The 72,089-nt window shown below is 42.1% G+C and overlaps 1 long non-coding RNA gene across 1 annotated transcript; it reads right to left on the reverse strand.

The window, feature by feature from the left end:
• Window positions 1-16,357: 16,357 nt before the first annotated feature.
• On the reverse strand, window positions 16,358-27,477 carry LOC123081978 (uncharacterized). Its single transcript, XR_006438879.1, has 3 exons — window positions 27,356-27,477; window positions 19,285-20,839; window positions 16,358-16,743 (listed from the first exon to the last, which is right to left on the reverse strand). It is a non-coding gene; the product is annotated as an uncharacterized lncRNA (long non-coding RNA).
• Window positions 27,478-72,089: the final 44,612 nt, after the last annotated feature.

A 72,089-nucleotide genomic window follows, 5' to 3' on the forward strand; every position in this document is an offset into this window, starting at 1 on the left:
TTTTAGCACACGTTCAGCTCGATGACGGTCCCCGGACTCCGATCCAGCAAAGTGTCGGGGAAGAGTTCCATCAGCATGATGGCGTGGTGACAATCTTGATGTTCTACCGTCGCAGGGCTTCGCCTAAGCACCGCTACAATATTATCGAGGAGTATGGTGGAAGGGGGCACCGCACACGGCTAAGAAAACGATCACGAGGATCAACTTGTGTGTCTAGAGGTGCCCCCTGCCTCCGTATATAAAGGAATAAGGGGGGGTGCGGCCGGCCCTAGGAGGAGGTGCTCCGGAGGAGTCCTACTCCTACCGGGAGTAGGACTCCCCGCCTTTCCCTAGTTGGATTAGGACTTGGGGGGGAAGGAGGAGAGGGAAGAAAGGAAAGGGGGGCGTCGCCCCCCTCCTTGTCCAATTCGGACTTGGGGGGAGGGGCACGCGACAGCCCCTAGGCCTCCTATACTCTTCCTCCACTAGGCCCATTAAGGCCCATTAGGTTACCAGGGGGTTCCGGTAACCTCCCGGTACTCCGGTAAAATGCCGATTTCACTCGGAACACTTCCGATTTCCAAACATAGGCTTCCAATATATCAATCTTTATGTCTCGACCATTTCGAGACTCCTCGTCATGTCCGTGATCACATCCGGGACTCCAAACAAACTTTGGTTCAACAAAATATATAAACTCATAATGAAACTGTCATCGTAATGTTAAGCGTGCGGACCCTACGGGTTCGAGAACAATGTAGACATGACCGAGACATGTATCTGGTCAATAACCAATAGCGGAACCTGGATGCTCATATTGGCTCCCACATATTCTACGAAGATCTTTATCGGTCAGACCGCATAACAACATACTTTGTTCCCTTTGTCATCGGTATGTTACTTGCCCGGGATTCGATCATCGGTATCTCAATACCTAGTTCAATCTCGTTACCGGCAAGTCTCTTTTCTCGTTTCGTAATACATCATCTCGCAACTAACTCATTAGCCGCAATGCTTGCAAGGCTTATGTGATGTGTATTACCAAGAGGGCCCAGAGATACCTCTCCGACAATCGGAGTGACAAATCCTAATCTCGAAATACGCCAACCCAACATGTACCTTTGGAGACACCTGTAGAGCTCCTTTATAATCACCCAGTTACGTTGTGACATTTGGTAGCACACAAAGTGTTCCTCCGGTAAACGGGAGTTGCATAATCTCATTGTCATAGGAACATGTATAAGTTATGAAGAAAGCAATAGCAACATACTAAACGATCGGGTGCTAAGCTAATGGAATGGGTCATGTCAATCACATCATTCTCCTAATGATGTGATCCCGCTAATCAAATGACAACACATGTCTATGGTTTAGGAAACATAACCATCTTTGATTAACGAGCTAGTCAAGTAGAGGCATACTAGTGACACTATGTTTGTCTATGTATTCACACATGTATTATGTTTCCGGTTAATACAATTCTAGCATGAATAATAAACATTTATCATGATATATGGAAATAAATAATAGCTTTACTATTGCCTCTATGGCATATTTCCTTCAATTAGTCCCACTCTATGTCAGCACAAAATTAATATGAAACCTGATGCTAAACCCGTTATTGATCACCAATGTCGGTTAAATCAAATATGAAGGAAGTGGTAAGAACGGAAATCTTAAAACTTCTGGAAGTAGGTATAATCTATCCCATAGCTGATAGTAGATGGGTAAGTCCTTTTCATTGTGTCCCTAAGAAAGAAGGTATAACTGTTGTTCCAAATGATAAGAATGAACTTATTCCACAAAGAATTGTTACAGGCTATAGAATGGTAATTGATTTTAGAAAATTGAACAAAGCAACTAGGAAAGATCATTACCCTTTTCCTTTTATTGATCAAATGCTTGAAAGATTATCTAACGACACACATTTTTGCTTCCTTGATGGATATTCTGGTTTTTCACAAATACATGTCTCTCAACCTGATCAGGAAAAGACCACTTTTACTTGTCCCTTTGGAACTTATGCTTATAGACATATGCCTTTCGGTTTATGTAATGCACCTGCTACCTTTCAAAGATGTATGACTACTATATTCTCTGACTTTTGTGAAAAGATTGATGAGGTTTTCATGGACGACTTCTCTATTTATGGGAAGTGTTTTGATGATTGTTTAAGCAATCTTGATCGAGTTTTGTAGAGATGTGAACAAACAAATCTTGTCTTGAATTGGGAGAATTGCCACTTTATGGTTAATCAAGGCATTGTCTTGGGTCATAAAATTTCTGAAAGAGGTATTGAAGTGGACAAAGCTAAGGTTGATGATATTGAGAAAATGCCATGTCCTAAAGATATAAAAGGTATCCGTAGTTTCTTAGGTCATGCTGGTTTCTATAGGAGATTTATCAAAGACTTTTCTAAAATTTCTAGGCCTCTTACGAATCTTTTGCAAAAGGATATTCCTTTTGTTTTTTATGATGATTGTTTAGAAGCCTTTGAGACACCCAAGAAAGCCTTAATTTCAGCACCTATTGTTCAACCACCTGATTGGAACTTGCCTTTTGAAATTATGTGTGATGCTAGTGATTATGCTATTGGTGCTCTTCTAGGACGAAGAGTTGATAAGAAATTGAATGTTATTCATTATGCTAGTAAAACTTGAGACAGTGCTCAAAGAAACTATGCAACTACTGAAAAAGAATTCTTAGCAGTGGTGTTTGCTTGTGACAAATTTTTATATTGTTGATTCAAAAGTAATTGTTTTTTTGCGACTGGATTCAAAAGTAATTGTTCACACAGACCATGTCGCTATTAAATATCTTATGGAAAAGAAAGATGCTAAACCTAGACTTATTCGATGGGTTCTCTTGTTACAATAATTTGATTACATATCACTGATAGAAAAGGAGTTGAGAACCCTGTAGCTGATAATTTATCTTGGCTTGAAAATGTGCCTGATCACCCACTATCAATTGATGATAGTTTTCCTGATGAGCAGTTAGCTGCAATAAATGTTGCTCATAGTACTCCTTGGTATGCTGACTATGCTAATTACATTATTGCTAAATATTTACCACCTAGCTTTACATACCAACAAAAGAAAAAATTCTTCTATGATTTAAGACATTACTTTTGGTATGCCCCACATCTTTATAAAGAAGGAGTAGATGGTATTATTAGACCTTGTGTACCTGAGCATGAACAGGCACAAATCCTACGGAAATGTCACTCTGAAGCTTATGGAGGGCATCCTGCTGGAGATGGAACTGCTCACAAGGTATTGCAATCTGGATTTTATCGGTCTACTCTCGTCAAGGATGCCCGTAAGTTCGTCTTATCTTGTGATGAATGCCAAAGAATAGGTAATATCGGTAAGCGTCAAGAAATTCCTATGAATTATTCACTTGTTGTTGAGCCATTTGATGTTTGGGGATTTGATTACATGGGACCTTTTCCTTCCTCTAATGGGTATACACATATTTTGGTTGCTATTGATTATGTTACTAAATGGGTAGAAGCTATTCCAACCAGTAGTGCTCATCACAACACCTCTATTAAAATGCTTAAGAAAGTTATTTTCCCAAGGTTTGGAGTTCCTAGATATTTAATGACTGATGGTGGTTCACACTTTATTCATGATGATTTCCGTAAAATGCTTTCCAAGTATGATGTTAACCATAGAATTGCATCACCTTATCATCCTCAGTCTAGTGGTTAAGTTGAACTTAGCAATAGAGAAATAAAATTAATTTTGCAAAAGACCATCAATAGGTCTAGGAAGAATTGGTCTAAGAAATTAGATGATGCACTTTGGGCTTATAGAATAGCATATAAAAATCCATGGGCATGTCTCCTTATAAAATGGTTTATGGAAAAGCTTGCCACTGCCTCTTGAGTTAGAACATAAAGCATATTGGGCAATCAAAGAACTCAACTATGATTTCAAACTTGCCGGAGAAAAGAGGTTATTTGATATTAGCTCATCAGATGAATGGAGAACCCAAGCTTATGAAAATGCTAAGTTGTTTAAAGAAAAAGTTAAAAGATGCCATGATAAGAGAATCCAAAAACGTGAGTTTAAAGTCGGAGAATATGTTCTTTTGTACAACTCTCGTTTCAGATTCTTTACAGGAAAACTCCTCTGAAAATGGGGAGGACCCTATGTTATCAAGGAGGTTTATCGGTCTGGAGCCATCAAAATAAATAATGCCGAAGGTACCAACCCGAAGGTTGTTAACGGGCAACGAATAAAACAATATATCTCAGGTACGCTCATTAATGTTGAAAGTAATATTATCCAAACTTTGACATCGGAAGAACACATAAAAGAGTCCTTCTGGAACACTCCGGAATTGTGAAAATAAGGAGGTACGTGATACGGTAAGTAAACGGACTCTGAAAAATCCGCAAAAATATTTTTTGTCAATTTTGGAATATTTAGAAAATAAGGAAAATAAGAAATTTCCAGGAAGCGTTCCTTGGTGCGCACAAGACACCAAGGGCGCGAGGCTTGCCTGGCGCGCCCAGGTGGATTGTGCCCACCTGGGGTACCTTCCGGACTCCGTTTTTCTATAGTTTGCTTGTTCCCCAAGATAAAAAATTCTTTATATACTCCCTGAACCTGTTGATCACCATATCACCGAGAAATCATGTGTTCTCTTTTCTTGCTGTTTTTGATTAGATCTATCAAGTCGGGCATCATGTCTTCCTCCTCCTCCAACAACATGGAAGAAGATGCTTGGTTGAAGAAGATTGAGCTGAAGAGGGAAGAGCCTACGGACGCCGTCAAGGGACACAAGGGCAAGGAGGCTACCGTAGATCCACCCTCGATGGCAGAACAAGCACTGCGGGCCGAGGAAGAAGAAGAAGAAGAAGAAGATATCCTTAAGCCTTACCTTTCTTACCTTACCCCTACGGAGATTGAAGCCTTTCTGTAATGCCCCAGACACACCCGTCGGTGGTTGGTACTCTTGGTGGGATCTAGACTGGCCCCACATATCAATACTAGTCTTTTCTACGCACTTTGTCCTCACTCATGCGCACCCGGGAGCAACTTCCCGGTCGGTCACTCATCCTGAAATTACTCCAAGCTGAGCACGCTTAACTTTGGAGTTCTTTCCGAATGGGCTCCTGGAAAAGAAGGAATTCCTTATTGATATGAGTAGTCTGTCATCCCTAATAAGCCAGGCTGTCACACTTTCGCATCATTGAAATAGTTCGCGTGCAAAATAAGTATCTCACTCGCGAAAATATTTTGCATCAAGAGCATATCATCCATCTCCGGAGTGTCATCCGTCGATTGGAGAATCTCTTGATCCTTAATTAAGGATAGGATCGCTTCATCACCACTGCCTTATTCTTCATCACCAAAAGAGAATTGAGTATCGGGTATGGGCACTCCCTTTGGCTTCCGCCAAGCTTGGGGGAGGTGCCCCGGTATCATATCATCTCATTATCTTTTGCCTTTACTTATTTTAGTTCAATCTTTTGCTTTAGATGAATAAAAGTTTAGTTCTATCCTTTCTTTTTGAGAGTTTGCTTAGTGATTTATCCTTGTAATTATGTGCAAGATATATAATAAAATTTAGTTTGAGGTTTTGCTTTCTTTACTTTCATGTTGCAAATAAAAGAAAAGAAATAAGAAAGAAAAAGAGAAAAGAAATAAATAAATAAAAGGAAAGAAATTATGAAAAAGATCATATACTAATCTTATGGTAGGTGATGGCACCACATAAGGAGAAGTATAAGTAGAAAATTTTATTAGAGATTGCCAAACATGGCATTAGTCAATGATGCAACTCATGAAATAATCAATAATGGAAGAGAAGATTCACATATAAATATACTACCTTTCTTTTTGAGAGTTTGCTTAGTGATCTATCCTTGTAATCGTGTGCAAGATATATAATAAAATTTAGTTTGAGGTTTTGCTTTCTTTACTTTCATGTTGCAAATAAAAGAAAAGAAATAAAGAAGAAAAAGAGAAAGGAAAGAAATTATGAAAAAGATCATATACTAATCTTATGGTAGGTGATGGCACCACATAGGGAGAAGTATAAGTAGAAAATCTCTACCTCTAATGGAGTAGTTGGTAGCCTAGTACTTTGGTTTTATTTTCGTCCAGTTTTATTTTCTCTCACCTTCCATCACCCCCATACCACTGGTTTTTATCTATCTACAGATCCCCCCTCCCACTGGTTCTGGTTTAAACCGGTTCTTACATCGTTCGATCGTTTGTCCTCCCATCCCACCTTTCGATCAATATGCCTCGTCACATCGAGACTCAATGTTGACGCCTCTTTTGATCATGACTTGCTGGAGGGTACGATGGGGACAGTATTGAGAGACGACAAAGGTAGGTTTATTGCAGGAGGGAATGGAAAGATAGACCACTGCGCAGATGTTCTCATGGCGGAGGCCTTAGCTCTCAAATTTGGCCTAAATTTAGCGCAAAGGGCGGGGTGTAATTGTCTAATCATCAACTCGAACAATCTGGAGGTGATTGAGACCATGCAGGACGGAGGACAGTCAGCGCGAGCGGCGGCGGCAATCTTCGATGACTGCTATCACTATGCTTGTGATCTTATCATGTCTAAATTCGAACATTGTAATAGAGAGGCTAATAAAGTAGCACATGAACTTGCTAGATTAGATATATTTTTTTCTACTTCGGATTGGTTTGAGGAGCCTATTAGTGAAATTGTAACGCTTCTCACAAACGATGTATTGGTTATTGCTAATGAATAAAATCTCGTTTTATTTCAAAAAAAGCCTCGTCACATCGTATCCCTCCACCAATTTTCTTGTCAACCGAATCCCACCGATTGTTTTCTATTTTTTTCTCCATCATCTATCCCACGTCCCAGCCCTTGCCGGTTCGCTCACCCAGATTGATCATCGATGATGAATCCTTTCCTCCCCACAAATCTCATTAGAATCGTACCTTTCCAAAATCACAACATAATCAAATCTTTTCATGCTATGGATTCCCTCATGTTCCTTCCCCAAAATATATCTCATCTCAAATGAATCAGATTATCTCAATGTTCCGTGTGATTTTTTCCTTCTTTTAGAATAACGCGATCTCCCATACACTTCAGTACATCATCCACGCCTCATCCTCCTCCATGCGATGACCTAACCCACGCCGCCATGGCTCACCCGCTGTGGTCCTGGACCTCAAACCCGGGCGAGAACTCGCTAGCGCTGGCTAACATCTGGGCGCTCCTCTGCGTCATCGACGAGCTCTTCCTCCTCATCACGTAGTCCTGCACACAGTGTTGCACCGCCAACGACAATGTCGGCCTCATGGTCGCTGTTGCCCGCTCCGTGCCAATGCTAACCAACGTCGGCGCCTCCACCGCGTTTGGAACGAGGAGACGCGCACGGTGGCCGAGGCGGTGGAGGCACTGCGACCGCGTCAGCATCCGTTTTCCTCCAGGTCTCCATCCTCTTCACTGCCGCCGGCATGGCGCTGGTGTCCCCCTTCACCTCGTTCAAGGCGTGACTAGCCACCGTGGACGGCAAGAGGCCGGCTGGCCGCCGGAGAGGACACGCACATCGTCCGTGCTTGAGGTGATATGCGCGCTCGCCGCCGCCATCGCGCTGGCATCCTCCTCGTCCAAGGCATGGCTGGCGTTGGTGGACAGCAACAGACTTGGATCAGGACAGCGACTCCATCTCCGGCTCGGCTCACCCGGGCATTCCCCTATATATGCTGCTGCCGCCAATCCCCGCAGATCCTCTCCACCTGTGCGGCGTACGTAGCCCATCCACTCCTCCTCGAGTTCCCTGGCTCCGATGAGGGGCATCTAGGGCTTAGGGGAATGCTGGGGAGCAAGGGCGATGGGGATTCAATGTGGCGTCGACTTGAGGCACATGAGGAACTGCAGGTTTTTTTTCTCTCGAATATACACGAGCGTGCATATTATATATTAAAGAAGAAAGGCAAAGAATGCCTCCACCATGTTTTACAAGGTTGCCGTTACACTTATCCTTCCCTACGCGCCCACCTTTCTAAGCTACCAAAGAAGGGTTCAACATCCCCTTTGAACTTGTCGGCCAACGACCATATCTTCCCTTCGGACTTGATCCTAGCTATAAGCACATCCATGGAGGGGGAGGCACCTTCAAACATAGCAGCATTGCGATGCTTCCACAACTCCTAAATAGTGAGAACGAAGATAGTATGCAGATCCTTGCGGCGTAGATTGTTGGGTCCTTGCTTGTCCCGCAGCCAAGAATCTAGCGTGTCTTGGGCTGTTGGTGTCCATTGCATCTTGCCCAAAGCCTCACAAATGACAGCCCATACAGCACGAGAGAACACGCATGTTAGTAGCACATGGTTAATCGTTTCCTCCTCCTGGCCACAAAAAGGGCATGCGTCCTGATGTGGCAACCCTCTTCGCGCAAGTTGATCCGAGGTCCAGCACTGATCTCATAGTGCTAGCCAAGTGAAGAACTTGCAGTTAGAGGGGGCCCTGGATGTCCAAGTAAGCTCCGCCATTGGTGCCACCTCACGGCCCCAAAACTTTGCCGCATAAGCCGACCTCACCGAATAGCGACCGTTCGTCTCCCAGGACCATGGAACCTTGTCCGGTACATCCACCTCCGGCTCCCACGTGTGCACACACAGCCATAGGGATAAAAATTCCCTCAAGGCTTGCTCATCCAGCTCCGGGCCGACATCCATAGCCCACGAACCATCCTCAATGGCCGGTGCCACATGCTTCGTCAGTCTCACACACCGGGGGATCATGCCATATATAGTTGGTGCGATCTCCTGCACCCTCATCCCGTTAATCCAACGGTCCTCCCAAAAGAGGGTGTTCCGTCCACAATGTGCCTCGCACTTGGTAGCAGCCTGGAACAAACAGAGTGCCTCTGTTGGAACCTTTATTGTGAATTCACTCCAAGGTCTGCTCAAGTCCACCCGTTGCAGCCATGGCCACCTAGCTTGCATGGCCACATTTAGCCATTTGAGGTTCGGAATGCCCAGTCCTCCGGCCCAATTCAGAGCACAGACTGAGTCCCAGGCGACAGCGCAGTTGCCACCATTCGCATTAGCTCGCTTGCACCATAGGAAGCCTCTACACACTTTGTTCATCGCAAAAATGGTCTTCATTGGGATATCCAAGGCCATCATTGCATGAATGGGCATTGCACATAGCACCGATTTGACCAAGGGAAACCGTCCACTCTTTGGCATCAAAGCCGCCTTCCATTTAGGGAGGCAATTTGCCATTTGATCCACCAAATATTGCAACTGCGCTGGAGTTTGCTTCCGTAGTGCCAACGGGAGGCCTAGGTATTTTATAGGGAAGGACCCTGTCGGGCATCCTAGCACATTGCTAGTCATGTCGATTTCCTGATCGGAGCACCTTATCGGGAGGGCCGCGGATTTCGCCATATTCATCCGCAAACCTGAAGCCTCCCCAAAAATCTCAAATATACACTTCGCAGCTTCGAGCTCTCCAGGCTTTGGTTTGATGAAAACCACCACGTCATCCGCAAATATCGACAACCGTTGCCTCATCCCTCGAGAGGCCAACGGCTCCAAGAGTCCTCTTTGTGTTGCTTGCTAAAACAGCCTTTGCAATGGCTCCATGATGAGAATAAAGAGCATCGGTGATATCGGATCACCCTGCCTGAGCCCCTTACAGCTGTATATAGTATCTCTGGGGTCTCCATTCACCATGATTGTAGTGGTACAAGTTGCAAGGATACCACAGATCCGTGATCTCCACCTAGGGCCGAACCCAAGTTGTTGCATCACCTCAATAAGGAACGGTCATTGAACTGAGTCAAAAGCTTTTGAAATGTCTAGCTTGAGTAGAGCCGGGTTGCGCAAGGCATTCAGCCTTCGAGCTGTACTTTGAACCAACATGAAGTTGTCATGTAAGGATCTGCCCTTCACGAAAGCACTCTGATGGTTACCCACAAGCATTGGAAGCTTCCACACTAGTCTGCATGCCAGGACTTTCTCAAAGATCTTGATAACACCATGCACAAGACTGATCGGCCTAAAGTCCGCCACATCTAGGGCACCATCCTTCTTGGGCAGCAAAGTGACGAGGGATTTGTTGATCACGGCCAATCCTCGGACGTCCCCATTGTAAAAACAGGCCAGTGCCTTCATGATATCATCCTTTATAATATGCCAGCATGCGGCATAGAAGCGGCCCATAAATCCATCCGGCCCGGGCGCCTTATCCAGGGGCATCCCCTTAATGACACCTTCCACCTCTTCGTATGTGAATGGCTCCTCAAGCTGCGATAGATCCAGCCGCGGCAAGTCCAACCCATTGAGATTTATGGTGCAGCTCCGGGACTCAGCGTAACCAAATGTCGCGCCATAGTATGCATCCACTGCGGAAGCCACCTCCTCCTGGCCAGAATATATGCGCCCGTTGTGCTTGACCGAGCGTAGGACGTTCTTGCGCTGCCGATGGCTCGCCTATTGATGGAAGAGCCTTGTACTGCCATCCCCTTCACGCAACTGCAACAAACGTGATCTCTGTCTTGCTATGGTTCTTTCAAGGGAGGCCAGCCCTAGCAGCTTCTTCTTTAAGCAGCTCCTCGGGCCTCTTTCCACATCCGATAGTGGCCTATAGTCCATCGCAATGTCCAGTTGCTTTATGACCTCCAGAGCAATGGAAATTTGAAGTTTCACATTGCCAATCCAGCGAGTGCTCCACCGTTGAAGGCTTATTGCCGTAGCCCGCGGTTTATTATGTAGCGTGAGGTACACATTGGTCGCATCTGCCGTCGAAGCCCAGGCCTCTTGTACCACGTCCAAAAAACCTTGAGCCTTGACCCAGAATGCCTCGAACCTGAATCTTTTCCTCATACTAACCTCCACATTCATATCCAAGATAAGTGGGCAGTGGTCCGAAATCGCCGTCCCCAGAGCGGACAGGAAGCAAGACGGAAATGCCTCGTCCCACTCGTTGGAGACAAACACGTGATCAATTTTCTCCATCGTGACGTTTTGCCTCTCATTTGACCAGGTATAGCGCCTCCCATTGAGGTACAGCTCCTTGAGCTCCAGTCTGTTTAACTTTGCTCTAAACCTCCCCAACATCTGTCGGTTAACCAGCTCATTACTTTTGTCCTCCCGCCTAGCCAAGAGATTGAACTCTCCAGCCACCACCCACGGCCCTGCGTGCAGATCCCGGATATCCACCAAGTCTTGCATAAACTCGATTTTTTATGCTTCCTCTTGCGGCCCATAGACACTTGTGAGCCACCATGCCTGCTCATCGTCCGGGCACTTAACCAGCACCGTCAACGTATGGTTAGTGTAATGTGGGTTGGGTATATGGGTGACAGAGTCATCCCAAGCAACCAGAATCCCGCCATGAGTACCCACCGCCGGCAAGTAGAAAAAGTTTTCATATTTGTTTCCGAGGCATTGCCTCACATCGTTCAGCGATACAATTTGGAGCTTAGTTTCCTGAAGACAGACGATTGCCGGATTGGCCGCCACCACCACTTGATACAACGTGTTCTTCCTAGCTCGAGCGTTCAGCCCACGAACATTCCACACTACAACTTTTAGCGGGTGCGCGTTCATTGGGAGTGCCCACGCATACCACGCAGCTGACCACGCAGCTAGACCCCAATGGGGCTGTCCACCAACCTCATCGGGGGCGACTCCCAGCCGAACAAGGCTAGAATAGCCGCAATGTGCGCATCCGAGAGTGGCCGTGCGAACAGGTCCACATACATCCGTAGTGCCTCCTCGGAGATAACCTCGCCTTCATGAGCCAAGCATAGTTTCCGGATAAGAACTTGTTGTTGCTTGGTCGCCGCCCGCTTGGCAATCCTAGCGCTACGCCTTGGAGTTGTGTCCAACCTTTGCTTCTTCCTGATCTGGCGCCCTGGGTTGGCAATGTCACGACCAGAAGGCCTCGGCAGCACGGGAGAGACTGGCACACGCATGTCAGCATGAAAATCGGCCAATTCCACGTTAAAATCCCCCCTGGGGCGATCTGCATGGCTGCCGTCGTGCATGGCCTCGGGCCTGGTGCCAGCACACGGCCAGCATCGAGCGGGGCCACCGGTTCCCCGATCCCAGGCGTGCATGGCGTGGAAACCCGGGCTGGGCCGTCCCTATCTTGCAGCGGAGCCAGCTGGGCAGTCCCCATAGGCGTGCATGGCCTGACGGCATGCATTGGGCTGCAGTCTCCACCTGACAAGCTGACTTGGAAAGTCTCCCAAGCCTGTACTTGCCCTATCTCATTCGAAACCGTGCATGAGAGCGACAGCACCTGCACCGCTGCACCAACCCCAACCGAATCGTGCTCCTCCATAAACATGTCCTGCAGTGGGATTACCAACCCACCAATCTGGGCCGATTCCACCAAGCTCTGCCTGGCAGAGGGCAGCAGCCCCGACGCGCCGGGCCCTACAACCTGAAAAGCGCTCTGTCCTATCCCCATGCTTCGTCGCCATCTGGCCAGTTGAACCAACGGTCTGCAGCGCCCAGACTGGGGCCGCACAGGACGCCACCTGCGAGCCAGACCAGTTGGCGGCCCCAGGCCTATCCACGCCCAAAGGCCGGTCCACCGGACCCACGAAGGAATCTCTGACGCAAGCATCACAGCTGCTGTTGACCACCGGGTTCACCGAGACAGGCGCGGTTTGAACGCACGCGCGCGCACCCGCCGGCAGTGGCGCCGCCGTCGAGGACTCCGCTGTATGCACCGAGCCACCACCGGCGCGGCGAGAATGGCCTCCCCTACCTCCATCACCAGAGGACCCCCTGCTACGGCCATCGTCTCCGGTGGGAGCGGAGGGAGGCGGTGGCGGTGGCGGCGGCGGCGCCGCCCCGTCACCATCCACCATGACGCCCGGCAGCACCCGGATCTCGATGGGGTACCAGAACGCGCTTGAGCAACGCCCGGCTGCCGACCGTTGTCCATCCGCCTCCGACCAAAGTGTGCACCTTGGCTCGTCGATGAAGAGGAGACGTCGGCTGGGGATCCGTTTGGGCCGGTCCGTGCGCAACCAGACTCTGAAGTCCGCCATGTCAATCCTGCCTGCAGTATCCTCGTCAACCCCGACGACGTAGCCCAGTCCACGCAAGATCACACTGGCAGTCTGCCGGCACCACGCATGCGCCGGCACACCCCGGAGCGAAATTGGGACAAGGTACGGCAAGGAAGCCGCCGTCGCCTGAGCCTGCCGAATCCATGAGCGCAGAGAGAGCTCGAACCAGGGCGCCCCCACATGTCCGGCGCGCACCATGCGCTCCCGAAGAGCGCCGTCATGGAAGAGCACGAGGAAATCCTCGGGGAAGAAGCGCCGAATGGACATCTCCGCCGGTCCAACGCCGAACGCGGCATGCAACGTAGCCGCCGCCGCGTCCACATCCACCACCGGCCTGGTGCCGACGACGGTGACCAGCACACCCCGCGCCAGCTCCGCTTCAAGCGAGCGCGTATCTTCCGCAGCTTCCAGAAAGCACACCTCCACCTCCCCAACACAGCACAGGTCCGGCCGAGAGTGCTGGTCCTCCGGCAGGTCGAAAGGCGCCTAGAACGCCGGACTTGCAGATCTTCCCATCGACGGTGACCGCGCCGCGGGCGGATCCCGCACCACCTGACTCCAAAGACGCACCGCACCCGGCGGCGGGGGACCCGGCGGAGGGGGCGGCAGGTCCACAGGCGAGCGCGAGCGTGGGGCCGGCGGAGGGGGCGGCAGGTCCGCAGGCGAGCGTGAGCGTGGGGCCGGCGACCGCGAGCGCGGGGGTGAAGCTGGCGATGCCTGGCGCGGGCCATCCGCAGCCCGAAGCCGCAGAGCAGGCGGCGGGCGCGGCGGCTGCTCCACCGGAGATGGGCTGCGTGGACGGGTGCAGCCCCGCGAGGTGTGACCAGGCCCATGGCAACGAACGCAGAGCGTGGGGTTCGTGCACTCCCTGGAGATATGCCCATCGCTGCCGCAGTTGTAGCAGCATCCATACAGCTCCACCAGGAGCTTGGAGGAGGGAGGAGGGCGAGCCGCCGTCAGGACACGCCTCCGCCCCTCCTGCCGTCGGCGTGGCGGGCGTTGGGCGCGGGTCAGCGGCACACTCGGACGCCGAGGCAGCTTGGTCTGCCATCCACCATGCAACGGGCGCATCACCGGAGCGCGGGAGGGCCCCGTCGTGCCGCCTTGCACCATCGGCCCAAAAGGGGTGCCCAAGATCTGGGGGACGACGATGGCGGAGTGAAGCTGCGGCCGCGGCGGCGCAGGGGGAGGGGAGGAAAGAGGCACCACGCAGGGCGAAGGAGATAGGGGAGCGTCGGACTCCAACGAGAACGAACCAGAGAGGGAGACCCTAGAGGCCATGGCCCCGCGGAGAGGTGGGCGCCGCCGCCGGAGTGGAGGGCGGCGCTTTGGGTGGCCGCCGGTGCCGGAGTGGCCGCCGGCGCAGAGGGGAGCGCTAGGGGGAGCGGGAGCTAAACACTAAAACTTTATGTTTTATCTTCTCCGTGTCACGGGGATAAAACAAATGCCTGATAGGATTCTCATCCCAGCTTCTCTTCCCAGTCACAAATAATTCATAGCCCCACTCGAGCCTAGATCTATTATGCTTTGCAGTGCGGCCAAAACCTGTAGTTCTATCACAAATGCCTGATAGAACTGCAGGTTTTGGCCGCACTGCAGTTGAGATCGTCTTCAACTATCAAGCAGCCCAAAAATGACTTGCAGGTTTCAGTGGCGGTGATGGACAAATACTGGTCCAACTATCATGCTGCCCAGCGCCCACAAATTATGTCAACTGGTAATCAAGACATATCAGTGTTGAACTTTTGATCACTATAACTTCCTTTCTGGGATTTGGATTGAAAGACAAATACATCATTCGTCTCCGATGGTATCAATATGTATTCTGCTATGTGTTCCACTTCTACATGGGCAAAGTTGCATACATGTGATGAAGGATCTAATGTGGTCAAGACGAACAAATGACCCGCAGAACTTCATATTCAGTTTTTTATTAGCTACGTGCTTGCTTCAGATGTCTACATACTGCATGAATTATGGTTCTGCTGTCTCTGTTTCATATATTTTACTGTATACATACTACAGGAATTAAGGTTGCTCCTGTGTTGTATGGATGCATGTTTTTGTAGGTGATTAATCACCTTTTAGTCAACTTCCTTATAGATGTAGTTCAGACACAATTTTCATATGTTGTCAAGTAAAAATATCAATTTATTGGAACCATTAGATTTATTAGTTGATGTAGTCTTTATGTTTCTACAGGGGGTGAACTGAAGCAAAGAAACCCCATGTCTGTAATGAAGTGGCACTCTTAAAAGGTGAAAATTATGCAATATTATCCCCTTTCATATGTCAGTTTCAAAGATATTTGTGGTTCTGTACTTTTCCAATAAATCAGATATTCCAATACTCGGCTATAATAATTGTTACTACGCTCATATGAATGGTTTACAAATTACTTGCAGATTTCTCAGCCCATTGTTTTTTACGTACCAAAATGATGTTGATGGAAGGGGAAGGCATAAATTTTGGGGACAATGCTCTCAGGGACAACACTGTTATGGTCCCATATGATCTTCAGTACTGTTACATATCCGAAAATTGTTTTGGCATAATTGCTGGAAGTTTAGCTATCATGGATTTTATTGGATCCTAGCTAGCATGGATTTTCTTAAATGTTGGCGCACCATGGCTGGAACTTTAGCTACAAGGGGGACAATTGTTGAGGTATGTAAAGCATTTTGCTTGTATGAAAATAATTAATGTTTCCTTTTACGTACTGGAGGTTACAAACTCTTAGAGTATACATGCCTTGTTATTATCCATTCATCGATTGCCGGCACTAATATATCTTCACACAGGTGAATGTTACTCCCTCCATCCCATAATGTAATACCTTATTACAGCCAACATGTGACGGTGGGAGGGAGTACTGAAGACAGTAGCCGCCGACATCACAGTGCCGATTGTAATATTAGTATAGATGTGAAGGATGACGCATTTTGGAATTTTGTGATCCGATAGATTTTTGCTAGAGATGGATGTGTGTGGATTGTCTGCAATTTATTCATGCTGCTAGATGTGTACGTTGCTGCTACCATTGTGTTTTTTTTTGTTTTTTTTTATTTCATTCAGTTGTTTGTCATGTGTTACTTTGCTACAGTAGCAATAATCTGATCACTGAATTTAAATGCAGGGCATTACTATAATGAACATATGGATTCGTTGGTTCCCCAACATTAGTAAAATGCGTGAGACTAAAATAGCGGTTGAAATTTTGAGGAGAGATTTTAGGCTACTGTACTTGCTCTTACTCCCATCCATATTGGTTGATGATAGTTCTTTTGAGTAGCATTCGGCAAATTAGTTGTATGATTGTAGTTTTTTTTAGAAGAAAAGGGCAGCGCCCCTGTTCCATTTCATTTGAAACGAAACAAATTTGTCCAAAGTGCATTACATTGTTGACGCTCACGGCGAACAGCAGATATGCTACCCGCAGAGAAAGTAAAAGAAACTGGCAGAAACATAGCTAGAAGTGCTAGAGCACTATTTCACCAACGAAAAAGAAAACTGCAGGCTCAACGGCCAAATGACAGACAGCTAGATCTAGAAGGAAAAGCCTTGCTTCAGCCAGGGTCCGGCCACATTAACAGTGGAGGGCTTCTTGCTTTCGCTTCTAGTTCTTTTACCGCCCAATTTAGCTTTGTATTGGCATCTCCCGAGGATAGGCATTCCCATGTAGACAGATTCGTCGCTGTTCTTCTCCAAATATCCTGCAGACCAGGCCAACACACATTGTTAAAAACCATATTGTTGCGAGTTTTCTAGATCGCCCACAGGCCAGCTGCATGTACTATGTTAACAACAGCGAACCCAACTCCTCTGAGCCAAAACGAAGTGATGGACATTATATTAATGTCATCAGTCACTCCAGTAATGACACAGATGGCTTTCCAGAACTCAGCAGCAACAGCACAAGAGCTAAATAAATGCTAACAAGACTCTTGATCAGAGCAAAACACACAGGTGGGATCACTCACCTCCTGTCTCTTACTCAAATTATCTCTGGTTAAGAGTTTGTTATTAACCAACAGCCAGAGAAAAATCTGAATCCTGGGGGGGATTTTTATATTCCACACAGCAGGGGTGGAAGTAGGTAAGACCCCTCTAAAATTTTTTAACTTGTAGAAGGATTTGACAGTATATATCCCTTTAGAATTTAGATTCCAAACAGGGGTGTCTTCCTCCTCTACAAAACTTATGGAACTGGCTATCTCCACAAGCTCATGCCAGGTAGCCATTTGATCCTGAGTAAAACATCTTCTGAAGGTAATCTTCAGATTATGCCCATCCTAGATTTTATCAATAGTGACATTATGCTCATACGCTAAATTGTATAAGTCCCAATATTGGGTGGATAAAGTGGCATTGCCAAACCAGTGATCTTCCCAAAACCTAGTTCTTTTGCCATTTCCTATTTTCCAGGAAAAGCCAGGTTTGGCAGCTTGGGCTGCCCAGATTACCCCTTTCCAAAAAGGGGAGGCTCCATTAGCAGAGCAAGCAAATATGTTGCTATTCTGAGGGTTGTACTTGGAGTCAATAATATTCTTCCAAATTTTGCCCTCAACATTGTAGTACCTACTGACCCAAGAGGCTAGTAGAGCCAGATTCATATCTCCTAGGTCAGTAATACCAAAACCCCCAAACTCTTTCCTCATGTTAATAGAGTTCCAGGCAGTCAGATGATATTTGTGGTGGCCTTCATAATCATCCCAAAAACAATGAGCTAGCTGGGAGTTTATGAGCTTGATGTCCCATTTAGGGAATTTAATAAAACCCATCAGGTATGTGGGGATGCTAGCTAAGCAGGCTTGGACCAATATGAGTCTCTTGCCAAAGGAAAGCAGTCTCCCCCTCCACCCAGCAGCTTGCTTGATGATCTTATCTATAGTAGGTTGCAGAACCTCTCTTCTCACTTTACTAAAGTGAAGAGGGGCACCTAGATACTTAATAGGGAAAGCACTAATTTTACAGCCTAAAATTTGAGCTGTATGATTGTAGTTTCTACTAGCATTCAGTAAATTAGCTCGGGAAGTTCAATTCAGAATAATCTAGCTTGAGTCCACTGGATGTGAGATAGAATTCCAGTCTCCCTCTTTTTTTGTCAGGAGCTACTTAAAATTTTCTCTAGGAATCCGAGCATCGCTCATAGAATTCCAGTTTACCTTCTTTGTCAAGAGCTACTTAAAATTTCTCTAGGAATCCGAGCATCGAGGAGAAGGTTTTCTCAGAGTTTTTCTTTCTTGCTCGATAAACTTATATGCATAGATTAGTGATTTATTCATTTTCCTTTTTCAATAGATTGATTCAAGGATTCGAGGCGAGTTTTACTCTACATGTATTTCTTTGAAGGACATAGATGAGGCAGATAAAGCCTTTGATGAACTAGACGGCCAGGAGACTAAGGTACGACTGAGTTCATAGCTTGATTCCTTACCATAGTTTGCTTATTCAACTGAATTTTTGGGTTGCCAAGAATACCGGCTGATGTGCATGGGAATTGCGAAGGTATATTTAAACATAATTAGTGATGAGCCATTAGAATATATATATATATATACCAACAATATAGGGAAATAAATTTTTTACTAATATATTCTAATCAATATTAATTAAGATTTTGATTAGGTTAATATGTGATTAGGTGAAAGTGGTAGACAGGACGTACTTTTTATCTTGAATAGTATTTACTATTCACTAGGTAGGCCACTAATCACAAAAATGCTTTAATATTTAAAACACTATTTGGAATAGTATTTTCACTATTCACAGTAATATTTAATTCAATATGATTACCTTCACGTTCTAACTAGACTATTTATTTGATACAGGATCTATTCTGGGCTGGCGAGGCCAACAATTCGTCCGACGGTGTGCGTAGAGGTGTAAAATCCTACTCAGTACTCATCATATTTATCATTATGTTGTATCAGATGTAGCTAGTTACCTTCACTTAGTAGTTTTAATTGCAAATTTATGGGGTAAATTCTTATCGTCTTCCCAGGCAGTTCCACCCGAAGGGAACACTTCTCTACGGTCACAAGGTTCTCATTCAAACGCCACTCTGGGCTACACAGAGAACTACACACGCAGAGGTTTCTCCTATAGGATCCCTAGCATAAGAACTCGTCCCATAAATTCATAAATAAAAGTACTAAGTGAAACTAAGAAATTACATCATTTCAACAACATAATTTACATATGGTTTTCCCTTTCGGGAGGCCCGAAGGGATTACACACAACTAGGAAATTACCTTCAAACTCTTGGCGAACTAAGCGCCTTCTTGGCTATTCTACTAGCAGTGGTGGTGGCTAAACTACAAAGGAAGTGGTGCTCTAGTGGAGAGTCTCGATGCTCTGAGTGCTTCGTGCTCTCCCGTCTCTTGTGTGTTCCCTTCTTGAGCCCAGCGTCTCCTTTTATAGCCGCGAGGGATGGCTGCAGGGTGGCATTCGGGAGCCTTCCTTCACTTATTTTACACACGGTAGTATGCACACGCGTCCTACTAGGGTATACGCGTGTTCTTCTAATAATATAGAAAAGTGCGAGAGAGTGCCGACAAGCTTCAATCTTCAGGAGTCTTTGCTTTCTTCACGTGGCATTGTCCCTCGGTGAATAATTGGCTGGCCTTTGTGTACCAGTCTTTGCTCTTCGGCCATACAGATCTTCATGCGATTAGCCTTGAGAGCCTCTTCTGCCTTCAAGAATCCTTGTGCCAGTGTATGCGTACATACATGCCAAGGCTTCTTACATTTTCAACATTGCTTTAAATTTTTATTTATTTATATAAATATAAATATATTTTTAGTTTTTAGTTTTTTTTACAGGGGTCTTCTCTGCCCATATGATTGATATTGCCTTATCAATATTTAAAGGATCTATTATGGGAATTTCTATCAATATTCGGGTCGGGTATAGGTCCTCCGCGCCCGAATAATTGATAGCAATATCAATATATGCGGTTTGGGCTTTATTCAGGCCGCTGCCCATGCCCTGCTATGTCCATATGATCATCATCATTTAAGAGATTGAAATCATATTTTTCATCACATTCTTTCTTTATTTCTTCAAATTTTTCATCCATTTCTTGCCTTAATTCTTTTAATATTTCCTCCTTTAATTCTTTCTTTATTATCTTCGAAAATTCTTCAAACCTTTTATCTATTTCTTGATCTATGTATTCACTGTCTAAAGCGTCAAGCCCCTTTAGAAGGCATTCTTGATATGTCTTATATTTTGGAGATTCTTCCTTCTTTATATTTTTTGAGCTTGATGCCTCCCCCTTTGTGGGAGTTGGTGAAGCAGGTACGCCTCTTTTCATTTGGATATAGTCTTTAGCCTTTGGGTCAATATAATAATCTGGTCCTAATACCTTTCTTGCCCAAAGTAAGGCCTCATCTATACTATAATATCTTTTGAATGTTAAATCTTGTCCCTTTCTTTTTGCATCTAATTTTTCAATCATAATATTTTCCCATTCCAAATATATGCCAGGTTTATTTCCATCAAATATAAGATATAGTGTCTCTGCTTTTGGTATTTCAACCTTTTCTGGCTTTGGCAAATTTTTGTTTAATTCATTAAAATATTCTGCCAAACTATTGAGAATTGATAAAAAAAATATCCTTTTTCCTCTCTCTTGAGAGTATATTGGAACCAGAAATTATTCAATATGCATCTTTGAGCTTCATCAAGCTTGATATGGGGTTTTGGCTTGAAATTGAATGTATTTGGTTGAAACATTTTCAGCCTATTTTCTTCTCCAAAGAAGAGATATTCATCCTTGTTGGCGAATAATCCTCTCCTCATTTCTGCAAATTTGATGCACAAGAAAATATGTCAGGTAAGGTATTATCCTTCCCCTTAATATGCTCAAAAATAACTTTATAACCATTCCCAGCTATGGTGTCTTCAAATAAGACCCATCTTCTAGTTGAACTTTTCTTACTATTAATTTTATTGTAATATCGACATATAGCTTCACAATCTGCTCGCACTGTAAATTCTTTGAATCCTAGATATAGCCAAAATGCATTTATTGCATTTACAACTGCAAGGATTTCCCTATCAATATTATTTACCGTCTTTAATTTCTAACTTCTCGAAGCATATCTGCATATTTTTCATCTGCCTTTGGAGAGTATTTATTGGGCTTTTGTTTTAGTATCGCACCCCATCCTACCTTTGGAGAGTATTTTTTCATCCTGAGTTGTCTATATAGTTTCGCGCATAGTTTACAATTCCTAAGAACTGCTGTAAAACCTTTTTATCACTCATATTATCAGGAAACTCTAATATTTTATTTGCAATATGTTCTTGTAGATATATCTTTCCTTCTCCTATTTCATGACCAAGGAAATTTATTTTTTCTTTGCAAATTTCCATCTTCTTTTTGGATAGTATGAGTCCATTTTGTTCTACCTTTCGAAACAACACTTCAAGATAGGCTATATGCTCTTTGTATGATTTTGAGAATACTAACAAATCATCTACATATACCAATATAAATGCTTGATTCTCATTAAATATATTTTGCATCTTTCTTTGAAATAGTACAGGTGCATTCTTTAGACCTAATGGCATTACTAGCCATTCATAATGGCCTTGTGGACAAGTAAATGCTGTCCAAGGAATAGATTCTTCAGCCATTTTTACTTGCCAAAATCCTGCCTTTAAGTCGAATTTAGAGAAATATTTACTTCCTTGTATTCTATTAATCCATTCCTTCTTATTAGGTATATTGTATGCATCGTCGACTGTATTATCATTAAGCCTTTTAAAATTAATTACCATTCTGGATTTACCTCTTACTTCTTCAGCGTGATTTCTGACTATGAATGCAGCAGAACGATGAGGGCTTCTGCTTTCTCTTATAGCTTTTAACTTTAATAACTCTTCAATATGCATTTTGAACTCTTCGATATCTTTAGGAGTAGCTTCTATTGGTCTTGACTTAATTATATAATCTGGATTTATGATATTTATTTTGCAAACTATAGAGTTCTTATCCCAATGTTTCATGGGTATTTCTCCAATAATTTGTATGCTTTCTAGTCTTTGCACAATCTTATCTATATCTTTTTTAGATTTTATATCTCTATACCAATTTGGAGAGAATGATTGTGACCCAATGCATTCTGTACATGTATTTTCTATATGATATTCTTCTATGGTCTCACTAAGTTCTTTGTCTTTACAGAATTCAAGGGGATCTGGACTTGTGCCATATTCATCATCTAAATTAGATATTTCTACATTTTGTAAGGACTTTCTTTGTTTTCTTACTTCAGATATGTATGGAACATTATCTTGATAAGGGATAAATGTTACCTCTTCTTCATGTATGATTGTGGTTTGTAAGGATTGTTGTAAAAATCTTAACCCAATTATCATATCATCATTTATTACTGACAAATCTCTTATTGTAATTTCATCTATTATATATTTTGTGCCATTTATGTAAGCTTCAATATTATATGCTAACTGATTATGTATCTTCTTTATTCCTGACATATCGGTAGATACTTCAGCTTTATTATCATCTATAGTTTCAACTATTTCGGGACATCTCATAAAATATTTATCATGGATGATGTTCTTAGTGCAACCATTATCTAATAGTGCCAGTATTTTATATGAAATATTTGGCTTAAGAACAATCCTAACTGGGATCCTTATTCCTAACACTTCTTTGAATGGTAATCGAACAATATATTTGTTTCCAAAACTAGTAATTGCATCTTTCAATTGTATTAATTTGTCTCCTTTTTTATCCCTTACTGTTACCATTTGCTCTTTCATTTCCGTGATTTCAGCAACATTATTGTCTTGCTTATTACTATTTTTAACTCATCTTTAAGTGTTTCTAGTTCCGCTTCTAGCTTATTTATTCTATTTTCTAAATTTCTAACCCTACTGGATAATATTCGTTCTTCTGGTTCTAATTCTATTTCTTGTCTCCACTTTTGATTATTGGATCTTAGACATGAGGCACATGCTTGTTTTAAACACAAGCTACATGTGAATCTATTATCTTGGCTTGGGTAATATATACAGAAAGCACATTTTATGTTATAATCACCTTTTCCTCTAATCCAATCATGTTCACAATCTACTTGGTTCATCATTTCAATTTTTAAACCGGCTAATTCATCTATCAGGTCTATTTCATCTTCACTTGATTCATATTCTGGAGCCTCATTTTCTACTTCATCTGTCTCTTTAATTGAATATATTGACTCATCGTCTTTTATTTCATCATCACATACTAATATATTCTCATTAACGCTATCTATAATTAATACTATTTCTTGTTCTTCATATTTGCTAGAGTATCTTTTCTGGTCTTTATTAGGACAAGTTCTACTTAAGTGATCAGGAGAGTTACATATGAAACACCTGCATGTTTTATCATAGGTTTTCTTAGGATTATATCTTCTTACATTTCTTTTATGCAAGAATGGGGCTCTATTGTCTGACCTTCTTAAGAAATATCTTTTCTTTGTTCTAAAATTTCTATTATCTCTCCTTTGTGGTTTATAATATTTGTTTTTCCTATGCCTTTCTTCTCCATATGTTAGTGGTATTTGGACAATGTTATTGCAAAAATTGTAATCTGATTTCTTCATAGATCTTTGGGCTTGAATGCTAGTACACACCTTTCTTAATTGTTTGAAAACAAATGTTATGGCTTGGGATATATTTACCACATTTCCTCCTGTTTCTTTTTTATACTCCTCAAATATTATGGAACCTAGAGGATCAGGCAACTTATTAAAATATCTTTCTACTACACCTACATTAAAACCTTGTTTAGCAGTAGTAGCATTATACAAATAATGCTGGGAAAATTCTTTTATACCTTTCCAGCTTGTTAATGTTAGTTTTTCTATTTCTCTTAACCTTTCATTTTGTAATGAGGTATGTCCTAATTCTGGATCTTCTGCTATGATCATATTTGAGATAACATTCGCAAAGTTATTAGGGTTACTTACTGCCCTTTTTAATTCTTCATATTGACTAGGGTATGACTCTACCCATTGTTCCCATAGAACTTCTACAGATTCTCCTAAAAATGTTTCAAGATATGTTAACATATCTTTTACCTTAGTGCCTATATTATACTGATTTTGTATATATTTTTGCACTATTAAACCTTTCCATATGCTGATTATATTTGGCCAATCTATTGGATCATGAGCTGCTAGGTTTAATATAGCGCCATCATTCTTATAATTCTGAAATTGCACTGGTTTTTCAAAATCTCTTCTTTTAGTACCCATATATCTATATTGCCCTGGGATATATGTAGGTTGATAGTCATCTTTTTCTGGAGGCCATTGTCCAGTTGATCTGGTAGGTCTTTCTCTTTCTCCTTCTCTTTTTACAGACGATTCTCCATATCCTCTTCTCCTTTTACCACTATTTTCTACTTCCATGGCTTCCATTGCATTATCTAAATAATGCAGACCCACATCATCTAGTGAGTTGTAAAAATCACTATTTTGTTCTGAATCATCATATCTTTCATCTTCTAACCACATTTCTTTTATTAATTTTTCCTCCTCCTCATAACTTTCTAATAATAACTTGTTATTGATATCCCATTGCTCTTCTTCACTAATAACTTCTTCATTTTGAACAATATTCTTATCCTTATTATTATTATTATTATTATTATTATCATTATTATTAATGATAGCATTTTTATTAATAATAGCATTTGCTTTTCTTTCTGCGGATGCTATAATTTTATCTTCCATGGTTAAACTACTAGTTGCAAACTTTTTATCATTTTTTAGTTTCTTCAACCTTGCAATTTCTCTAATGATAAATAGTTCTCTTTCTCTAATTTTAGGCCAATCCTTTGTCATAGAATGACTATATTCCCATTCAATATGCTTTAGTTTCTTTTCCCAATGAATTATTTCATCATCTAAATCAGCCTTTTCCATGCATTCAGATATACCTTTATTTTTCTCATCATTAATTTCTGATTCTGACATAAAAGATTCAGAGTCTTCTATTGATGCAGCTTTATAGTTCATAAATCGAATACTGCTACTTCCTTCACAATTTTGATAGCTTATGTAGTTTTCAGGTTGCTTTAATTCTTTTTTCTCTATTAATTCACCTATCTTCCATTCTTCTCCAGCTCTTTCTTCAGAACCAATTTTAAGAGGATTCATAAACTTTATACCTTTTGATTGCATACTATCAATTACGTCATTCACATTTACTCTATATCTGGAGCTACTTCTATCAGTGAGCCTTCCTATAAATTCTATGCTTACTAGCAAATTTGTTCCTTTAAAATCTTCATAACCTTTAGTTTGGAAACCAAGACTCATTTTTTAATAAATTCTTTTACGGGCATCATTAGGTCTGGAGCTATATAGGTTATTAGTCTATTTTCATTCATGTCTCCTTCCAAAAATCCTAATGCTGCTTTGTCCACAGATTCCCATCTTCTGTCTAATAAGGTTATCAAAACCTTCGCACCTAATTTCTTCCTTGTCATACCTTTGACTCCTATGATATAAATGCCTTGATGAATATATTTGTAACCACAATATTTTAATTCATTTTCAATATTTTGCTTACAATTCTTAAATCTACTGGATGTGTTAACACACTTAATTCTACTTCTCAAGATATTCTGTATAGACCACTTTTACTTTCAAACATACCCATGTGATATACTTGTTGTGGTTTTATTTTTCTTAGGGCATCTTTCTGATATCTTTCTAGATCCCTTTGTATATCTATAACTTCTTCAATACTATCAATATCATCAGCTTTGCATGATAATCTATGCTTCATGGCCAGAGGTCTTGAATCTTGCCTTACTAATTGGAGAGTTTTGTCTCTTCTAAGGAAGCCTTTAGATACGTCCATTTTTCTGAATTAATATTTCTAGTAGAGGAAACTATTCCAGATGATGATAGCACAATTTATTTGTTGTTTTGAACACTTTTTAGCTTATCTAATACTTGAATTAATAGTTGGATGATTGTGTTATTTTGTCTTATTATTACTTTGGAATCTTCTTTTGGGGAGTCGTGATCGGAGAATCCGATAGGAGGTGACAGGTATTTTGCTAGTTCGTTTAATGCTTGAGTATATTCAGTCATATAATTATGAGATAATCAAAGTTTTAACCTCTTGCACCAACTTTTTTATTTCAAGTATATCTTGTCTTGATTTAGTGCGTGGGAGTGACTCTTTGCCTTTACTTAAGTAACGGCCTATTGATAGCACTTCTTCTTTAATATAATCGTTATTCTTGCAAACTGTATTCTGTCTTGCTTTTGCTTCCTCTAGCTTATGTAAAGCTAGATTAATTTTATTATTCAACCCTGAATACTTATCAGCAAGCTTTTGGTATTCTTTGAATAAACTTTCAAATTTTTGGTCTAAATTATCTTGTCTTTTCCCCCAAGATATGTAAAAGTTATATATCAAATCGACGACTGTATTTAACTGACTATGAGATGTATGCCAGATATGCTCTTCAGAGGGATTTACTCTACACCTTAAATTTCGATTTTCTTTAGTATTTATTACTTTACCTGCGCTAACTTCTAAGTTTAAATATTTTAACCTTTCAATGATTAAACGCTGGACCCGATACCAACAATATAGGGAAATAAATTTTTTACTAATATATTCTAATCAATATTAATTAAGATTTTGATTAGGTTAATATGGGATTAGGTGAAAGTGGTAGACAGGACGTACTTTTTATCTTGAATAGTATTTACTATTCACTAGGTAGGGCACTATTCACAAAAGTGCTTTACTATTTCAAACACTATTTGTAATAGTACTTTCACTATTCACAGTAATATTTAATTCAATATGATTACCTTCATGTTCTAACTAGATTATTTATTTGATATAGGATCTATTCTGGGCTGGCGAGGCCAACAATTCATCAGACGGTGTGCGCAGAGGTGTAAAATCCTACTCAGTACTCACCATATTTATCATTATGTTGTATCAGATGTAGCTAGTTACGTTCACTTAGCAGTTTTAATTGCAAATTTATGGGGTAAATTCATATCATCTTCCCAGGCAGTTCCACCCGAAGGGAACACTTCTCTACGGTCACAAGGTTCTCAATCAAACACCACTCTGGGCTACACAGAGAACTACACACGCAGAGGTTTCTCCTATAGGATCCCTAGCATAAGAACTCGTCCCATAAATTCATAAATAATAGTACTAAGTGAAACTAAGAAACTACATCATTTCAACAACATAATTTACATATGGTTTTCCCTTTCGGGAGGCCCCGAAGGGATTACACACAACTAGGAAATTACCTTCAAACTCTTGGCGAACTAAGCGCCTTCTTGGCTATTCTACTAGCAGTGGTGGTGGCTAAACTACAAAGGAAGTGGTGCTCTAGTGGAGAGTCTCGATGCTCTGAGTGCTTCGTGCTCTCCCATCTCTTGTATTCTCTTCTTGAGCCCAGCGTCTCCTTTTATAGCCGCAAGGGATGGCTGCAGAGTGGCATTCGGGAGCCTTCCTTTACTTATTTTACACACGGTAGTATGCACACGTGTCCTACTAGGGTATATGCGTGTCCTTCTAATAATATAGAAAAGTGCGAGAGAGTGCCGACAAGCTTCAATCTTCAGGAGTCTTTGCTTTCTTCACGTGGCATTGTCCCTCGGTGAATAAATGGCTGGCCTTTGTGTACCAGTCTTTGCTCTTCGGCCATACAGATCTTCATGCGATTAGCCTTGAGAGCCTCTTCTGCCTTCAAGAATCCTTGTGCCGGTGTATGCGTACATACATGCCAAGGCTGCTTACATTTTCAACATTGCTTTAAATTTTTATTTATTTATATAATTATAAATATATTTTTAGTTTTTAGTTTTTTTACAGGGGTCTTCCCTGCCCATATGATTGATATTACCTTATCAATATTTAATGGATCTATTATGGGAATTTCTATCAATATTCGGGTCGGGTATAGGTCCTCCGCGCCCGAATAATTGATAGACCTATACCCGACCCGAATATTGATAGAAATTCCCATAATAGATCCTTTAAATATTGATAAGGTAATATCAATCATATGGGCACGGAAGACCCCTGTAAAAAAACTAAAAACTAAATATATATATATTTATATAAATAAATAAAAATTTAAAGCAATGTTGAAAATGTAAGCACCCTTGGCATGTATGTACGCATACACTGGCACAAGGATTCTTGAAGGCAGAAGAGGCTCTCAAGGCTAATCACATGAAGATCTGTATGGCCGAAGAACAAAGACTGGTACACAAAGGCCAGCCAATTATTCACCGAGGGACAATGCCACGTGAAGAAAGCAAAGATTCCTAAAGATTGAAGCTTGTCGGCACTCTCTCGCACGTCTCTATATTATTAGAAGGACACGCGTATACCCTAGTAGGCCGCGTGTGCATACTACTGTGTGTAAAATAAGTGAAGGAAGGGTCCCGAATGCCACCCTGTAGCCATCCCTCGCGGCTATAAAAGGAGACGCTGGGCTCAAGAAGAGAACACACAAGAGACGAGAGAGCACGAAGCACTCAGAGCATCGAGACTCTCCACTAGAGCACCACTTCCTTTGTAGTTTCGCCACCACCACTGTTAGTAGAATAGCCAAGAAGGCGCTTAGTTCGCCAAGAGTTTGAAGGTAATTTCCTAGTTGTGTGTAATCCCTTCGGGGCCTCCCGAAAGGGAAAACCATATGTAAATTATGTTGTTGAAATGATGTAGTTTCTTAGTTTCACTTAGTACTTTTATTTATGAATTTATGGGACGAGTTCTTATGCTAGGGATCCTATAGGAGAAACCTCTGCGTGTGTAGTTCTTTGTGTAGCCCAGAGTGGCGTTTGAATGAGAAGCTTGTGGCCGTAGAGAAGTGTTCCCTTCGGGTGGAACTGCCTGGGAAGACGATAGGAATTTACCCCATAAATTTACAATTGAAACTGCTAAGTGAACGTAACTAGCTACATCTGATATAACATAATGATAAATATGGTGAGTACTGAGTAGGATTTTACACCTCTACGCACACCGTCGAACGAATTGTTGGCCTCGCCAGTCCAAAATAGATCCTGTATCAAATAAATAATCTAGTTAGAACGTGAAGGTAATCATATTGAATTAAATATTACTGTGAATAGTGAAAGTACTATTCCAAATAGTGTTTTAAATAGTAAAGCACTTTTGTGAATAGTGCCCTACCTAGTGAATAGTAAATACTATTCAAGATAAAAAGTACGTCCTGTCTACCACTTTCACCTAATCACATATTAACCTAATCAAAATCTTAATTAATATTGATTAGAATAAATTAGTAAAAAATTTATTTCCCTATATTGTTGGTATCAGGTCCAGCGTTTAATCATTGAAAGGTTAAAATATTTAAACTTAGAAGTTAGCGCAGGTAAAGTAATAAATACTAAAGAAAATCAAAATTTAAGGTGTAGAGTAAATCCCTCTGAAGAGCATATCTGGCATACATCTCATAGTCAGTTAAATACAGTCATCGATTTGATATATAATTTTTACATATCTTGGGGGAAAAGACAAGATAATTTAGACCAAAAATTTGAAAGTTTATTCAAAGAATACCAAAAGCTTGCTGATAAGTATTCAGGGTTGAATAATAAAATTAATCTAGCTTTACATAAGCTAGAGGAAGCAAAAGCAAGACAGAATACAGTTTGCAAGAATAACGATTATATTAAAGAAGAAGTGCTATCAGTAGGCCGTTACTTAAGTAAAGGCAAAGAGTCACTCCCAAGCACTGAATCAAGACAAGATATACTTGAAATAAAAAAGTAGGTGCAAGAGGTTAAAACTTTGATTATCTCATAATTATATGACTGAATATACTCAAGCATTAAACGAAGTAGTAAAATATCTGTCACCTCCTGTCAGATTCTCCGATCACGACTCCCCAAAAAAAGATTCCAAAGTAATAATAAGACAAAATAACACAATCATCCAACTATCAATTCAAGTATTAGATATAACGCCCCTATAAATTCTAGACCGTGCCAGGAACACCTCATCCAATTTTCAGATCCTTTGGACTTGTTTTGGTTGGATTCAAAAATGGCTCAAGCTTGAATCTAATTCAAACTTGAATTATTTTTCTATCTCTAAAATAGTCCGAACCATTTTATTCTATTTGTGCAAAGTTTCGGCGCTCCAAGAATATATTTTTTTTCTGAAATATTCTTTCCCTAACCCTCTCTTTATTTATTTTTCTTCTCTCTATTTGTTGTTTTTGTTAAAGCAAATCAGAGAGGGGTGAGAGAGAGCAGCAGGCCCATTATCCTTCTAGGCCCAGTCGGCGCCCTCCCCCTAGGCGCAGCCCCTCTATACTGGGCCGGCCTCTAAGGCCCAGCCTGATCTAACCCTAGCTTCCCCGATCCCCTCCACTCGATCCCCATCTCTCCCTCTCGTTCTTGTCCACCGCCGCCACTCTCACCACGCACGCACAGAGGAGCGAAGCATGACTCCCCCATCTCCCTCGTAGCCCCGCTCGATCCCCTCAGCCTCCCTCCTCCTTCGATCCAGGGATCCAGGCTGGACCCCCGTCGGCCTCCTCGCCGCTGTCGCGCCCACGAGGCCACCAACAAGGCCCTGCGCCCGCAGACGTCGTCCTCCGGTGCCCCAAGTCCCGCGCGACACGCCAAGTCTCCATGTCCGCGCCTCCTTTGCCGCCCGGACCAGTCGTCCTCAACCCCGCCGAGCTCCATCGCACCCCCGCACCCTTAAGTGTCTTGCACACCTCCGCCGTCCATCTTCTCAGCCGTGCTGCCGTCGTTTTGCAGGAGCTCCGCCTCCCTAGCGAGAACAGCCACCACCAGAGTTGTTCTTCCTCCATGCACCGTCGTCGAGTTGCCATGGTCTCGACCTCTTGTGCCTCCTCCCTCCAGCGCCGCCTTGCCGCTCCCTCCCGTGCACAAGCCCCTCCTCTGCCATGGCCTTCCTCCTCCTGTGTCTGCAGCGATGATGTGCTGCTGCAGCTGCTCTTCCTGCGCGCCGCCTCCCTCGCTGAGCCCCGTGGCGTGGCCCTTCTGTGGCAACTAGCGCCCCTCCATGGATGACCTCCACCACAGTTGCAACACCCGGAGCAAGACGACTACAACCCTGTGGCTTTCAGATGTATTGTTTTGGCCTTTGCATATCACTGTTGAACCGAGGAGACTAGCACCGCCAAGTCCAACGACAAGCCCCGAAGATTTTTGAACGCGCCAAGTTTCCTCTCGAAAGTACATCTACATGATGACCCGCCAAGTACTACTACAAACCCGAAGATTTCGGATGCATCCAGTTCCCGAGGAGACCCGTTTTTCGTCAAGTTCGACTACCCGTATCATCAAGTACCACTACGGCCGGAGACCTCGGACACGCCAAGTACCCCTTCGAGCTATCAATACCGCAAGCGTCAAGTTCCATGACGACCCAAGTACTATGAGAACGTTTGTACCTCTACCGTTGCCGAAGACCCGTGTAACACAAACGTCAAGTTCAACTACCGTCACATGAACCGCTACTTCCCACGACGACCCGTGAACAACTACTTCCCCTTCGACACTTGTACCCCTACCACCGAACTCGATCTGTTCCGATAATGCACGCTTCAAAGGTATAACCCCGAGACGACGTCCGTGAACGAATGCTTGCGATGTTTGAGATGCTCGTGTTTGCACCATGTCCAAATTGTCACTCGTTTCCTTATCGCCAACTCGTAGGACACCCGGAATCCGGGAGCGCCCCACCATCTTTTGCACGCATCCGCACGCTTCTCCTTTGCATCAGTATCTCAATCGAGTTACCGGAACCGGAACGCTGCCGTGGCACCGTTTTCGTATTGTTGCCGTGGCACCCCTTTCCTTTCCACCACGGGGACAAATGCTTCATAATGCTCTTGTCAACTTTTAATAAGAATTGCATAAACTTGTTCATGTCATCCGCATCATGATAAGAAGAATTAAAATGTTTAAATTGTTGTTGCATTAAATTGTTAAATGCATATGGGGATTTACCGGATTTGTTGTTTGTTATATCCGGCCCCATTTAAATTGTTTAGATAGTATAGTTTTGTTATGCTTCACCTCTTGCCATGTTAACTAACTTTTAATATTGTTGAGTACCTAACCGAGAGTGAACTAAATAATTGATGTGGTGTTCCGTCAATATGCAACGGAGTTGCATATTGAGCTCCACTTAATTTGTAGGATTGCTTGTGCACTTTGCCATGCCAGGCCTCATTAAACCGGACATGCATCATACTCGATTGTGCATCATGACATGTTGATGTGTTGGTTGTTTACTATGTTGTTTGCTTCTTTCCGGTGTTGCTTCTTCGGGTTGGTTCCGATAACGTCGCGTTTGTGAGGAACCGTTCGACTCCGTCCGTTTGTCTTCTTCACGGACTCGTTCTTCTTCCTTGCGGGATCTCAGGCAAGATGATCATACCCTCGAAATCACTTCTATCTTTGCTTGCTAGATGCTCGCTCTTTTGCTATGCCTATGCTGCGATGCCTACCACTTGCTTGTCATGCCTCCCTAATTGTTGAACCAAGCCTCTAACCCACCTTGTCCTAGCAAACCGTTGATTGGCTATGTTACCGCTTTGCTCAGCCCCTCTTATAGCGTTGTTAGTTGCAGGTGAAGATTGAAGTTTGTTCCTTGTTGGAACATGGAGATGTTGTTCCTTGTTGGAACATGTTTACTTGTTGGGATATCACAATATATCTTATTTAATTAATGCATCTATATACTTGGTAAAGGGTGGAAGGCTCGGCCTTATGCCTGGTGTTTTGTTCCACTCTTGCCGCCCTAGTTTCCGTCATATCGGTGTTATGTTCCCGGATTTTGCATTCCTTACGCGGTTGGGCTATTATGGGAACCCCTTGACAATTCGCCTTGAGTAAAACTCCTCCAGCAATGCCCAACATTGGTTTTACCATTTGCCACCTAGCCTTTTCTTTTCCCTTGGGAGTCGCGCTCCTGAGGGTCATCATTATTTTACCCCCCCGGGCCAGTGCTCCTCTGAGTGTTGGTCCAACCTGTCAGCTGCCGGTGGCCACCAGGGGCAACTCTAGGCTAGCCTACCCGTACCTAAGACAATCTGAGTGTGACCAGAGAAAGAGATATGTGCAGCTCCTATCGAGATTTGTCGGCACATTCGGGCGGTGTTGCTGGTTTAGTTTTATCCTGTCGAAATGTCTTGTAGAACCGGGATACCGAGTCTGATCGGAATGTCTCGGGAGGAGGTCTATTCCTTTGTTGACCGTGAGAGCTTGTCATGGGCTAAGTTGGGACACCCCTGCAGGGATTTGAACTTTCGAAAGCCGTGCCCGCGGTTATGGGCAGATGGGAATTTGTTAATGTCCGGTTGTAGAAAACCTGAAGTTGACCCTAATTAAAATGCATCAACCGCGTGTGTTACCGTGATGGTCTCTTTCCGGCGGAGTCCGGGAAGTGAACACGGTGTTGGAGTTATGCTTGACGTAGGTTGTTTTAGGATCACTTCTTGATCATACTTTTATCGACCGTGCTTTGCCTTCTCTTCTCGCTCTCATTTGCGTATGTTAGCCACCATATATGCTAGTCGCTTGCTGCAGCTCCACCTCTTACCTTTACCTTACCCATAAGCTTAAATAGTCTTGATCGCGAGGGTGCGAGATTGCTGAGTCCCCGTGACTCACAGATTCTTCCAAACCCAGCTTGCAGGTGCCGATGAGTCCGTGCAGTTGATGCAACCAAGCTCAGGAGGAGCTCGATGAAGATCGTGTCCTTTATGTTGTTTCGTTCTAGTTGATCAGTAGTAGAGCCCAGCTGGGGTTGATCGGGGACCTTGTCGCATTTGGGGTTCTTCTTTGATTTTGGCTCCGTAGTCGGGCCTTGATTGTATTTGGATGATGTAATGCTTTATTCATGTATTGTGTGAAGTGGCGATTGTAAGCCAACTATGTATCTCTTTCCCTTGTGTATTACATGGGTTGTGTCAAGATTACCTCACTTGCGACATTGCTTTCAATGCGGTTATGCCTCTAAGTCGTGCTTCGACATGTAGGAGATATAGCCGCATCGAGGGTGTTACAAGTTGGTAATCAGAGCCTTCCCCGACCTTAGGAGCCCCACTGCTTGATCGTTTTTAGCAGCCAAGTTGTGTCTAGAAAAATGTTTTGAGTCATTTAGGAATTATATATCGGAGAGTTTAGGAATTCTTTTTACTTCCAAGTCTCCTCATCGCTTTGGTAAGGCATCTTGACGTAGAGTTTTGACTCTTCTCTTCTCAAATTTCACTAAAAAAAATTTAGGATCACGCGGGTATCTTGGAATCGTTCCGATGGTTTTGTGACGAGAACATTGTCTTGGTGCCTCCTGTCAGGGGTTTTGTGGCAGTGTCCCGGGGAGTTGAGCTCCGAGGTGCTGTCGTCACAATTTTATCATTGCAATTCTGGAATACCTGAGTTTAGTACGCCGACATCGAAAATCTCTTTTATGCAGTTCGTTGGTGAGATAACCTCGACGCCACCCAGTACTGGGGCGGGAGTTCGGGAGTATTGCCATAACTTGTGTAACGGATGCTTTTAGAAGGTGAGGTAGACGATTTCCGAAGGTTTCTTGGTTATGTGTTGAAGGATGGATACAACTGGATGTAGGATTGCTAGTTCTGGGTGAGATATTATGCTTCCCCTGTATCCCCAACACCTGATTGTATAACCGGAAAGGTTCGGGAGTTTCATAGGTGGGAATTCAAGTAGCTCTTAGGATATCTTTCCAACAGATGTACGATATGAAATTGGGGTTCGACGTCTAGTGGTCTGCCTATTCACGGTCAGTTTTACAGTGGTCTCGTTGTGTCTTAAAGAGTCCTTGGCTATGCCGACTCGGGGATGCTTCGTATGTCATGTGCACTGCCTTGTACATGATGGTGCTGTACGATCGAGCCCGTGTAGGCCCCACCACGAAAACTTCGGACCAAATCTCTATCATATGTTTGTTCCGGCTTATTCTGCAAGCCAACCCTTTGTTTTTGTTTTGAGATGTGGTATTCGAGTTGCTTCGAAGTCAAATGTTGATTCCATCCCTTTCCTAAGTGGTGTTCTCATACTCCTATGCGAATACTAATCCTCCTTGATAATCGAGATTGTTATGCCAATCTTGTTCAACCGGTGTGCTTCTCTTCAAGTGGATCCGATCACTTCAACATTCGCAAGATTCAATCTTAGCTTTCTCAACGGTGTTTGTTTCATCCGTCTCCGAGTTGCCTTTGTTTTTCCCGCCCACCCACCCTTTTTCGTCAAGGACTCAGATTTGTTATTCAAGTATCCATCTTATTGATGTGAAGTCTCTCCATTCTTTTCTATCAATATTCTTATCCGGTGATTCTCATGAAGATTCTAACGGAGCTTCAAGTTCGTCATTCCTCATTCCTTTTCTTCTCCGGTGGTTTCAAGTCAAGCTTTGTTGATCATATCTTTTCCTCGTTTCAATGCTTACTTATGCCAGTGCACCTCTTAATCTTCCCCGCTTGCCATTCTATTGTTCTGGAGTGCTCAAGATATCTCGAAGATTCGTGTTTCCACTCTACATTCGTTCAAGTTCTTTCGAGGATGTTATCTCATTCAAGTCTTTTAATTCAACCGGTGAAATCTCTCTTTTTAATCATTCTAACAGTGTTTTCTCTTGAGTGGGCCCTAACCCACAGGTTTTTTTCCCAGTATCTTACCTGACTCTTCTTATTTTTCCGGAGCTTTTCAAATTCTTTTCTAAAGTTTGACGTAAGAATGAATTGTCATCAGTCAAATGTCTTTCTCCAAGATCGGTTAAATTATTTTCATCGTTGGATCAACCTTTCCATTCTTCGTTCCGGAGTGTCTAAATAATTTTTGTTGGTGTTTCTCGTCGTCATTCTCAGGATTTGGAGACCGAAGAAGAGTTTTTCCTCCTAATCTAATCAATTCTCTTCAAGATTTGTGATTCTATCTTGTTGCCATCCTCCCGTAATTGTTTTGTTCGTGAGAATTCTTTTCACCTATCCGGAGCAATTCAAGAGTCTTCTCAGTTTATTATCACGGAGATCCATCAAATCTTTGCAAGGCTTCACCTTGTGTTTTCAACTACCCTTTCTTTCCGTTTGATCATTCTTTTGTTTAACGGAGTTCTTCATGGAGGTTCTACATGATGGTTCATCAAGGATTTATTTCCTTCTCGAAGTTTTCATCGAGATTCATTTCTAGGGAGCTCAAGCATTCTTCATCTTGCTATCCGGAGTGCAATTCTTTCTTCCGTATCTTTGGAGGTGGTATTATGTCATTTTTGATAATTTGAGTTCATGTTTCATGATTCACATGTTTTCAAGAGTGAGGTATTTAAATCCACCAATCTCTTCATTGGAGTTATCTCGGTTTAGATTTCACCGAAAGCCTTCCATTGGGAATGTTGCTATTTATGGTGTTTATAAATGACCCAAGTTTTTCATTGATCCTTCCGGTGAAATAGTTTCTCGTCTCCTTGCTGATATCAATCCAATCTATTGGTTCCGTTAGTGGCAAAAATTTCACCTCATAGTTTTGAGATGTTTTTCCATAAGCCCACTACAAACTTATTCGTTTTGTTGTTGATCTTTCCCAACAACTATGTTTTAACCTTCTTGGAAGGGTGCCTTCCAAGATCATTGGTGGCAGAAGTTGTCATTTTCTTCTCAATTCCTTCCTTTTCATTTATCTATCGTCTATTTCTTTCTTCCGAAGGCATTGTGATGTTGCTCTCTTCAACTCATCTTCTTGTTTCGTCAGGATCATGTTCTTTCCTTTGCTTATCCATTCGACCGGAGTGTTGTGTTTTCATGCCAGTTCTCTCATCTTATCAAGTTTTACATCCTTTCTCAACCGGAGTGCTGTCTAAAATCGTTCTTACCCCCTTGTGCCATTCTTTCAATAGTTCCGGAGGCATTGTGTTGTTGATTTCACCAAGTATCTTCTCGTCTTATCAAGTTCTTATTCAATTCCTTTTCTTTTCAGTCGGAGTCCTGTCCAAATTATATCATTATTAATCCTTTTCTATCTTGTATTAACCGGAGTGGTTTCAATATTTATCTTGCCCTTCAACCTCAAGGTTTTTTCGCAATGTTCTTTGTTCCTCTTTTCTAAAGGAGTGTTTTTGACCTTGTTCACCTTCGTTGTATTCTGTCTCGAATTTGTTCAACCTCGCAAGGTTCTTTGGTTTCACTCATTCATCAAAGAAGCAACTTAGTTTTACCTCTTGTCTTTCTCTTCCGTTTTTTCCCTCTGGTGCCATTCTAGATCTCGGGACGAGATCCTCTCGTAGTGGTGGAGTGATGTAATGCCCCAAGACCGGAGCTTCAGATGCCTTCCAGGGTTTCCGGGTTCCGTCGTGTGACTTGTTTGGTTCTTTGCATTCATCATTGCATCATGTGCGTTGCATCATGTCATCATGCCATCATGTCATTAATCTTTGCATCTCAAGTCGAATAAATAAATCGTATGGATCTTCGGTCCATTTAAATTGAGGGAATTCACATGGTGAGTTCTCTTTATAACATATCCGCCCGATATTAGGGAGCTATATTAAATATTCCATTTTCGGAATCACCCACGAACGCACTTGCAAATATTTCCCCATGCCTTCGTCCCATGCATCATCTCTTTGTCCTTTCCTTCTATTTCCTGTCTTTTGATAGTTTCATTTTCCCCTTCTCTATTAATGTCCATTCTTTTCCTATAAATTCTAGACCGTGCCAGGAACACCTCATCCAATTTTCAGATCCTTTGGACTTGTTTTGGTTGGATTCAAAAATGGCTCAAGCTTGAATCTAATTCAAACTTGAATTATTTTTCTATCTCTAAAATAGTGCCAAACCATTTTATTCTATTTGTGCAAAGTTCCGGCGCTCCAAGAATATATTTTTTCTAAAATATTCTTTCCCTAACCCTCTCTTTATTTATTTTTCTTCTCTCTATTTGTTTTTTTTGTTAAAGCAAATCAAAGAGGAGTGAGAGAGAGCAGCAGGCCCATTCTCCTTCTAGGCCCAGCCGGCGCCCTCCCCCTAGGCGCAGCCCCTCTATACTGGGCCGGCCTCTAAGGCCCAGCCTGATCTAACCCTAGCTGCCCCGATCCCCTCCACTCGATCCCCATCTCTCCCTCTCGTTCTTCTCCACCGCCGCCACTCTCACCACGCACGCACAGAGGAGCGAAGCCCGACTCCCCCATCTCCCTTGTAGCCCTGCTCGATCCCCTCAGCCTCCCTCCTCCTTCGATCCAGGGATCCAGGCTAGACCCCCGTCGGCCTCCTCACCGCCGTCGCGCCCACGGGGCCACCAGCAAGGCCCTGCGCCCGCAGACGTCGTCCTCCGGCGCCCCAAGTCCTGTGCGACGCGCCAAGTCTCCATGGCCGCGCCTCCTTCGCCGCCCGGACCAATCGTCCTCAACCCCGCCGAGCTCCATCGCGCCCCCGCGCCCTTAAGTGTCTTGCGCACCTCCGCCGTCCATCTTCTCAGCCGTGTCGCCGTCGTTTTGCAGGAGCTCCGCCTCCCTAGCGAGAACAGCCACCACCGGAGTTGTTCTTCCTTCGTGCGCCGTCATCGAGTTGCCATGGTCTCGACCTCTTGTGCCTCCTCCCTCCAGCACCGCCTTGCTGCTCCCTCCCGTGCACAAGCCCCTCCTCTGCCATGGCCTTCCTCCTCCTGTGTCTGTAGCGATGATGTGCTACTACAGCTGCTCTTCCTGCGCGCCGCCTCCCTCGCTGAGCCCCGTGGTGTGGCCCTTCTGTGGCAACTAGCGCCCCTCCATGGATGACCTCCACCACAGTTGCAACACCCGGAGCAAGACGACTACAACCCTGTGGCTTTCAGATGTATTGTTTTGGCCTTTGCATATCACTGTTGAACCGAGGAGACTAGCAAGTCCAACGACAAACCCCGAAGATTTTTGAACGCGCCAAGTTTCCTCTCGAAAGTACATCTACATGATGACCCGCCAAGTACTACTACAAACCCGAAGATTTCGGATGCATCAAGTTCCCGAGGAGACCCGTTTTTCGTCAAGTTCGACTACCTGTATCATCAAGTACCACTACGGCCGGAGACCTCGGACACGCCAAGTACCCCTTCGAGCTATCAATACCGCAAGCGCCAAGTTCCACGACAACCCAAGTACCGCGAGAACGTTTGTACCTCTACCGTCGCCGAAGACCCGTGTAACACAAACGTCAAGTTCAACTACCGTTGCATGAACCGCTACTTCCCACGACGACCCATGAACAACTACTTCCCCTTTGACACGTGTACCCCTACCACCGAACTCGATCCGTTCCGATAATGCACGCTTCAAAGGTATAACCCCGAGACGACATCCGTGAACGAATGCTTGCGATGTTTGAGATGCTCGTGTTTGCACCATGTCCAAATTGTCACTCGTTTCCTTGTCGCCAACTCGTGAGACACCCAGAATCCGGGAGCGCCCCACCATCTTTTGCACGCATCCGCACACTTCTCCTTTGCATCGGTATCTCAATCGAGTTACCGGAACCGGAACACTGTCGTGGCACCGTTTTCGTATCGTTGCCGTGGCACCCCTTTCCTTTCCACCACGGGGACAAATGCTTCATAATGCTCTTGTCAACTTTTAATAAGAATTGCATAAACTTGTTCATGTCATCCGCATCATGATAACAAGAATTAAAATGTTTAAATTGTTGTTGCATTAAATTGCTAAATGCATACGGGGATTTACCAGATTTGTTGTTTGTTATATCCGGCCCCATTTAAATTGTTTAGATAGTATAGTTTTGGTATGCTTCACCTCTTGCCATGTTAACTAACTTTTAATATTGTTGAGTACCTAACCGAGAGTGAACTAAATAATTGATGTGGTGTTCCGTCAATATGCAACGGAGTTGCATATTGAGCTCCACTTAATTTGTAGGATTGCTTGTGCACTTTGCCATGTCAGGCCTCATTAAACCGGACATGCATCATACTCGATTGTGCATCATGCCATGTTGATGTGTTGGTTGTTTACTATGTTGTTTGCTTCTTTCCGGTGTTGCTTCTTCGGGTTGGTTCCGATAACGTTGCGTTTGTGAGGAATCGTTCGACTCCGTCCGTTTGTCTTCTTCACGGACTCGTTCTTCTTCCTTGCGGGATCTCAGGCAAGATGATCATACCCTCGAAATCTGTGACGCCCCCGATTCAATCGTACACTAATCATGCACGCAAATGTGTACGATCAAGATCAGGGACTCACGGGAAGATATCACAACACAACTCTACAAATAAAATAAGTCATACAAGCATCATAATACAAGCCAGGGGCCTCGAGGGCTCGAATACAAGTGCTCGATCATAGACGAGTCAACGGAAGCAACAATATCTGAGTACAGACATAAGTTAAACAAGTTGCCTTAAGAAGGCTAGCACAAACTGGGATACAGATCGAAAGAGGCGCAGGTCTCGTGCCTGGGATCCTCCTAACTACTCCAGGTCGTCGTCAGCGGGCAGCACGTAGTAGTAGGCACCTCCGGTGTAGTAGGGGTCGTCGTCGACGGTGGCGTCTGGCTCCTGGACTCCAGCATCTGGTTGCGACAACCAGGTAGAAGGGAAAGGGGAAAAGAGGGAGAAAAGCAACCGTGAGTACTCATCCAAAGTACTCGCAAGCAAGGAGCTACACTACATATGCATGGGTATATGTGTAAGGAGGCCATATCAGTGGACTGAACTGCAGAATGCCAGAATCAGAGGGGGATAGCTAATCCTGTCGAAGACTACGCTTCTGGCAGCCTCCGTCTTGCAGCATGTAGAAGAGAGTAGATTGAAGTCCTCCAAGTAGCATCTCTAAGTAGCGTCTCCAAGTAGCATCTCCAGTAGCATCTCCACGTAGCATCGCATAGCATAATCCTACCCGGCGATCCTCTCCTCGTCGCCCTGCGGAAAAGCGATCACCGGGTTGTCTGTGGAACTTGGAAGGGTGTGTTTTATTAAGTATCCGATTCTAGTTGTCATAAGGTCAAGGTACAACTCCAAGTCGTCCTGTTACCGAAGATCACGGCTATTCGAATAGATTAACTTCCCTGCAGGGGTGCACCACATAGCCCAACACGCTCGATCCCATTTGGCCGGACACACTTTCCTGGGTCATGCCCGGCCTCGGAAGATCAACACGTCGCAGCCCCACCTAGGCACAACAGAGAGGCCAGCACGCCGGTCTAAACCTAAGCGCACAGGGGTCTGGGCCCATCGCCCATAGCACACCTGCACGTTGCGAGGGCGGCCGGAAGCAGAACTAGCCCCCTTAATACAAGAGCAGGCTTACGTTCCAATCCGGCGCGCGCCGCTCCGTCGCTGACGTCTGAAGTGCTTCGGCTGATACCACGACGTCGGGATACCCATAACTACTCCCACGTAGATGGTTAGTGCGTATAGGCTCGTAGCCAGACTCAGATCAAATACCAAGATCTCGTTAAGCGTGTTAAGTATCCGCGAACGTCGAACAGGGCCAGGCCCACCTGTCTCCTAGGTGGTCTCAACCTGCCCTGCCGCTCCGCCACAAAGTAACAGTCGGGGGCCGTCGGGAACTCAGGCCCACCACTACCTGGATGGAGCCACCTGTCCTTTCAGCCCCCTCGTCAGAATCACTTGCGGGTACTCAATGAGCTGACCCGACTTTAGTCACCATCTGTATAGTATGTATGTATGTATAGTATATACCCGTGATCACCTCCCAAGTGATCACGGCCCGATAGTATAGCAAGGCAGACTGACAAGAATGTAAGGCCAATGATGATAGACTAGCATCCTATACTAAGCATTTAGGATTGCAGGTAAGGTATCAACAGATGTAGCGACAATGTCAGGCTATGCATCAGAATAGGATTAACGAAAGCAGTAACATGCTACACTACTCTAATGCAAGCAGTATAGAGGAGAATAGGCGATATCTGGTGATCAAAGGGGGGGGCTTGCCTGGTTGCTCTGGCAAGAGAGAGGGGTCGACAACTCCGTAGTCGAACTGGGCGGCAGCAGCGTCGGTCTCGTAGTCTACCGGAGAGAAGAGGGGGAAGAAACAATGAATACCAAGTAAACAGATGCATATCGAGGCATGACATGTCAAGAAGCGATGCTAGGCGTGCCCTAACGTGGTATGAGGTGGTACTGGTTAAGGGGGGAATCATCCGGGAAAGTATTCCCGGTGTTTCGTGTTTTCGGACAGATGAACCAGAGGGGAAAAGTTGCGAGTTCGATAGGTTAGGGGTGTGTGGCGGACGAACGGACTGCGTATCCGGAATCGTCTCGACGTTCTGAGCAACTTTTATGTTGAAAATATTTTAATCCGAGTTACGGATTAAAAGATATGATTTTTAAAAGATTTTAACAATTTTCTGATTTTAATTATTTAATTAAATCCAACATTATCCAAACAGTGAAAGGTGATGTCAGCATGACATCACCATGACGTCAGCAGGTCAAATCTGACCGTTGACTGGTCAAACTGTCCCGTGGGTCCCACTGTCATTGGCTGATTTGAGTTAAACAGAATTGATTAGTTTAATTAGGTGATTAGTTTAACCTAATTAGGTTTAATTAAGTTAACTAATTAATTAGTTAATTAATCAAATTATTATATATTATTTTTATTTTTTTAACTATTCTGGGTGCGGGCCCCGCCTGTCATTGGCCCTAGGGGCATAACGGGCGAACGGGCATGGGCGTGGGTACCCGTCGAGGCTAACCCGGGTGCGGGCGAAGGGATGCCCGCACACCAGGCCACCAAGGGAGGGGAGCGCCGGCCACGATGGGCCGGAGCAGGGCAGCGCGGCAACGGCCGCCGGCGGCCGGAGGCAGGCACGGTGAGTGGCTGCCGGCGGTGAGCGTGGGGAGGGGAGAAGAGGCGCGGCAGGGCGCGGGGCTGGGTGCCCACGGGAGTAGAGCTTCAGCCGCAACCACGCGAAGCGTCGATCATGGTGGAACCAGCGGCGGTTACGGCTACGGATCCGACAGGGGAAGAGGGGGAATCGGGCGAGGGCCTCAAAGAGGAGCTCAAGGGCGCGGGATCGAGCTAGCGAGCGAGGGGGAAGACCGCGGGCTCACCGTGGACCTGCAGGTGTGCACGAGTGGGCTCGGGGGGGGCTCGAGGTCGCCGGATTTGGCGTCGGCGGCCGGCGAAGCAGATGAGGAAGGAGGGCTCGGGGCGGCGTCACGGGGGCTTCCGGGTCCTCGTGGCTCGGTGTAGAGGAAGAAGGGGAGGACGCGGAGGTCGGGGAAGCCGTCTTGGAGGCGGTCGGAGACGGCGGGATGACGGGGAGGCGAGCGGCGTGTGGCGGTGGGGCGCCGGCGGACTTGGTGCCCCGATCCAGAATCGGGATGGGGGAAAGCGGAGCGAGGGGAGGTGAGCCGGAGAGGCGGCGAGGCGAAGGCGCTCCGGGTGGTGCGGCCTCGTGCGGCGGCGGTGGCCTCAGGGGAGCGGCGGCGCGTCGGTGGCCTCCCCCCGATCCCGATCCAGATCGGGGGAGAGGGGAGCGAACGTGGGGGAGGGGGCGAGGGAGAGTGGGGGTCGTGGGTAGGGTTTCGGGGGTGGGGGGGGGATGGATAAGGAGGCCCGGCTGGGCCGGTGTTCGACTGGGCCGGCCTGCTGGGCCGGAGCCCAGTGGGGGGGGGGCCTCCTTTTTCCCTTTCCCTTTTTTTTGTCTTTTCTTTTATTTCTTCTTTTCGGTTATTAAAATTTTAATTTATTTCAATTTTGAAAAATGTGAGAACAACACCTAAATATGGTATGTTAAAGATACCACTGCCACATTAATTTGGACAGCTAAATAAAATAGTTTATTATTTTACAAAATACAAAAGGCTTTTAATTACTTTCCTTTGCTGTTGTTTAATTTTCCCTTGAGCACTTAAACATTTTATAAAAAGGTGGTTTCACCACCATAATTATCTATGTATTATTTGGTTCACTCCGAACATTTAAATTTTTAATATTTGAAAACTTTTATTGTTTGCTCGATTTTGAATTTGAAATTCGAACCGGTTTTTGAACTAACCCGAGATTAACTACCGTGACAAAGGTGACGTGGCAACATTAGTGGGGATTACTGTAGCTTAATTACCCGGGCGTCACAATTCTCCTCCACTACAAGAAATCTCGTCCCGAGATTACGAGGGGAGCAAGGGGGAAAGGTCTGGTTACGATAATCTAACGGATCTTCTCGAAGAAGTTAATCCCTTTCGTTGATGTCTTTAATCCTCTATTCCGATGCATCATGATAAACTGGTCATCATTTCTTCGGGAACTCCATCGTACTTACGAAAGATAAGGGGCAGCTCACTACGACATAATGCTTTTGAGGGAAACAATCTGGGGTTAACCCATGAATTAGTATAAGATTATCACTCGAGTTGAACATATGAAATACCTCGAGAGTAAGGTACGAAGGTACCATAATAGGCTCCAAGCGGATAGATAGTTGCTCGAAGCCTGTACGAGAGTGAGAAAGGGGTTCAGAGTAGCGAGAGTAAGTATTGCGTCTGATACCAGAATAGATCACTAGGACAGTGGCCCGTGGATTACATACGAGTCCACGCACGAGGAATAACTTTGGGAATAGGGGGTGTACAGGAGAGTCTGGTTCCGATCCTGTGGAACTGTGGGTTATGGGCCCACCATGTGGTTAAAAGTAGAAAGGTTGGTGACATCTTGCTCGATCATGTAAGCTAGGCATGTCAGAGGAGAGTCTGAGGGTCATGTCGGCAACAACATAGGTACCAAGGGCGAGGGTCGAAGAGAACCATTTTCCTGCTCGTTGAACGAGGCGGACCAATAGGCAAGGTTCTTGTCCATCGGTGGTTACCGGAATGTCATCAACAATAGTAATAGGGTCTTACTTACAGAGTGGTACAACGAGGTGCTTACCTAAGCAGGGGATCATCACTGCTTAGATTATATAGGTCACAAGAAGGGTCAAACAGACCCATGGAAAGGAAAATGTGATCATTAGGTTAAACAGAACAATGGAAAGGAAAAATGTGTTTAAACACATATTTCGGGGGTATATCCTTCCCAAGGATAAGCAGAGCATGATATCCATGACAGGATATAATGTAGAAAACCCTTTAGGTAAGGGGAGAGAAATTTCATGACATTACCCATACAACGGTGTTCGGATAATTGAGCAAGAAACATTTAGCATTGGGCTTCGGATGTTCTTGTTGAAAATCAGAGTATCGCAGACATGCTTCGAGATAGCATTGACATGGTCTTCATGTGAAGATCAGACTTTGGAAACACGAAGGATCTATCAGGAATAACTTGTAGAATAAGTCTTACAATTTCCTCCAGGAAGAATGGTTGTCCTTGCAAAAGAAATTATAACGATAGGTCCTTCACCCAGGGGGGGGGGTGCTAGACATGACATCATGTTACCGGGTCACGTAGAGATCAATGTTACAACTCTTGGAGATATGTCCCAACCATCATATCTGACCGAGATTCAGATCCTATTGGTGTCAGGATACCTCAGACTTAGGATATCTGGGAAGAAAAGGTGTAACGCAAGTTGACGAGATGACATTGTAAGATTCTCGGGGAAATGAACTATGAAGTGATTTCCGTTAACAAGAGTCCATCATTAACCCAAGGAGAGGACAAGGAGGTGTCTGGTGAACTCAACGGCAATTCACCGAGATTCCCAAAAGATGGATTTCCACCATTAAGGGAACAAGGAGATAACATTTGTCAGATCAAATGATATAAGGAAGTATGCTCGAGGAAAACATACACAATTAAACATTGGTTGAACGGTGCGCCCGAAATATGGGTTGGGTTGCACGACCAATGTCAGAATGGTGATTCAATCAGCGAAGGACTTAAAATGAACTATCGCCCATTCACTCCAAAGCAATAGGGTTGTTAGAAGTTTTGAATTCACACGTCATAGCTCCATTGTCGGTATTCCGGTTGAAAACAATACGGGGACCAAGGAATGAACGAAGATGGCAAGAAGTATTATGATATCAAGAATTATTAAGAGGTGGTGAAATTCTCACCACATTCTTGACAAAAAGAGATGGTAATACTTCCGAGGTAAGGAAGATCAATTGCTGGACAGCAAGGAACTCAAGGTATAACACCAAACATGAACAAGTTGTGTTGAACGGAAGGCAATAAGGTGGTCGATGAGAACAGGAATCATCGAGGGGCAAGGATGGTATTACCCATCATGAATTCAACTGAATTCCTGGAAGAGCTCATAAGGTTGATGATGATCACGACACAAGTGTCGAGAGTTTCCATGCCGATGTGATCAATCAGCGATGACATCAAGTCAAAGTAATGATGAAGCAAGAGGTTAATGGAACCAAGGTTATGGCATAAACTCGAACTCAAGCTTGTTGTTTAAGGTGAAAGGGAATGACGAGGAAAATCGACGTAAGCTTAATTCATCGTCGAAAATTGTGCTCCGAGAAGAAGGACCGGGTAGCATAGTTAAAATCATCAAGACAATGATATAGCCAAACAGGCTAGGAATGGCGTGATCGGGTACAAACTCGTACTTAAAGAAGATTACTAAGAGTTGTTGAACCGTAGTGCGGACTCGGCTCAGTTATCGGTGTCTTTGAGTGTTTAATAACTCAGAGCCCATGAAACATTGTAATCACTGAGAATGTAGTACTTGATGAAGAACTCATAAGAAGTTATGCAGTTCCAAGATAATCTCGAGATACCAGGGGGGTAATACTCGAAGACGGATCAAAGTAGAGGTTGGACCGGGGTATTGATCCACAGAAGACAAGTGCTTACACTTGCATCGAAAATGGTATTTAAAGGAGAACATGGTCGGAACCACGATTGTAAAAGGGCAGACCCCAGATATAAGATGAACTTATATCAAGGGAATAATTAGTTCTAAAAGAAGCTTCGATGAGAAGATGTACAACGTGTCCATGGGCATGAACATAAAGTTCAAGGTCGACTCCCACTTCTCCAATGTATAACCTTTCATCCACTTCTCACTTTCGAGGAAGTTGTAGTGTTGAAATTTTATCTGGCATAATACCAGGAGTGTATGACTCGTGAAAACTTTCGGGTTCACACGTTTTAGAGAAGGCATATGTTCAACCCATCAGGTTATCGTGGAAATATATACCACAAGCTTCAATAGTAGATATCACCAGCTCGAAAGCAGAGCATGGTTGAGAAAGCAGAGGATACAATTTACCAAAGGCATTATGTATCAGAGGAAAGGCTCACAAGGTTATTGAATATGAAGGGCGTTGTCAGGTAAAATCCAACAATGGATCGGGCGATCCACAACGGAGCTGATATGAGTATCGGTACTCAATCAGAGGAAGAAAGAATGCACGGGCATCATATTATAGGACAACTGAATAATTTGATGCTTAGATAACAAAGGAATTATGATTTCCAAAACAAAGGATCAGAAGCAGACGCTCTGACCAAGGATGGATAAGTTCAATAGACTTAGGGGCACAACCGACGGCAATTGATTGGTCGAGAACCAGCTCATGTTCAAAAATGACGTCTGAGCCGGAAGGAGGAATTCTAGGATCTGTTTGAGGATTGCGAGCATTCGCAACAAATCGAATCAACGGACTCAAATGATAATGACAATGGATGTCAACAAGATTACTAGACTTATGGGATTAACCATAATGCAAGTAATCAAGAATTTCAAGAGCAATAGGATGCTCAGGATTTTCGGAAGATCGAATGGTATTTCGAGGATTCGTGACATACATGCATCAACTGGGGATGAGTGGATACTCGGTAAGTGCGAGAAATTATCCGTAGGGGTATTCAGGCGACAAGGAACTGCAAGGCAGTAGGCACAAAAGGATTCTTGGAACATTAGAGAAAATTTCGGGGTATCTTGTAATAACAAGATCAACTGGGAATAAAAGTAAGCACGACAGGTGTAAGTATTTATCCATAGGGATATTTCGGTGGAAGGGAATGGCAAAAGCAACGGGCACAAGGTCTCGAGAGAATATCGGAGAGTATCTTCAGAATCTTCTAGTGCAGCTGGTGATCATCTGAAGTGAGGGATTCTCCGGGAGAAATTATTTCCGAGAACCTAAAGTTAGTTTGTTTTTAGCAAAATCATTTAACCCGAATAGAAGAGAGATCAGAGTCCCAGAGTATAGGTCGAGGAATAAAAGATCCTAATACCACCCAAATGGCGACGTGGGCCCGTAAGGCACACAGCCATGTTAGTAAAAGTTTTGCAAAGTCTAGACTCGACTTCGGCCAAGGAGTTGGAAGGGGGATTCCTACAGGCAGTCGGCTCTGATACCAACTTGTGACGCCCCCGATTCAATCGTACACTAATCATGCACGCAAATGTGTACGATCAAGATCAGGGACTCACGGGAAGATATCACAACACAACTCTACAAATAAAATAAGTCATACAAGCATCATAATACAAGCCAGGGGCCTCGAGGGCTCGAATACAAGTGCTCGATCATAGACGAGTCAACGGAAGCAACAATATCTGAGTACAGACATAAGTTAAACAAGTTGCCTTAAGAAGGCTAGCACAAACTGGGATACAGATCGAAAGAGGCGCAGGCCTCCTGCCTGGGATCCTCCTAACTGCTCCAGGTCGTCGTCAGCGGGCAGCACGTAGTAGTAGGCACCTCCGGTGTAGTAGGGGCCGTCGTCGACGGTGGCGTCTGGCTCCTGGACTCCAGCATCTGGTTGCGACAACCAGGTAGAAGGGAAAGGGGAAAAGAGGGAGAAAAGCAACCGTGAGTACTCATCCAAAGTACTCGCAAGCAAGGAGCTACACTACATATGCATGGGTATATGTGTAAGGAGGCCATATCAGTGGACTGAACTGCAGAATGCCAGAATAAGAGGGGGATAGCTAATCCTGTCGAAGACTACGCTTCTGGCAGCCTCCGTCTTGCAGCATGTAGAAGAGAGTAGATTGAAGTCCTCCAAGTAGCATCTCCAAGTAGCATATCCAGGTAGCATCTCCAAGCGCATCTCCAGTAGCATCGCATAGCATAATCCTACCCGGCGATCCTCTCCTCGTCGCCCTGCAGAAAAGCGATCACCGGGTTGTCTGTGGAACTTGGAAGGGTGTGTTTTATTAAGTATCCGGTTCTAGTTGTCATAAGGTCAAGGTACAACTCCAAGTCGTCCTGTTACCGAAGATCACGGCTATTCGAATAGATTAACTTCCCTGCAGGGGTGCACCACATAGCCCAACACGCTCGATCCCATTTGGCCGGACACACTTTCCTGGGTCATGCCCGGCCTCGGAAGATCAACACGTCGCAGCCCCACCTAGGCACAACAGAGAGGCCAGCACGCCGGTCTAAACCTAAGCGCACAGGGGTCTGGGCCCATCGCCCATAGCACACCTGCACGTTGCGAGGGCGGCCGGAAGCAGAACTAGCCCCCTTAATACAAGAGCAGGCTTACGTTCCAATCCGGCGCGCGCCGCTCCGTCGCTGACGTCTGAAGTGCTTCGGCTGATACCACGACGTCGGGATACCCATAACTACTCCCACGTAGATGGTTAGTGCGTATAGGCTCGTAGCCAGACTCAGATCAAATACCAAGATCTCGTTAAGCGTGTTAAGTATCCGCGAACGTCGAACAGGGCCAGGCCCACCTGTCTCCTAGGTGGTCTCAACCTGCCCTGCCGCTCCGCCACAAAGTAACAGTCGGGGGCCGTCGGGAACTCAGGCCCACCACTACCTGGATGGAGCCACCTGTCCTTTCAGCCCCCTCGTCAGAATCACTTGCGGGTACTCAAAGAGCTGACCCGACTTTAGTCACCATCTGTATAGTATGTATGTATGTATAGTATATACCCGTGATCACCTCCCAAGTGATCACGGCCCGATAGTATAGCAAGGCAGACTGACAAGAATGTAAGGCCAATGATGATAGACTAGCATCCTATACTAAGCATTTAGGATTGCAGGTAAGGTATCAACAGATGTAGCGACAATGTCAGGCTATGCATCAGAATAGGATTAACGAAAGCAGTAACATGCTACACTACTCTAATGCAAGCAGTATAGAGGAGAATAGGCGATATCTGGTGATCAAAGGGGGGGCTTGCCTGGTTGCTCTGGCAAGAGAGAGGGGTCGTCAACTCCGTAGTCGAACTGGGCGGCAGCAGCGTCGGTCTCGTAGTCTACCGGAGAGAAGAGGGGGAAGAAACAATGAATACCAAGTAAACAGATGCATATCGAGGCATGACATGTCAAGAAGCGATGCTAGGCGTGCCCTAACGTGGTATGAGGTGGTACTGGTTAAGGGGGGAATCATCCGGGAAAGTATTCCCGGTGTTTCGTGTTTTCGGACAGATGAACCAGAGGGGAAAAGTTGCGAGTTCGATAGGTTAGGGGTGTGTGGCGGACGAACGGACTGCGTATCCGGAATCGTCTCGACGTTCTGAGCAACTTTTATGTTGAAAATATTTTAATCCGAGTTACGGATTAAAAGATATGATTTTTAAAAGATTTTAACAATTTTCTGATTTTAATTATTTAATTAAATCCAACATTATCCAAACAGTGAAAGGTGATGTCAGCATGACATCACCATGACGTCAGCAGGTCAAATCTGACCGTTGACTGGTCAAACTGTCCCGTGGGTCCCACTGTCATTGGCTGATTTGAGTTAAACAGAATTGATTAGTTTAATTAGGTGATTAGTTTAACCTAATTAGGTTTAATTAAGTTAACTAATTAATTAGTTAATTAATCAAATTATTATATATTTTTTTTATTTTTTTTAACTGTTATGGGTGCGGGCCCCGCCTGTCATTGGCCCTAGGGGCATAACGGGCGAACGGGCACGGGCGTGGGTACCCGTCGAGGCTAACCCGGGTGCGGGCGAAGGGATGCCCGCACACCAGGCCACCAAGGGAGGGGAGCGCCGGCCACGATGGGCCGGAGCAGGGCAGCGCGGCAACGGCCGCCGGCGGCCGGAGGCAGGCACGGTGAGTGGCTGCCGGCGGTGAGCGTGGGGAGGGGAGAAGAGGCGCGGCAGGGCGCGGGGCTGGGTGCCCACGGGAGTAGAGCTTCAGCCGCAACCACGCAAAGCGTCGATCATGGTGGAACCAGCGGCGGTTACGGCTACGGATCCGACAGGGGAAGAGGGGGAATCGGGCGAGGGCCTCAAAGAGGAGCTCAAGGGCGCGGGATCGAGCTAGCGAGCGAGGGGGAAGACCGCGGGCTCACCGTGGACCTGCAGGTGTGCACGAGTGGGCTCGGGGGGGGGGGGCTCGAGGTCGCCGGATTTGGCGTCGGCGGCCGGCGAAGCAGATGAGGAAGGAGGGCTCGGGGCGGCGTCACGGGGGCTTCCGGGTCCTCGTGGCTCGGTGTAGAGGAAGAAGGGGAGGACGCGGAGGTCGGGGAAGCCGTCTTGGAGGCGGTCGGAGACGGCGGGATGACGGGGAGGCGAGCGGCGTGTGGCGGTGGGGCGCCGGCGGACTTGGTGCCCCGATCCAGAATCGGGATGGGGGAAAGCGGAGCGAGGGGAGGTGAGCCGGAGAGGCGGCGAGGCGAAGGCGCTCCGGGTGGTGCGGCCTCGTGCGGCGGCGGTGGCCTCAGGGGAGCGGCGGCGCGTCGGTGGCCTCCCCCCGATCCCGATCCAGATCGGGGGAGAGGGGAGCGAACGTGGGGGAGGGGGCGAGGGAGAGTGGGGGTCGTGGGTAGGGTTTCGGGGGTGGGGGGGGATGGATAAGGAGGCCCGGCTGGGTCGGTGTTCGACTGGGCCGGCCTGCTGGGCCGGAGCCCAGTGGGGGGGGGGCCTCCTTTTTCCCTTTCCCTTTTTTTTGTCTTTTCTTTTATTTCTTCTTTTCGGTTATTAAAATTTTAATTTATTTCAATTTTGAAAAATGTGAGAACAACACCTAAATATGGTATGTTAAAGATACCACTGCCACATTAATTTGGACAGCTAAATAAAATAGTTTATTATTTTACAAAATACAAAAGGCTTTTAATTACTTTCCTTTGCTGTTGTTTAATTTTCCCTTGAGCACTTAAACATTTTATAAAAAGGTGGTTTCACCACCAAAATTATCTATGTATTATTTGGTTCACTCCGAACATTTAAATTTTTAATATTTGAAAACTTTTATTGTTTGCTCGATTTTGAATTTGAAATTCGAACCGGTTTTTGAACTAACCCGAGATTAACTACCGTGACAAAGGTGACGTGGCAACATTAGTGGCGATTACTGTAGCTTAATTACCCGGGCGTCACAAAATCACTTCTATCTTTGCTTGCTAGATGCTTGCTCTTTTGCTATGCCTATGCTGTGATGCCTACCACTTGCTTGTCATGCCTCCCATATTGTTGAACCAAGCCTCTAACCCACCTTGTCCTAGCAAACCGTTGATTGGCTATGTTACCGCTTTGCTCAGCCCCTCTTATAGCGTTGTTAGTTGCAGGTGAAGATTGAAGTTTGTTCCTTGTTGGAACATGGAGATGTTGTTCCTTGTTGGAACATGTTTACTTGTTGAGATATCACAATATATCTTATTTAATTAATGCATCTATATACTTGGTAAAGGGTGGAAGGCTCAGCCTTATGCCTGGTGTTTTGTTCCACTCTTGCCGCCCTAGTTTCCGTCATATCGGTGTTATGTTCCCAGATTTTGCGTTCCTTACGCGGTTGGGCTATTATGGGAACCCCTTGACAGTTCGCCTTGAGTAAAACTCCTCCAGCAATGCCCAACATTGGTTTTACCATTTGCCACCTAGCCTTTTCTTTTCCCTTGGGAGTCATGCTCCTGAGGGTCATCATTATTTTACCCCCCCCCCCGGGCCAGTGCTCCTCTGAGTGTTGGTCCAACCTGTCAGCTGTCGGTGGCCACCAGGGGCAACTCTGGGCTGGCCTACCCGTACCTAAGACAATCTGAGTGTGCCCTGAGAAAGAGATATGTGCAGCTCCTATCGGGATTTGTCGACACACTCGGGCGGTGTTGCTGGTTTAGTTTTACCCTGTCGAAATGTCTTGTAGAACCGGGATACCGAGTCTGATCGGAATGTCTCGGGAGGAGGTCTATTCCTTCCTTGACCGAGAGAGCTTGTCATGGGCTAAGTTGGGACACCCCTGCAGGGATTTGAACTTTTGAAAGCCGTGCCCGCGGTTATGGGCAGATGGGAATTTGTTAATGTCCGGTTGTAGAAAACCCGAAGTTGACCTTAATTAAAATGCATCAACCGCGTGTGTTACCGTGATGGTCTCTTTGCGGTGGAGTCCGGGAAGTGAACACAGTGTTGGAGTTATGCTTGACGTAGGTTGTTTTAGGATCACTTCTTGATCATACTTTTATCGACCGTGCTTTGCCTTCTCTTCTCGCTCTCATTTGCGTATGTTAGCCACCATATATGCTAGTCGCTTGCTGCAGCTCCACCTCTTAACTTTACCTTACCCGTAAGCTTAAATAGTCTTGATCGCGAGGGTGCGAGATTGCTGAGTCCCCGTGACTCACAGATTCTTCCAAACCCAGCTTGCAGGTGCCGATGAGTCCGTGCAGTTGACGCAACCAAGCTCAGGAGGAGCTCGATGAAGATCTTGTCCTTTATGTTGTTTTGTTCTAGTTGATCAGTAGTAGAGCCCAGCTGGGGTCGATCGGGGACCTTGTCGCATTTGGGGTTCTTCTTTTATTTTGGCTCCGTAGTCGGGCCTTGATTGTATTTGGATGATGTAATGCTTTATTCATGTATTGTGTGAAGTGGCGATTGTAAGCCAACTATGTATCTCTTTCCCTTATGTATTACATGGGTTGTGTGAAGATTACCTCACTTGCGACATTGCTTTCAATGCGGTTATGCCTCTAAGTCGTGCTTCGACATGTGGGAGATATAGCCGCATCGAGGGTGTTACAAGTTGGTAATCAGAGCCTTCCCCGACCTTAGGAGCCCCACTGCTTGATCGTTTTTAGCAGCCGAGTTGTGTCTAGAAAAATGTTTTGAGTCATTTAGGAATTATATATCGGAGAGTTTAGGAATTCTTTTTACTTCCAAGTCTCCTCATCGCTTTGGTAAGGCATCCTGACGTAGAGTTTTGACTCTTCTCTTCTCGAATTTCACTAAAAAAATTTAGGATCACGCGGGTATCTTGGAATCGTTCCGATGGTTTTGTGACGAGAACATTGTCTTGGTGCCTCCTGTCGGGGGTTTTGTGGCAGTGTCCCGGGGAGTTGAGCTCCGAGGTGCTGTCGTCACAATTTTATCGTTGCAATTCTGGAATACCTGAGTTTAGTACGCCGACATTGAAAATCTCTTTTATGCAGTTCATTGGTGAGATAACCTCGACGCCACCCAGTACTGGGCGGGAGTTCGGGAGTGTTGCCATAACTTGTATAACGGATGCTTTTCGAAGGTTGAGGTAGACGATTTCTGAAGGTTTCTTGGTTATGTGTTGAAGGATGGATACAGCTGGATGTAGGATTTGCTAGTTTTGGGTGAGATATTATGCTTCCCCTGTATCCCCAATACCTGATTGCATAACCGGAAAGGTTCGGGAGTTTCATAGGTGGGAATTCAAGTAGCTCTTAGGATATCTTTCCGACAGATGTACGATATGAAATTGGGGTTCGACGTCTAGTGGTCCGCCTATTCACGGTCGGTTTTACAGTGGTCTCGTTGTGTCTTAAAGAGTCCTTGGCTATGCCGACTCGGGGATGCTTCGTATGTCATGTGCACTGCCCTGTACATGATGGTGCTGTACGATCGAGCCCGTGTAGGCCCCACCACGAAAACTTCGGACGAAATCTCTATCATATGTTTGTTCCGGCTTATTCTGCAAGCCAACCCTTTGTTTTTGTTTTGAGATGTGGTATTCGAGTTGCTTCGAAGTCAAATGTTGATTCCATCCCTTTCCTAAGTGGTGTTCTCATACTCCTATGCGAATACTAATCCTCCTTGATAATCGAGATTGTTATGCCAATCTTGTTCAACCGGTGTGCTTCTCTTCAAGTGGATCCGATCACTTCAACATTCGCAAGATTCAATCTCAGCTTTCTCAACGGTGTTTGTTTCATCCGTCTCCGAGTTGCCTTTGTTTTTCCCGCCCACCCACCCTTTTTCGTCAAGGACTCAGATTTGTTATTCAAGTATCCATCTTATTGATGTGAAGTCTCTCCATTCTTTTCTATCAATATTCTTATCCGGTGATTCTCATGAAGATTCTAACGGAGCTTCAAGTTCGTCATTCCTCATTCCTTTTCTTCTCCGGTGGTTTCAAGTCAAGCTTTGTTGATCATATCTTTTCCTCGTTTCAATGCTTACTTATGCCAGTGCACCTCTTAATCTTCCCCGCTTGCCATTCTATTGTTCTGGAGTGCTCAAGATATCTCAAAGATTCGTGTTTCCACTCTACATTTGTTCAAGTTCTTTCGAGGATGTTATCTCATTCAAGTCTTTTAATTCAACCGGTGAAATCTCTCTTTTTAATCATTCTAACAGTGTTTTCTCTTGAGTGGGCCCTAACCCACAGGTTTTTTTCCCAGGATCTTACCTGACTCTTCTTATTTTTCCGGAGCTTTTCAAATTCTTTTCTAAAGTTTGACATAAGAATGAATTGTCATCAGTCAACTGTCTTTCTCCAAGATCGGTTAAATTATTTTCATCGTTGGCTCAACCTTTCCATTCTTCATTCCGGAGTGTCTAAATAATTTTTGTTGGTGTTTCTCGTCGTCATTCTCAGGATTTGGAGACCGAAGAAGAGTTTTTCCTCCTAATCTAATCAATTCTCTTCAAGATTTGTGATTCTAGCTTGTTGCCATCCTCCCGTAATTGTTTTGTTCGTGAGAATTCTTTTCACCTATCCGGAGCAATTCAAGAGTCTTCTCAGTTTATTATCACGGAGATCCATCAAATCATTGCAAGGCTTCACCTTGTGTTTTCAACTACCCTTTCTTTCCGTTTGATCATTCTTTTGTTTAGCGGAGTTCTTCATGGAGGTTCTACATGATGGTTCATCAAGGATTTATTTCCTTCTCGAAGTTTTCATCGAGATTCATTTCTAGGGAGCTTAAGCATTCTTCATCTTGCTATCCGGAGTGCAATTCTTTCTTCCGTATCTTTGGAGGTGGTATTATGTCATTTTTGATAATTTGAGTTCATGTTTCATGATTCACATGTTTTCAAGAGTGAGGTATTTAAATCCACCAATCTCTTCATTGGAGTTATCTCTGTTTAGATTTCACCGAAAGCCTTCCATTGGGAATGTTGCTATTTATGGTGTTTATAAATGACCCAAGTTTTTCATTTATCCTTCCGGTGAAATAGTTTCTCGTCTCCTTGCTGATATCAATCCAATCTATTGGTTCCGTTAGTGGCAAAAATTTCACCTCATAGTTTTGAGATGTTTTTCCAGAAGCCCACTACAAACTTATTCGTTTTGTTGTTGGTCTTTCCCAACAACTACGTTTTAACCTTCTTGGAAGGGTGCCTTCCAAGATCATTGGTGGCAGAAGTTGTCATTTTCTTCTCAATTCCTTCTTTTTAATTTATCTATCGTCTATTTCTTTCTTCCGGAGGCATTGTGATGTTGCTCTCTTCAACTCATCTTCTTGTTTCGTCAGGATCATGTTCTTTCCTTTGCTTATCCATTCGACCGGAGTGTTGTGTTTTCATGCCATTTCTCTCATCTTATCAAGTTTTACATCCTTTCTCAACCGGAGTGCTGTCTAAAATCGTTCTTACCCCCTTGTGCCATTCTTTCAATAGTTCCGGAGGCAGTGTGTTGTTGATTTCACCAAGTATCTTCTCGTCTTATCAAGTTCTTATTCAATTCCTTTTCTTTTCAGTCAGAGTGCTGTCCAAATTATATCATTATTAATCCTTTTCTATCTTAAGAAAAATAAAACCACAACAAGTATATCACATGGGTATGTTTGGAAGTAAAAGTGGTCTATACAGAATATCTTGAGAAGTAGAATTAAGTGTGTTAACACATCCAGTAGATTTAAGAATTGTAAGCAAAAATATTGAAAATGAATTAAAATATTGTGGTTACAAATATATTCATCAAGGCATGTATATCATAGGAGTCAAAGGTATGACAAGGAAGAAATTAGGTGCGAAGGTTTTGATAACCTTATTAGACAGAAGATGGGAATCTGTGGACAAAGCAGCATTAGGATTTTTGGAAGGAGACATGAATGAAAATAGACTAATAACCTATATAGCTCCAGACCTAATGATGCCCATAAAAGAATTTATTGAAAAAATGAGTCTTGGTTTCCAAACTAAAGGTTATGAAGATTTTAAAGGAACAAATTTGCTAGTAAGCATAGAATTTATAGGAAGGCTCACTAATAGAAGTAGCTCCAGATATAGAGTAAATGTGAATGACGTAATTGATAGTATGCAATCAAAAGTTATAAAGTTTATGAATCCTCTTAAAATTGGTTCTGAAGAAAGAGCTAGAGAAGAATGGAAGATAGGTGAATTAATAGAGAAAAAGAATTAAAGCAACCTGAAAACTACATAAGCTATCAAAATTGTGAAGGAAGTAGCAGTATTCGATTTATGAACTATAAAGCTGCATCAATAGAAGACTCTGAATCTTTTATGTCAGAATCAGAAATTAATGATGAGAAAAATAAAGGTATATCTGAATGCATGGAAAAGGCTGATTTAGATGATGAAATAATTCATTGGGAAACGAAACTAAAGCATATTGAATGGGAATATAGTCATTCTATGACAAAGGATTGGCCTAAAATTAGAGAAAGAGAACTATTTATCATTAGAGAAATTCCAAGGTTGAAGAAACTAAAAAATGATAAAAAGTTTGCAACTAGTAGTTTAACCATGGAAGATAAAATTATATCATCCGCAGAAAGAAAAGCAATTGCTATTATTAATAAAAAATGCTATCATTAATAATAATGATAATAATAATAATAATAATAATAATAATAAGGATAAGAATATTGTTCAAAATGAAGAAGTTATTAGTGAAGAAGAGCAATGGGATTTCAATAACAAGTTATTATTAGAAAGTTATGAGGAGGAGGAAAAATTAATAAAAGAAATGTGGTTAGAAGATGAAAGATATGATGATTCAGAACAAAATAGTGAGTTTTACAACTCACTAGATGATGTGGGTATGCATAATTTAGATAATGCAATGGAAGCCATGGAAGTAGAAAATAGTGGTAAAAGGAGAAGAGGATATGGTGAATCGTCTGTAAAAAGAGAAGGAGAAAGAGAAAGACCTACCAGATCAGCTGGACAATGGCCACCAGAAAAAGATGACTATCAACCTACATATATCCCAAGGGCAATATAGATATATGGGTACTAAAAGAAGAGATTTTGAAAAACCAGTGCAATTTCAGAATTATAAGAATGATGGCGCTATATTAAACCTAGCAGCTCATGATCTAATAGATTGGCCGAATATAATCAGCATATGGAAAGGTTTAATAGTGCAAAAATATATACAAAATCAGTATAATATAGGCAGTAAGGTAGAAGATATGTTAACATATCTTGAAATATTTTTAGGAGAATCTGTAAAAGTTCTATGGGAACAATGGGTAGAGTCATACCCTAGTCAATATGAAGAATTAAAAAGGGCAGGAAGTAACCCTAATAACTTTGCGAATGTTATCTCAAATATGATCATAGCAGAAGATCCAGAATTAGGACATACCTCATTACAAAATGAAAGGTTAAGAGAAATAGAAAAACTAACATTAACAAGCTGGAAAGGTATAAAAGAATTTTCCCAGCATTATTTGTATAATGCTACTACTGCTAAACAAGGTTTTAATGTAGGTGTAGTAGAAAGATATTTTAATAAGTTGCCTGATCCTCTAGGTTCCATAATATTTGAGGAGTATAAAAAAGAAACAGGAGGAAATGTGGTAAATATATCCCAAGCCATAACATTTGTTTTCAAACAATTAAGAAAGGTGTGTACTAGCATTCAAGCCCAAAGATCTATGAAGAAATCAGATTACAATTTTTGCAATAACATTGTCCAAATACCACTAACATATGGAGAAGAAAGGCATAGGAAAAACAAATATTATAAACCACAAAGGAGAGATAATAGAAATTTTAGAACAAAGAAAAGATATTTCTTAAGAAGGTCAGACAATAGAGCCCCATTCTTGCATAAAAGAAATGTAAGAAGATATAATCCTAAGAAAACCTATGATAAAACATGCAGGTGTTTCATATGTAACTCTCCTGATCACTTAAGTAGAACTTGTCCTAATAAAGACCAGAAAAGATACTCTAGCAAATATGAAGAACAAGAAATAGTATTAATTATAGATAGCGTTAATGAGAATATATTAGTATGTGATGATGAAATAAAAGACGATGAGTCAATATATTCAATTATAGAGACAGATGAAGTAGAAAATGAGGCTCCAGAATATGAATCAAGTGAAGATGAAATAGATCTGATAGATGAATTAGCCGGTTTAAAAATTGAAATGATGAACCAAGTAGATTGTGAACATGATTGGATTAGAGGAAAAGGTGGTTATAACATAAAATGTGCTTTCTGTATATATTACCCAAGCCAAGATAATAGGTTCACATGTAGCTTGTGTTAAAAACAAGCATGTGCCTCATGTCTAAGAGCCAATAATCAAAAGTGGAGACAAGAAATAGAATTAGAACCAGAAGAACGAATATTATCCAGTAGGGTTAGAAATTTAGAAAATAGAATAAATGAGCTAGAAGCGGAACTAGAAACACTTAAAGATGAGTTACAAAATAGTAATAAGCAAGACAATAATGTTGCTGAAATCACGGAAATGAAAGAGCAAATGGTAACAGTAAGGGATAAAAAAGGAGACAAATTAATACAATTGAAAGATGCAATTACTAGTTTTGGAAACACATATATTGTTCGATTACCATTCAAAGAAGTGTTAGGAATAAGGATCCCAGTTAGGATTGTTCTTAAGCCAAATATTTCATATAAAATACTGGCACTATTAGATACTGGTTGCACTAAGAACATCATACATGATTAATATTTATGAGATGTCCTGAAATAGTTGAAACTATAGATGATAATAAAGCTAAAGTATCTACCGATATGTCAGGAATAAAGAAGATACATAATCAGCTAGCATATAATATTGAAGCTTACATAAATGGCACAAAATATATCACAGATGAAATTACAATAAGAGATTTGTCAGTAATAAATGATGATATGATAATTGGGTTAAGATTTTTACAACAATCCTTACAAACAACAATCATACATGAAGAAGGGGTAACATTTATCCCTTATCAAGATAATGTTCCATACATATCTGAAGTAAGAAAACAAAGAAAGTCCTTACAAAATGTAGAAATATCTAATTTAGATGATGAATATAGCACAAGTCCAGATCCCCTTGAATTCTGTAAAGACGAAGAACTTAGTGAGACCATAGAAGAATATCATATAGAAAATACATGTACAGAATGCATTGGGTTACAATCATTCTCTCCAAATTGGTATAGAGATATAAAATCTAAAAAAGATATAGATAAGATTGTGCAAAGACTAGAAAGCATACAAATTATTGGAGAAATACCAATGAAACATTGGGATAAGAACTCTATAGTTTGCAAAATAAATATCATAAATCCATATTATATAATTAAGTCAGGACCAATAGAAGCTACTCCTAAAGATATCGAAGAGTTTAAAATGCATATTGAAGAGTTATTAAAGTTAAAAGCTATAAGAGAAAGCAGAAGCCCTCATCGGTCTGCTGCATTCATAGTCAGAAATCACGCTGAAGAAGTTAGAGGTAAATCTAGAATGGTAATTAATTTTAAAAGGCTTAATGATAATACAGTTGATGATGCATACAATATACCTAATAAGCAGGAATGGATTAATAGAATACAAGGAAGTAAATATTTCTCTAAATTCGACTTAAAGGCAGGATTTTGGCAAGTAAAAATGGCTGAAGAATCTATTCCTTGGACAGCATTTACTTGTCCACAAGGCCATTATGAGTGGCTAGTAATGCCATTAGGTCTAAAGAATGCACCTGCACTATTTCAAAGAAAGATGCAAAATATATTTAATGAGAATCAAGCATTTATATTGGTATATGTAGATGATTTGTTAGTATTCTCAAAATCATACAAAGAGCATATAGCCCATCTTGAAGTGTTCTTTCGAAAGGTAGAACAAAATGGACTCATACTACACAAAAAGAAGATGGAAATTTGCAAAGAAAAAATAAATTTCCTTGGTCATGAAATAGGAGAAGGAAAGATATATCTACAAGAACATATTGCAAAGAAAATATTAGAGTTTCCTGATAATATGAGTGATAAAAAGGTTTTACAGCAGTTCTTAGGAATTGTAAACTATGCGCGAAACTATATAGACAACTTAGCAAAGTTAGCAGGACCTTTATATGCTAAATTAAGGAAAAATGGTAAAAAATACTTCAATTCTGAAGATATAAAATTAGTAAAGGCCATCAAGGAAAAGGTCAAGAATTTAAAACCCCTAGAATTGCCTCTAGAAGACAATTATTTTATAATTGAGACAGATGCATCTAAGGTAGGATGGGGTGCGATACTAAAACAAAAGCCCAATAAATACTCTCCAAAGGCAGATGAAAAAATATGCAGATATGCTTCGGGAAGTTACAAATTAAAGACGGTAAATAATATTGATAGGGAAATCCTTGCAGTTGTAAATGCAATAAATGCATTTAGGCTATATCTAGGATTTAAAGAATTTACAGTGCGAACAGACTGTGAAGCTATATGTCGATATTACAATAAAATTAATAGTAAGAAAAGCTCAACCAGAAGATGGGTCTTATTTGAAGACACCATAGCTGGGAATGGTTATAAAGTTATTTTTGAGCATATTAAGGGGAAGGATAATACCTTACCTGACATATTTTCTCGTGCATCAAATTTGCAGAAATGAGGAAAGGATTATTCGCCAACAAGGATGAATATCTCTTCTTTGGAGAAGAAAATAGGCTGAAAATGTTTCAGCCAAATACATTCAATTTCAAGCCAAAACCCATATCAAGCTTGATGAAGCTCAAAGATGCATATTGGATAATTTTGGTTCCAATATACTCTCAAGAGAGAGGAAAAAGGATATTTTTTATCAATTCTCAATAGTTTGGCAGAATATTTTAATGAATTAAACAAAAATTTGCCAAAGCCAGAAAAGGTTGAAATACCAAAAGGAGAGACACTATATCTTATATTTGATGGAAATAAACCTGGCATATATTTGGAATGGGAAAATATTATGATTGAAAAATTAGATGCAAAAAGAAAGGACAAGATTTAACATTCAAAAGATATTATAGTATAGATGAGGCCTTACTTTGGGCAAGAAAGGTATTAGGACCAGATTATTATATTGACCCAAAGGCTAAAGACTATATCCAAATGAAAAGAGGCGTACCTGCTTCACCAACTCCCACAAAGGGGGAGGCATCAAGCTCAAAAAATATAAAGAAGGAATAATCTCCAAAATATAAGACATATCAAGAATGCCTTCTAAAGGGGCTTGACCCTTTAGACAGTGAATACATAGATCAAGAAATGGATAAAAGGTTTGAAGAATTTTTCAAGATAATAAAGAAAGAATTAAAGGAGGAAATATTAAAAGAATTAAGGCAAGAAATGGATGAAAAATTTGAAGAAATAAAGAAAGAATGTGATGAAAAATATGATTTCAATCTCTTAAATGATGATGATCATATGGACATAGAATGGCATGGGAAGTGGCCTGAATAAAGTCCAAACCGCATATATTGATATTGCTATCAATTTTTCGGGCGCGGAGGACCTATACCCGGCCCGAATATTGATAGAAATTCCCTTAATAGATAATTTAAATATTGATAAGGTAATATCAATCATATGGGCAGGGAAGACCCCTGTAAAAAAACTAAAAACTAAAAATATATATATTTTTATATAAATAAATAAAAATTTAAAGCAATGTTGAAAATGTAAGCAGCCTTGGCATGTATGTACGCATACACTGGCACAAGGATTCTTGAAGGCAGAAAAGGCTCTCAAGGCTAATCGCATGAAGATCTGTATGGCCGAAGAGCAAAGACTGGTACACAAAGGCCAGCCAATTATTCACCGAGGGACAATGCCACGTGAAGAAAGCAAAGATTCCTGAAGATTGAAGCTTGTCGGCACTCTCTCGCACTTTTCTATATTATTAGAAGGACACGCGTATACCCTAGTAGGACGCGTGTGCATACTACTGTGTGTAAAATAAGTGAAGGAAGGCTCCCGAATGCCACCCTGCAGCCATCCCTCGCGGCTATAAAAGGAGACGCTAGGCTCAAGAAGGGAACACACAAGAGACGGGAGAGCACGAAGCACTCAGAGCATCGAGACTCTCCACTAGAGCACCACTTCCTTTGTAGTTTAGCCACCACCACTGCTAGTAGAATAGCCAAGAAGGCGCTTAGTTCGCCAATAGTTTGAAGGTAATTTCCTAGTTGTGTGTAATCCCTTCGGGGCCTCCCGAAAGGGAAAACCATATGTAAATTATGTTGTTGAAATGATGTAGTTTCTTAGTTTCACTTAGTACTTTTATTTATGAATTTATGGGACGAGTTCTTATGCTAGGGATCCTATAGGAGAAACCTCTGCGTGTGTAGTTCTCTGTGTAGCCCAGAGTGGCGTTTGAATGAGAAGCTTGTGACCGTAGAGAAGTGTTCCCTTTGGGTGGAACTGCCTGGGAAGACGATAGGAATTTACCCCATAAATTTGCAATTAAAACTGCTAAGTGAACGTAACTAGCTACATCTGATACAACATAATGATAAATATGGTGAGTACTGAGTAGGATTTTACACCTCTACGCACACCGTCGGACGAATTGTTGGCCTCGCCAGCCCAGAATAGATCATGTATCAAATAAATAATCTAGTTAGAACGTGAAGGTAATCATATTGAATTAAATATTACTGTGAATAGTGAAAGTACTATTCCTAATAGTGTTTTAAATAGTAAAGCACTTTTGTGAATAGTGCCCTACCTAGTGAATCGTAAATACTATTCAAGATAAAAAGTACGTCCTGTCTACCACTTTCACCTAATCACATATTAACCTAATCAAAATCTTAATTAATATTGATTAGAATATATTAGTAAAAAATTATTTCCCTATATTGTTGGTATCAGGTCCAGCGTTTAATCATTGAAAGGTTAAAATATTTAAACTTAGAAGTTAGCGTAGGTAAAGTAATAAATACTAAAGAAATCGAAATTTAAGGTGTAGAATAAATCCCTTTGAAGAGCATATCTGGCATACATCTCATAGTCAGTTAAATACAATCATCGATTTGATATATAACTTTTACATATCTTGGGGGAAAAGACAAGATAATTTAGACCAAAAATTTGAAAATTTATTCAAAGAATACCAAAAGCTTGCTGATAAGTATTCAGGGTTGAATAATAAAATTAATGTAGCTTTACATAAGCTAGAGGAAGCAAAAGCAAGACAGAATACAGTTTGCAAGAATAACGATTATATTAAAGAAGAAGTGCTATCAATAGGCCCTTACTTAAGTAAAGGCAAAGAGTCACTCCCACGCACTGAATCAAGACAAGATATAGTTGAAATAAAAAAGTTGGTGCAAGAGGTTAAAAGATTGATTATCTCATAATTATATGACTGAATATACTCAAGAATTAAACGAAGTAGCAAAATACCTGTCACCTCCTGTCGGATTCTCCGATCACGACTCCCCAAAAGAAGATTCCAAAGTAATAATAAGACAAAATAACACAATCATCCAACTATTAATTCAAGTATTAGATAAGCTAAAAAGTGTTCAAAACAACAAAGAAATTGTGCTATCATCATCTGGAATAGTTTCCTCTATTAGAAATATTAATTCAGAAAAATGGACGTATCTAAAGGCTTCCTTAGAAGAGACAAAACTCTCCAATTAGTAAGGCAAGATTCAAGACCTCTGGCCATGAAGCATAGATTATCATGCAAAGCTGATGATATTGATAGTATTGAAGAAGTTATAGATATACAAAGGGATCTAGAAATATATCAGAAAGATATCCTAAGAAAAATAAAACCACAACAAGTATATCACATGGGTATGTTTGAAAGTAAAAGTGGTCTATACAGAATATCTCGAGAAGTAGAATTAAGTGTGTTAATCTAGTAGATTTAAGAATTGTAAGCAAAAATATTGAAAATGAATTAAAATATTGTGGTTACAAATATATTCATCAAGGCATATATATCATAGGAGTCAAAGGTATGACAAGGAAGAAATTAGGTGCGAAGGTTTTGATAACCTTATTAGACAGAAGATGGGAATCTGTGGACAAAGCAGCATTAGGATTTTCGGAAGGAGACATGAATGAAAATAGACTAATAACCTATATAGCTCCAGACCTAATGATGCCCGTAAAAGAATTTATTGAAAAAATGAGTCTTGGTTTCCAAACTAAAGGTTATGAAGATTTTAAAGGAACAAATTTGCTAGTAAGCATAGAATTTATAGGAAGGCTCACTAATAGAAGTAGCTCCAGATATAGAGTGAATGTGAATGACGTAATTGATAGTATGCAATCAAAAGGTATAAAGTTTATGAATCCTCTTAAAATTGGTTCTGAAGAAAGAGCTGGAGAAGAACGGAAGATAGGTGAATTAATAGAGAAAAAAGAATTAAAGCAACAAAACTACATAAGCTATCAAAATTGTGAAGGAAGTAGCAGTATTCGATTTATGAACTATAAAGTTGCATCAATAGAAGACTCTGAATCTTTTATGTCAGAATCAGAAATTAATGATGATAAAAATAAAGGTATATCTGAATGCATGGAAAAGGCTAATTTAGAAGATGAAATAATTCATTGGGAAAAGAAGCTAAAGCATATTGAATGGAAATATAGTCATTCTATGACAAAGGATTGGCCAAAATTAGAGAAAGAGAACTATTTATCATTAGAGAAATTGCAAGGTTAAAGAAACTAAAAAATGATAAAAGTTTGCAACTAGTAGTTTAACCATGGAAGATAAAATTATAGCATTCGCAGAAAGAAAAGCAAATGCTATTATTAATAAAAATGCTATCATTAATAATAATAATAAGGATAAGAATATTGTTCAAAATGAAGAAGTTATTAGTGAAGAAGAGCAATGGGATATCAATAACAAGTTATTATTAGAAAGTTATGAGGAGGAGGAAAATTAATAAAAGAAATGTGGTTAGAAGATGAAAGATATGATGATTCAGAACAAAATAGTGATTTTTACAACTCACTAGATGATGTGGGTCTGCATTATTTAGATAATGCAATGGAAGCCATGGAAGTAGAAAATAGTGGTAAAAGGAGAAGAGGATATGGAGAATCGTCTGTAAAAAGAGAAGGAGAAAGAGAAAGACCTACCAGATCAACTGGACAATGGCCTCCAGAAAAAGATGACTATCAACCTACATATATCCCAGGGCAATATAGATATATGGGTACTAAAAGAAGAGATTTTGAAAAACCAGTGCAATTTCAGAATTATAAGAATGATGGCGCTATATTAAACCTAGCAGCTCATGATCCAATAGATTGGCCAAATATAATCAGCATATGGAAAGGTTTAATAGTGCAAAAATATATACAAAATCAGTATAATATAGGCACTAAGGTAAAAGATATGTTAACATATCTGGAAACATTTTTAGGAGAATCTGTAGAAGTTCTATGGGAACAATGGGTAGAGTCATACCCTAGTCAATATGAAGAATTAAAAAGGGCAGTAAGTAACCCTAATAACTTTGCGAATGTTATCTCAAATATGATCATAGCAGAAGATCCAGAATTAGGACATACCTCATTACAAAATGAAAGGTTAAGAGAAATAGAAAAACTAACATTAACAAGCTGGAAAGGTATAAAAGAATTTTCCCAGCATTATTTGTATAATGCTACTACTGCTAAACAAGGTTTTAATGTAGGTGTAGTAGAAAGATATTTTAATAAGTTGCCTGATCCTCTAGGTTCCATAATATTTGAGGAGTATAAAAAAGAAACAGGAGGAAATGTGGTAAATATATCCCAAGCCATAACATTTGTTTTCAAACAATTAAGAAAGGTGTGTACTAGCATTCAAGCCCAAAGATCTATGAAGAAATCAGATTACAATTTTTGCAATAACATTGTCCAAATACCACTAACATATGGAGAAGAAAGGCATAGGAAAAACAAATATTATAAACCACAAAGGAGAGATAATAGAAATTTTAGAACAAAGAAAAGATATTTCTTAAGAAGGTCAGACAATAGAGCCCCATTCTTGCATAAAAGAAATGTAAGAAGATATAATCCTAAGAAAACCTATGATAAAACATGCAGGTGTTTCATATGTAACTCTCCTGATCACTTAAGTAGAACTTGTCCTAATAAAGACCAGAAAAGATACTCTAGCAAATATGAAGAACAAGAAATAGTATTAATTATAGATAGCGTTAATGAGAATATATTAGTATGTGATGATGAAATAAAAGACGATGAGTCAATATATTCAATTAAAGAGACAGATGAAGTAGAAAATGAGGCTCCAGAATATGAATCAAGTGAAGATGAAATAGACCTGATAGATGAATTAGCCGGTTTAAAAATTGAAATGATGAACCAAGTAGATTGTGAACATGATTGGATTAGAGGAAAAGGTGATTATAACATAAAATGTGCTTTCTGTATATATTACCCAAGCCAAGATAATAGGTTCACATGTAGCTTGTGTTTAAAACAAGCATGTGCCTCATGTCTAAGAGCCAATAATCAAAAGTGGAGACAAGAAATAGAATTAGAACCAGAAGAACGAATATTATCCAGTAGGGTTAGAAATTTAGAAAATAGAATAAATAAGCTAGAAGCGGAACTAGAAACACTTAAAGATGAGTTACAAAATAGTAATAAGCAAGAAAATAATGTTGCTGAAATCACAGAAATGAAAGAGCAAATGGTAACAGTAAGGGATAAAAAAGGAGACAAATTAATACAATTGAAAGATGCAATTACTAGTTTTGGAAACAAATATATTGTTCGATTACCATTCAAAGAAGTGTTAAGAATAAGGATCCCAGTTAGGATTGTTCTTAAGCCAAATATTTCATATAAAATACTGGCACTATTAGATACTAGTTGCACTAAGAACATCATCCATGATAAATATTTTATGAGATGTCCCGAAATAGTTGAAACTATATATGATAATAAAGCTGAAGTATCTACCGATATGTCAGGAATAAAGAAGATACATAATCAGCTAGCATATAATATTGAAGCTTACATAAATGGCACAAAATATATAATAGATGAAATTACAATAAGAGATTTGTCAGTAATAAATGATGATATGAAAATTGGGTTAAGATTTTTACAACAATCCTTACAAACCACAATCATACATGAAGAAGGGGTAACATTTATCCCTTATCAAGATAATGTTCCATACATATCTGAAGTAAGAAAACAAAGAAAGTCCTTACAAAATGTAGAAATATCTAATTTAGATGATGAATATGGCGCAAGTCTAGATCCCCTTGAATTCTGTGAAGACGAAGAACTTAGTGAGACCATAGAAGAATATCACATAGAAAATACATGTACAGAATGCATTGGGTTACAATCATTCTCTCCAAATTGGTATAGAGATATAAAATCTAAAAAAGATATAGATAAGATTGTGCAAAGACTAGAAAGCATACAAATTATTGGAGAAATACCCATGAAACATTAGGATAAGAACTCTATAGTTTGCAAAATAAATATCATAAATCCATATTATATAATTAAGTCAGGACCAATAGAAGCTACTCCTAAAGATATCGAAGAGTTCAAAATGCATATTGAAGAGTTATTAAAGTTAAAAGCTATAAGAGAAAGCAGAAGCCCTCATTGGTCTGGTGCATTCATAGTCAGAAATCATGCTGAAGAAGTAAGAGGTAAATCCACAATGGTAATTAATTTTAAAAGGCTTAATGATAATACAGCCGACGATGCATACAATATACCTAATAAGCAGGAATGGATTAACAGAATACAAGGAAGTAAGTATTTCTCTAAATTCGACTTAAAGGCAGGATTTTGGCAAGTAAAAATGGCTGAAGAATCTATTCCTTGGACAGCATTTACTTGTCCACAAGCCCATTATGAATGGCTAGTAATGCCATTAGGTCTAAAGAATGCACCTGCACTATTTCAAAGAAAGATGCAAAATATATTTAATGAGAATCAAGCATTTATATTGGTATATGTAGATGATTTGTTAGTATTCTCAAAATCATACAAAGAGCATATAGCCCATCTTGAAGTGTTCTTTTGAAAGGTAGAACAAAATGGACTCATACTATCCAAAAAGAAGATGGAAATTTGCAAAGAAAAAATAAATTTCCTTGGTCATGAAATAGGAGAAGGAAAGATATATCTACAAGAACATATTGCAAAGAAAATATTAGAGTTTCCTGATAATATGAGTGATAAAAAGGTTTTACAGTAGTTCTTAGGAATTGTAAACTATGCGCGAAACTATATAGACAACTTAGCAAAGTTAGCAGGACCTTTATATGCTAAATTAAGGAAAAATGATCAAAAATACTTCAATTCCGAAGATATAAAATTAGTAAAGGCCATCAAGGAAAAGGTCAAGAATTTAAAACCCCTAGAATTGCCTCTAGAAGACAATTATTTTATAATTGAAACAGATGCATCTAAGGTAGGATGGGGTGCGATACTAAAACAAAAGCCCAATAAATACTCTCCAAAGGCAGATGAAAAAATATGCAGATATGCTTCGGGAAGTTACAAATTAAAGACGGTAAATAATATTGATAGGGAAATCCTTGCAGTTGTAAATGCAATAAATGCATTTAGGCTATATCTAGGATTCAAAGAATTTACAGTGCGAACAGATTGTGAAGCTATATGTCGATATTACAATAAAATTAATAGTAAGAAAAGCTCAACTAGAAGATGGGTCTTATTTGAAGACACCATAGCTGGGAATGGTTATAAAGTTATTTTTGAGCATATTAAGGGGAAGGATAATACCTTACCTAACATATTTTCTCGTGCATCAAATTTGCAGAAATGAGGAGAGGATTATTCGCCAACAAGGATGAATATCTCTTGTTTGGAGAAGAAAATAGGCTGAAAATGTTTCAACCAAATACATTCAATTTCAAGCCAAAACCCCATATCTAGCTTGATGAAGCTCAAAGATGCATATTGGATAATTTCTGGTTCCAATATACTCTCAAGAGAGAGGAAAAGGATATTTTTTATCAATTCTCAATAGTTTGGCAGAATATTTTAATGAATTAAACAAAAATTTGCCAAAGCCAGAAAAGGTTGAAATACCAAAAGGAGAGACACTATATCTTATATTTGATGGAAATAAACCTGGCATATATTTGGAATGGGAAAATATTATGATTGAAAAATTAGATGCAAAAAGAAAGGGACAAGATTTAACATTCAAAAGATATTATAGTATAGATGAGGCCTTACTTTGGGCAAGAAAGGTATTAGGACCAGATTATTATATTGACCCAAAGGCTAAAGACTATATCCAAATGAAAAGAGGTGTACCTGCTTCACCAACTCCCACAAAGGGGGAGGCATCAAGCTCAAAAAATATAAAGAAGGAAGAATCTCCAAAATATAAGACATATCAAGAATGCCTTCTAAAGGGGCTTGACCCTTTAGACAGTGAATACATAGATCAAGAAATGGATAAAAGGTTTGAAGAATTTTCGAAGATAATAAAGAAAGAATTAAAGGAGGAAATATTAAAAGAATTAAGGCAAGAAATGGATGAAAAATTTGAAGAACTAAAGAAAGAATGTGATGAAAAATATGATTTCAATCTCTTAAATGATGATGATCATATGGACATAGCAGGGCATGGGCAGCGGCCTGAATAAAGCCCAAACCGCATATATTGATATTGCTTAGCTCTCCATGGTTTGCTTTGTTGTTCCCGTGGGTGCGGTCTATCTTCTTGGCTTGTGGGGCATCACACGCGGTGACACCTCCTCCCCCTTGATGGCGGCGGAGGATCGGCACGACGACGGGGCCGGGGGCATGGTGAAGGGCGAGGCGGTTGGCGGGGGACTCCTGCTTGGCGGTCAGGGAGGAAGTACGGTGAAAAGAAGAGAGGGTGCCATTGCGAAAGTGAGGTGGGCGTCATCCGATTTTAAAGGAGATGTCTCCAGCGAGAAATGTCCCGCTATGGCGGGAAACTGAGCGGGAAGGGTGCACCGTGGGGTGGGGTTTTTGTGTTGGGGTCGCGCGCTGAAAATAACATGGTGAATAGTGCAAACAACGACATTTCTCCCCCATATATGGGCTGAATTTGGGCGAACCCGGACTGTCCAGATGGATGAATTTTGAGGAGCCTGATGGGTGCTCGTTTAATGTACGAACACACCCAAACATATAAGAGAAAGGGTGAATTCCATATATGTCACTCAAAATTTGCCCGTGCCCCCATCTTCCATTGGAAATTTCCCTCTTCCAAATATGCCATTGAAAATTTGCACCGTGTACAGATATGCCACTATGGCGAGTTTGACCATTAGTTGACTGTCAAGTGGCACTTGAAAAGACGAATTTGCCCCTGGTCGTTCCTTGCGCACTGTAGTGTCCACTGCAGCGGACGACGAACCATAGACACCAGCGCCCACTTTTTTTAACATGTAAACAAAAGTTTTCAAAATGTTCAAACATGAACAAAATTTAAAAAGTGAACAAATTTTTTGAATTTTTTTTCATGTTTTTCAAATTTTGACTTTAAAAAAAACATTTTTCAAATTTTGTTCACTTTAAAAAAAATGTTTGCAATTTCAAAAAATGGGTGCATTTGTTCGGAATTCGAAATTTGTTTGCAATTTCAAAAAATGTTCACATTTTTTATAAAGTGGGCGCTGGCCGCTACAGTTCATCGTCCGCGCACTGGATGCTACAGTACTGGAATGCCAAGGTAGTCCGTGCAGTGCACTGAACGCT

Source organism: Triticum aestivum, chromosome 4A (assembly GCF_018294505.1).
Source record: "Triticum aestivum cultivar Chinese Spring chromosome 4A, IWGSC CS RefSeq v2.1, whole genome shotgun sequence".
NCBI classification, from domain to species: Eukaryota; Viridiplantae; Streptophyta; class Magnoliopsida; order Poales; family Poaceae; genus Triticum; species Triticum aestivum.